This window comes from Triticum aestivum, chromosome 3B (assembly GCF_018294505.1).
Source record: "Triticum aestivum cultivar Chinese Spring chromosome 3B, IWGSC CS RefSeq v2.1, whole genome shotgun sequence".
Lineage (NCBI taxonomy): Eukaryota > Viridiplantae > Streptophyta > Magnoliopsida > Poales > Poaceae > Triticum > Triticum aestivum.
The window spans coordinates 142,877,386-142,949,474 of record NC_057801.1 but is presented as its reverse complement, the minus strand read 5'-3'; the positions used below and the strand labels follow the sequence as shown (position 1 = coordinate 142,949,474).

The window sequence follows — 72,089 nt, the reverse complement described above, 5'->3', positions numbered from 1 at the left end:
CTCCCATCTTGGGGAGGGCAATCTCCATCAACATCTTCAACAGCACCATCTCATCTCAGACCCTAGTTCATCTTTTGTGTTCAATCTTGTTACCGGAACTATAGATTAGTGCTTGTGGGTGACTAGTAGTGTTGATTACATCTTGTAGTTGATTACTATATGGTTTATTTGGTGGAAGATTATATGTTCAGATCCAATATTATATTTAATACCCCTCTGATCTTGAGCATGATTATCATTTGTGAGTAGTTAATTTTGTTCTTGAGGTCACGGGAGAAAACATGTTGCAAGTAATCATGTGAACTTGATATGTGTTTGATATTTCGATAGTATGTTTGTTGTGATTCCCTTAGTGGTGTCATGTGAACGTCGACTACATCACACTTCACCATATTTGGGCCTAAGGGAATGCATTGTGGAGTAGAAATTAGATGATGCGTTGCGAGAGTGACAGAAGCTTAAACCTCAGTTTATGCGCTATTCCGTAAGGGGCCGATTGAATCCAAAAGTTTAATGTTATGGTTAGAATTTGTTCTTAATACTTTTCTTGTAGTTGCGGATGCTTGCGGGAGGGTTAATCATAAGTAGGAGGTTTGTTCAAGTAAGAACAGCACCTAAGCACTGGTCCACCCACATATCAAATTATCAAAGTACCGAACACGAATTAAACCAACATAATGAAAGTGACTAGATGAAATTCTTGTGTACCCTCAAGAACACCTTGCTTATCATAAGAGACCGTTTTGGCATGTCCTTTGCCTCAAAAGGATTGGGCTATCTTGCTGCACTTTTGCTACTACTATCGTTACTTGCCCGTTAGAAATTATCTTGCTATCAAACTACTCAGTTACTTACAATTTCAGCACTTGCAGACATTACCTTACTGAAAACTACTTGTCATTTCCTTCTGCTCCTCGTTGGGTTCGACACTCTTACTTATCGAAAAGAGCTACAAGTGATCCCCTATACTTGTGGGTCATCAATTTCACATATAAGAAGTATGATGAATAAAATTTGTTGGGAGTTGACAAACATAGTTTTGGTCATTATTGCAAATAATAGGAAGTAATAAAGAAAGAGAGGTCTCACATGTAAATATTATCTTGGACATCTTTTGTGATTGTGAGCACTCATTAAAATATGATATGCTAAAAAGTTAATGTTGGACAAGGAAGACAACATAATGCGTTATGTTTTATTATATCCGAATAGAAGTTATATTGTCATGGATCCTCCAACATGTTGAGCTTGCTTTCCCTCTTATGCTAGCCAAATCCTTTGCACCAAGTAGAGATACTACTTGTGCATACAAACATCCCTTAACCTAGTTTTGCCATGAGAGTCCACCATACCTACCTATGGATTGAGTAAGATCCTTCAAGTAAGTTGTCATCGGTGCAAGCAATAAAAATTGCTCTGTAAATATGTATAATCTTTTAGTGTGAAAAAAATAAGCTTTATACGAACTTGTGATATGAAAGAAATAAAAGCGATGGACTGCATAATAAAGTTCTTTATCACAAGTGGCAATATGAAGTGACGTTCTTTTGCATTAAGATTTTGTGCATCCAACCATAAAAGTGGATGACAACCCCTCCTTCCCTCTGCGAAGGGCCTATCTTTTAATTTTACCTTCTACCCTTATATAAGAGTCATGGTGATCTTCACCTTTCCTTTTTACACTTTTTCTTTTTGGCAAGCACTATATGTTGGGGAAAGATCCACACACACACACACACACAGACACACACTGACACACACACACACACACACACACACACACAAAAACGCGCGCGCGCGCGCGGATGTATGTTATCATACAACATTATTGTTGACATTACCTTTGAGGTAAATGGTTGGGAGGCGAAACTATAAGTGCAACACCCGGATAGTTAAGCTACAGTAATCCCCCCCTAATGGTGCCATGTCATCATGTTACTGTTGCTAATATCGCTTAGATTCAAAATGGATCAGATTCAAATTTAAATTTAGGTCAAAATTTAAAGTTTTCATCATGTCAAAACTAAAATGTGCAAACTATAGCAAATAATTCATAAGTATTGTTGGTGCAGAAACCAGGTTGTTGTAACATGTTTAAGTGTTCAAAAATAATTAAAGTAGTAGCATTCATAATTAATTAAATGCCTTTCTAATTTATAAAATCAGAGACAATTTTATTTGGGACTAGAACTTTTTGTGGCAGAGGGTTAAACTAAAACACTAATTTAGGTGTGGGTCTCATATTTTTATTAAGCTACAATAATGTGAGAATTAAGTAAAACAATTAAACAGAAAAGTTAAAAGAAAATTAAAAGGAAAAGCAAAAGAAATAAAACAACCCCACCCCCCTACTTTGGGCCTCGAGGCCCATCTACCTAGCAGGCGATGGCCACCACGGCACAGTGCGATGCCGTGGCGCCCATCCACCGCTCCCCCCAGCCTATGTCTTCCCTGGGCTGAAACACTAGCCGGCCCCTCCTCACTTCCCTTCCCATCGTCTTCCTCGCCAGATCGGCACCACCGCCGTTGCCATGCATCCGCATCGCTGGCCATCTCGCCCTACCGCGTCCACCATGTGCCCCGACGACTAGAACCGCATCCGTCCGCTTCGCCATCATCCTCTACATCGACCGGTGCCACCCGCTGGAGCTCCTCACCGCTGCAGCGCCGGATCGAAGTTTCTTCCTCCTCGGGCCGCCGGCGAACCACGGCGACACCGGACACCTCGGTTGCTCCTAATCCACTCGACGGTCCTCCTTGTGCCTCCTCGATGAGCACCGCGTCTAAATTCCCCCTCCTCCTCTTTGATTTGACACCGTAGGATGCTGCGACCGCCACGCCCGAAGCTCCACTCGCCTGTTCCTTCCATGTACGCGCTCGCGCCCTGCTGGGCACCCCGCGACCCCGTGTGTAGCATTTGCTGCCTACTGCCGCTCGTTGTTGCTACTACATCGGTGCACTGTTGCTGCTGCTTCCAGCCGCCTGAGCACTGCGCCCTGGCCGCGCCCAACCTTCCTCCCCCGCGCAGCCCCGTACAGCCGCAGCCTCTTGCTCCGGCGCCCGGCCGCTGCTGGTCCCATGCGCGCCGTGTCATCCCTCGCTGCACCCCCTTTTCCCGGCATGCTCCCCCCTGTTGCGTGCCTCTCGCGCGCGCGGCCTGCTCACCCCTGCTTGCTGCTCCTCCCACCGTCTGCCTCAGCACGCCCTACGCCCTGTACTGCCGCACCGCCCCGCTGCCACCCACCTCCGCCTGGCTAGGCCAGCTCCGCCCGACTGCGCCACCCTCGCCCGCCGTCCTTCCCACCACGCAGCTCGCTGCTCCGCTCGCCTCGCCCCTGGACGCACATGCCCGACGCCGCACCCCGCTTCCCCTCGCGCTGCCGCCAGCCGCCTCGCCTCTTCCACCCTCGCTCACTGTTGTGGCCCGCTGCTCCCCGCGCACCGCGCCCTGCTACTCGCCGCTGGCCGCCGCCGTTCCCGGCCGAAGCCGGCTCCACCTGCCAGGGCCTCACGCCCCTGCTGCAGCGGCCTCGGGCACGGGCGCCCACGCCCACACCCTGCCAGATAACGCGCACCCGCTATGGCCCTGGGCCACTGGCCTATGGGCCCACGCCCCTTTTCTGTAAAACAAAAACAAAAAAAGAAGATAAAAATAAATATATTAAATAAATATATTAAATAAATAAATAATCAATTAATTAACTTAACTAAAGTTTTTGAATTAACTTAACCTGCTAATTAACAACCTAATCTGTAATTAGCTAGATATGTTTATGATGGGGGGCCCACCCCCGTTGACCAGTCAAGCGTTGACTGGTCAACTGGGACCCCCTGGACCCACTGTCATCATTTGGTGCACTGCACAGGGTGCACCTAGGAATTTCCTATTTATTTTCGTTTTAATAATAATTTCAAATATTGTTAAAACTTTGAAAAATCATATAAAATAATTTGTAACTCGGATGAAAAGGTTTTATACATGAAAGTTTCTTAGAAAAATGTGACGAATCCGAATACGCAGTTTGTTCGTCTGCCACACATACCTAGCATAGCGAACATGGAACCGTCCTGTCATGGACTTGACACGGCAGATGTCCTAATGAAAGGACTTACTCGTGGAGCCATCGCACCTAGGTTAGCTTAAAGGGGTTAATCGGGACAAAGGACACAGAGAGTTTATACTGGTTCAGCCCCTCGCGGTGGAGGTAAAGGCCTACTCCAGTTTGGGGTTGTATTGCTTGGGTTCCGATTACCAGGGAGCGAATACACTTGACCTAGTTCTCGATCTCTTGTTTCTTGAGTTAACCCACCGCCGGGTCACCCCTTTATATACACAGGTTGATTCCCGGCGGCTTACAGAGTCCCGGCCGGCTCATACACAACATGTCCGGCTCGGTGACTAACTAAGCTTGCCTTACAATACAATTTATACATGTGGCGGTTCATCCCCTTGGGCCTCAAGTCGCCTCTGGGTCTTGGTCCGTCGATGGGCTTGCTATGACCCGCCATCTTCATCGATAAATCGCCAGTGGTATGACCCGGCCCCTCCTAGGCGGTTCATACCGAGTAGTTATATCCCCAACATTAGGCCCCAGGTTGATTTGTACTTATTCATATCAATCTTAATACCTGACTTGTCAAAATCTTGCATCATTCGTTTAAAAAACTTGTTGTGACCCGCCATGACGTCAGCTCACAGAATCTTCTTAACCCGCCATGACGTCATTTAGCATTAATTTTGCACGAGCCCGAGAACATCTTAACTGATCCTTATCATAAACATCCCAAAAATCGAGGCCTCCGCATAGCCACATGATGATTTTGGCCTCCTCAATTCCCGCACATGCCTTGTATCCATCCTCTTATAAATAGGGTCGGGGGTCTTTCCATTCTCCCCCTCGCCTCCTTATCTTCGTCTTTCTCCTTCGCAGTACCACGCACACACTCGAGCTTCACCACCGTCAACCTTCGTCCGCTGCATCAACTCATGCCGCTGCATCACCTTGACTAGACTAGAAACCGTCGGCGCGCGACCGCTGTCCATCAGCATCCGTAAGTCTTATCTCCCCAAGCCTCAGATCTACATTAGGGTTAGCCTTGTTCGTCGGTGTTCTTTGTTGTTCTTCATTTTCTCCTTCAGCTCGAGTAGCTTTGATCTGAACATAGTTTGAAACTCATGCGGTAGTAGTTTAGCATTTGTTTTTAGCATTAGAATACCTCCTCTCCATAGAAAATCTCATCGGAGCACACAAACTTTTCTGTTGTGGCCACCTTAGGTTTAGATTTTTGCTACTTTTTCTGAACTGTTGTAGATCCAAAATTATTGCTCCAATCTGTGAAATATGTTTGTCCATCACTTAGCAATATTTTCACTGATAGATTTGAAGCACCATAATTACCATGGCGGCTTATACCATAAACTATGACCCACCATGCAACATTAGGACCCGTTTAAGCCGCTATCATACGCCTCATAACTTGAATAATCTAGCAATATCCTCCCGGCCTAACCATGCTAGCTTATTCATCCTCATAATTTGGTTCTCTGGTTTTAGAGTTTACTTCAATTTCTGAACTGCTATAGATCCATAGCCAATAACTCTTCACAGCAGTTTAAACAATAATTTGTGACCTGCCAGGTACCTGTCGGTTCACTTATGTCTTGAATCGTCTTATTTAGGCCGTGCACCCCAATCATGACTAAGACAGTTACGTCATGTAACTGGGTCCCATCCATCATCATAGACGAAATGCTTCAAGAATATGTCAAAATTGGCTTTTCACCAGCGAAAAATGTCATTCACTGGTGTGCTCCCAAGCCAGATGAAGTTAGACCTCAGCCACGGAGAAAAATATCATTGCTTTTACTGATCACATAAACCGAGGCTTCTCACCTCCCGGGTCAAAATTCTTTCGTGACGTTCTGCATTTCTTTTAACTTCATCCTCAAGAGATTGGACCCAACTCTGTATCAAATATCTGCAATTTCCAAGTCTTTTGCGAAGTATACCTTCAAGAGGAACCCAGTGTCGAACTCTTGAGAGAGTATTTTTATTTGAACCGCCAGAATGAGTTTACTGATGGACCTAGCTTAGAACTTGGCGGAATCTCCATTCAACGGCGGAGAGACGCCATCATTCCTTATGCTCAGCTTCCAAGCCATCCCAAGGACTGGAATCAGACCTAGTTCTATTGCCAAGATACTTCTCCTGCTGACGAGAATCCTTTGTCGGGTTTCCATGAACAACGGCTTAGCCCAAGGCATCCTCTCCCCGAACGGCTCACCACTGCCGAAAGAGCCAAACTTATGCCTGCCTTTTCATAGGTTAGAGCTTTATTGGCCAATGGATTGACTGGTGTCGACCTGGTGCATTGTTGGGTGGCTTGGGGGATCATACCATTGAGCCGGTGACCCGGTTTAATGTGCACATATAATGGTGATGCCAAAGATCTGCTGCACTACAGCTCAAAATGTTTGATTGATAAAGCAATTAATGATATGACAAAAACTCTTCTCAATGAAAGCTTGGAGAGCTGCAGCAAAGTGGGGCTGAATCCCTTCTGCACACTCAACCCAGCACGGGATGTAAGTTTGTCTGATTTATCATTTTCACTTTATTGTTCATATAACTTTGCAAATCTCCAACCTTTATTGTAATTTTTGTAGGCTCGAGCCGCCTTTTGGAAAAGGAAATATGATGAGAAAGCCGCCAAGAAAGCCAGGGCTAAGACTAAAGCCCTGAAGACGAATAAAAAGAAATCCATTGCCTCTGATATGTTGAACCTGGATGAAGATGATGAGTCGGAGGTAGACCTTGATTCCCTTGGCTCTTTTTTCAACTATCTTGTTGACACTGATTGCTATCAGGATGATGCGGAAACCAGCCAAGCGGGTAATGAAGAGGTAACTATTATTTCCTCCGACTCATAGCCTTTGCCAAGATAGAAAATTCGATGAGTGATCCAGAAAGTAAGGGTTTCTCACCCTTTAGCTCACTTGGATCCCAACTTTATTTTGAAGCAACAACAGCATGAAAACCGGTGCAGAACTCGGACCAGTGGAGGCGGAGAGCTTACCTCCGATTTACCTAACACTCTAGCCCCACGCAAACGTCGGAATGAGGTGCTTCAAAATTCCAACTCTATTTATCCCAAGGAAGGTATTATTTGTCAACCCCTTAATCCTTCCGACTCAAATTATCAGGGGACCTCTCACTCTTCGTTTAGTGATTCATCTCAGACTCACCTTCCGGCTTTCAAGACTGCCCCTGGGTACAAACTTTATCTTTGTTTTTTCATATGTCTGTACTTATACTGACCTTTTCAATCCTCTTGCAGTGGAATAGCAAAGCCTAGCAAAAAGGCTAAAATAAACAAGCCAACAGAATACCGCAGACTCATGAACCGGAGAAACAAGCACCAATATCTGAAGCCTCCGTGCAACACCAAGAGGAGCTTGCTGATGACCCGGCACCAGAAAATCCTGGTACCTCTGCTGAACATATAATTGTCAATCCTTTGGGTGCTGAACCGCCAAGCCCAATCAAGCCTTCAGAACCAAACACTGAAGAAGTTCTGATCACTGGCATTGGTTTTCAAGAACCGGGGAATCCTGTTGCTCTAGCAAAACATTCTGCCAAGGAGGAATTGGTCGAGAAACGCAAGGTCAAATTTGGCATGGCCAATTGTTCTCATCTGAACATTAATGAAATCCTCTCTGGCTACCTCAGCCAAGTGCACAGCAGCCACGATTTGGAGATTGACATGGTCAAACACATGCACCAGAAATATGAGGTATCAACTTCTGTCTTGTCTAAAAGATATATTCCTTCAGCCCCCAAGTCTACTGAATATGATAAAACAAATATACTATAGACTTTTAGGTAGCCTTTAGATATGTATCTGAATCAAAACCTGTAGCCCCAAAGGGCCAGCTTAAACTTATGAAGGTAAGCCGGGACTTTCATATAATAAGAATCAACTTTGCACCTGTAGCCCCCAAAGGCTGGCTTAATCACCATGAATAAACCGGTGCTTAACGCTGTCACTGCTTCATAAAGAAATTGTCTGCACCCATTAGCCCCCAAGTGCCAAGTCATATTGCTTGCAAAGGGCTTGGGACTTTTCTTTGCCCAAGATTATATCATAACTGTGCATACTTGTTTCGATCTTCTACTTGTAGGAGGCGTCCAGTCAATTTCAATATCAGTTGACCAATTTAAAAACCTGGCTTGAAGCACAAGAAGCTGAGGTCTGGAAGGCTGACTCCAAGTTCAAGTTTAGCTTGGATGAAAAAGAGAAGCTTAAAACTGAGTTTAATGCTGAGAAAGCCACCTGGGCTGAAGAGAAGACTGCCTTGATACAGAGGGCTGAAAAAGTTGAGGCCTCTTTGGAGGAGGTCACCACAAAACTTACTGGCTTGAAGCATCATATCACACAGATGACCTCTGCTATTTTTGGTAAGATCTTAACATTGTAATGACTTTCCACACTCATTTTTGTAAACTACCTGGTGAGTTAATCATAATATGTTATGCAGGCCCGGGAAGTAGCAATCTTGGTAAAGAAGTGCTGATAAAGCTCAAGGCAGTTTACACGGTAGTAGAGCAGCTATACAGTGGTGCCCAGTGCACAATAGCCACCATCTCCAACCAATCAAGCACCATCTCTTCTCAGCGATGTCCTAAGCAAACTTTCTATCCTGCCTGCCGGAATTGAAGAGATCAAGCGGTCAGCCGCCAAAGCCAGTGCCATTACGGCTTTAAGTCGGGCGAAGGCATGGCAGGCAGAATTAGACCCGGCCGAGCTACCCACTGGCTGCCCCAGCTTCAAAGAGGACGGGCCTCCCTTTGACAAGAAAGATTTCGCTGCTTGTGTGAACGAAATACGTCCATTGGCAAGCCTTATTGCTAAACAAGCAGATCTATCCAAGTATCAGGCGGCTTATACAGCGGAAAACCAGAAAATGCCCATGACGGCTTACAAAATGGTGGATCTTATCCCTCCAATCCATAAGCATACTTTCGCCCCTAAAATTGATCCATCTGAACTTATCGATGATGAAGCTGAATTCCAAGCCTTGACTGGCATCATTTGGTCATTGCCTAACTTCCAGGCGATGGAGGGAGAAGAAGAATCGGTGCAGGATGACCCGGAAGCCTCAAGCCGCCAAGATCAGGAGAATTGATCCACTGGACGGCTCATAATCTGCATCATCAGACATTGCTTGAAAAACACTTAATCATTTGGGCTCACGGAGCCATGTAATAGGCTAGTTAAACAATGATCCGACGTGCCATCGTGCATGTTTTGTTTGCATGATACTGCCGATCCGTTGAAGATCTGCCACTTATGCTTATATATACTATCATCAATTATGCAGACCATATTTATCATCTTTTCCTGCACATAAGTAGGTAACACGTGCCCTGGCGGATTTTTTTATTTACCCCTGGGCGGGTCACAATACCCCATATAAAAACCACTAATGACTAATAGTCCATAACCAGGGCCGGTTTATCAAAACCTCATATAACCACAACAAAATAAATATCATACCTTTGATATTTGTTAATATTGCCGGCTTATTATATGTCGTGCAATAAGGGTAACAGCCCAAAAACAGAGAGCACAACACCCTCTTCAATTTATTCATACTGTCGGCTTATTATGCCATATGCAGCAAGGGGTAACATCCCAAAGCTTAGAGCACAGCACTCCAAGCACATAATCATCATACACTGGCAACTTAAAGTCCAAAACCAGGCCGGGTTAATAAAACTCCGGATAGATTCACATATGAACAGTAAGGTGGTGTGGCCCTAATCAGTTTCAACCATATATTAATATGGCAACAAAAGATGAATCTCAAAAAATATGCCAAGCAAATTTAAAACAAAAAAAACAAGGCATTCATAGGCTGCCGACCCTTAATGTCAAGTGCTATTCATGGGATGCACAGCCACTGAGTTAAACCTTAATTCAAACCCGTAAGTCGGACCTCACATGACCAATCACCATTTTAACTCTGACAAATTTAGTGTCTGTATAATATTGATTGTCAAGAGTACGGTGAGTCATTCCAGGATTACCTGGTCGGAGTGGCAGGCAAACAAAGGCAGGATAACCCGGATTTTTGGTGAATACACCTGGCGTCCAAGCCTATTACAAGGGACAACAAAGCTCTTGTTCATTAACAAGGATCCCCCAAGTAATATTTTATTCCAGGCATATAAGCCGGAATCGTAGGGTAGTCATACCTATGCTCAATGAGCAGGAAGCCCCAAGTATTTTGTAATCATGGCATACAAGCCGGATCAAGAGGGTAGTCTTAGCTATGTTGAATAAGCAGGAAGCCCCCAAGTGATCGTATGAAGTGACAATAAAGACTCATATTCTTAGAAATGAAACGACAGAGGCCCTGAATTATCAGGGGTGCCGGCTTTATTATATTCATCATAATATATACATTGACAAAGTATGTACATCACAAGAGCCAGCAGCTCAGGTGCAATAAGGCCGAAGATGAGCAATATTCCACGGCTGGCGGGTCTCCTCTTCCGACGTGCGTGAGTCCATGTGGTCTCGAACATAGATAAGGTAGTAGGACCCGTTGTTCAGATTTTGGCTGACCACAAAGGTCCCTTCCCAAGGCAGGGATAGCTTGTGCATGTTGGTTTGATCATGGATGAGCTGGAGCACCAAATCTCCTTCTTGAAAGGTCCTGGTTTTAACCCGGCGGCTATGATAACAACGCAAATCTTGCTAGTAAATCGCCAAACGAGCCGCCACATGGTCACGCTCCTCATCCAACAGGTCAAGAGCATCCTGACGTGCTTTTTCATTATCAGCTTCAACATAAGCCGCCACATGGGGCAAGTCATGACGGATGTTACTAGGGATAACCGCCTCTGCTCCGTAAACCATGAATAAAGGCGTGTAACCCGTAGATCTGTTGGGGTAGTATTGATGCTCCAAAACACTGAAGGCAATTCCTCCACCCAACAACCCGACATCCTCTACAAAGGGACCATTAGCCGGGGCTTGATTCCTCTCAAGATTTCTGGATTGGCTCTTTCAGCTTGGCCATTGGAGTGGGGGTGAGCCACTGATGATACATCAAGACGAATATGCTCCCGTTGACATAATTCTTTCATAGCACCCTTTGACAGATTAGTGCCATTATCAGTTATAATGTTGTGAGGATAGCCAAACCGGAAAATCACCTTTTTGATGAATTGAACCGTTGTTGTCGCGTCACACTTACTGACCGGCTCTGCTTCGACCCACTTTGTGAATTTGTCAACCGCCACCAAAAGGTGGGTCTTTTATCTTTGGATCTTTTGAAAGGTCCAACCATATCCAACCCCCAGACTGCAAACGGCCAAGTAATGGGAATCATCCTCAATTCTTGAGCTGGTACATGAGCTCATCTTGAGAATTTCTGACAACCATCACATTTACTGACCAAATCATCTGCATCAGCATGAGCCGTCAGCCAATAAAATCCATGACGAAAAGCTTTGGCTACAAGAGACTTAGAGTCGGCATGATGACCACAATCTCCTTCATGAATCTCTCGTAGAATCTCATAGCCTTCCTCAGGAGAAACACAACGTTGAAACACCCCTATGACACTGCAGCGATGCAACTCTCCATTGACAATAGTCATTGACTTAGACCGCTGTCGGGGGTTGGGTGCGACATATGCCAAAGGATGGCTTATCATGGTGGGGGCGAGTAGAACGTCGCCGGTGCCTGGAAACGGGATGAGGTGTAGGCATGCACGCCGGCGAATCTTACCCAGCTTCGGGGCTCTCCGGGGAGATAACACCCCTACTGTTGCTCTGCGGGGTCTCCGCATGATCACTAAAGCAAGGTGACTACAATGGTGCTCCTCGAGCTGTATCGGGAGGCAGGAGAGAGCAAGGCTAGTTCTCTCCTCCCTGCACTATATGGTCTATCTCTATCAAGGTCTGAACCCTTTGCATGGGTGCCCCGGGGGGTTTATATAGGCCTACCCCCCAGGGGTACAATGGTAATCCGGCTGGGTGCGGGCCCCAGCCGTCTGTCTCTCATGCCGCCGTCCTTCCCGCCGGCTTCTGGGGCCCGCCGACTGGTGGACCCCGCAGACAGGCCCGACACTGTGCGGCACTCCTGATGACGCAGGCTTGGTCACCGGGTCGTGGCAACAGTGCCGCCGTCTATCGGGCGATCACTGTCGCCATTCCCCATCCAATCTGGTTAATGGCTCGTGTGGCCCTGAAGAGGAGGCGGCCGACTCCAGGGAGGCCGACTCCTTCAGGGCCGTCTTCGGGGCGCCCAGGCCGCCTTCGGTCCACCCACTGACAGGCAGCCCCGCGGTCTTCGGGTCGTACAGGTCGGCGTCATGGGTACAGTGCGTCGCGCACTGTGGCTGAGGTCAGGGCAGGCATGGCAACAGTGCCGCACCTCGCCGGAGATCTTCTGGCGATACGGCTCACTATAGCCATGCCAGTCCCTCGTAGGCAGGGAGGAACGGCGACGTCGTGACCGTACCCCGCATTGGGCTTCGGGAAGAGTCAAGGGCCGACTCCGAGAGTCGGCCTCTCTGGAGGTCGCCAGCTTGGAGTCGGCCTCTCTGGAGGTCGCTGTCTGGGACTCGGCTTGTCTTGGAGTCGCTGTCTGGGACTCGACTTGAGGGGCGCGGCCTGCCCCGATGTCTTGAAAGATCCTGGGACACGGGTTAGCCTACCCGTGGCCCATTACTCCGACAGTAGTCCCCGAAGCTGGTGAAGCCCCGCTGTCACACCCTGATTTTCATGCCACAACACTTAAGCTAATAAATCATGATAAAATGTGTTTTGACAAAAAACTTTTGAGTGTTTTGGACTTTGCTTGATTGGATTTTTGTTTGCTGTTTGCAAGTGCTCTAAAAATCAAATAAATCCTCCAACTTCTATACTTCATCTCCTAGATCCAAAACCTTTCCCCAATGATCATGCCATGTGTATATAGCAATATAGTATTTTCTTACAAAAGTTATTTGGCCAAAAAGTATTTTCTGAAATTAGTTTTCCAAAAACCCTTGAATTGAGATTTTCACTGCAAGTACTTAATTTGAGGTGTGAAAAATCTTTCCAAAAATATATTTGAATCCTATTAGATATAGGATACCCATAAACCACAAAATACAATTTTAAAAGTTATTTTCCTATTTTATTTAAAAGCTTTTTCTTAAGGCCAGAAATGGTCTTTAATAGGGAAAAATTATTTTATTGCTTTAAAAATATTTGACAAAAATCAGGGAAACTCAATGGACATATATTGTCCATATATAAGAGTTTCAACACATGGTCATGTTCAAAATATTGGTCAAATCCCTCAAAAACCCTTTCTGGATATTTCAAGCTTTTGAAATATTTACAAAGGAAATATTCCCCAACAATTCCAAGAAAGTTCTATCTTGTCACATATGACATATTTGGTGATCTTGCCAAGTCTCATGTCTTGGAGAACAAGATAACATCATCAAATCCCCTCAAAACCATTTTTGTCCATTTTGAAGTTTGAGCAACTTTACATTGCCATACATTGCCAAATAATCTCAAACCTTGTGAACATGCTCCAATGGTCTGATAATTCATCTAGACCAAGTAGCACAAGTTGGAGATCAAGTTAACTTGATCAAAGTGCCCCAAAACCCTTCCTGTCCAGAACCAAATTTGGACAACTCTATATTGCCAAGTGTGTCCTTTTGATCTGAATTTTTGTGGACATGTTCAAATCCTCAAATTATGACACTACACCAAGTGGTGCATCAAGGAGAATATATTTGCATGACTAAATCTTGGCAAAACCATTTCTGCTGATTTCTAGGGTTTACCAAAGTTACATTGGCTACTTTGCCCAAATGAGCTCAAACTTGGTGGAACGCCCTAATTCTATGTGCCATTCCATCATGTTAATTCTCATGGCAAGTGGAATTAATTTTCTTGCCCAAACCAACAACAAACACCTTCTGCCATTTTTCCAAAAACACCATTTTGACCCCTTCCCCTAATCTCCTTGAGCTCAACTTTTTACCACAGCTCCTCCTATTCTTCTCCTATCTCCAGTAACTCTTCCCTAGCCTCAGCTCAATGATTGATGGGTGAAACACCCCCATTTACCCCTCTGGATAGCACCTTCCTCTCTCTTTCTCACCTCCCTCCTCACTCCATTGGTTCCACAAGGCATCCAAGGCTTCCCCCTGCTATCCTAATACCTCCTGGCACTACTGGACACATGTGGCCGCGCCCACTCCCCTTTCTTAATGCCATGGCATGCCATTTGGGCGCTCTAGAGCGCGCTACAGTGCGCTCCCGCACTGTAGCCGCCCCCTGCCAACCGCCTCCGGCCACCTCGGGCCTCCCCAGCGTGTCTCACGAGGCCGCCTCGGCGTCTGGGACACGGCAAGCTGCCGGCCCCCTCCTAAACCTCTCCCCTCTCTCCTTCAAGGAGCCCACCCGAGTGCGCCGTAGGCCGCGTCCACGGTGCACCACGCCCCCTCTATTTAGAGGCCCTCCCGAGCTCTTCTACGGCTTCTGATCCCTCTCCCTCTCCCCCAGAAACCCCTAAGACACACTCCCTCTCCCTCTCGTGCCCTCCTGCTCCCTCCATGGCCGAGGTGCCGACGTTGGTCTCCGCCCAAATTCCCGCAGACCGAAGCCTCCCCTCCCCTCCTTTGGACCCCAATGGATCCACCTCACGCCGACGAGGCTCCTCCGCCCATTACCTCCTCCTCTAGCGCCTCACAACCACAGAACCCCTCTTGCCAGAGGCTGTCGTCCGCCCTCCCATTGAGCTGCTCGCTCCTGGTCACCCCCGTGTCCAACGCGGCCACCCCCGAGCGCGGCGTGGAGTGGGGCATCCGCCCAGACCACTACCACACCGTCCGATGCAGCAGAGCGGCCGGAACCACGGCGACCGGCGCCCTCCCCTGTCCCCCTATCGCGAGGAAGAAGAAGGAGGCGGGAGAAGGAGAGAGAGCCCGGTGGGCCCCGGGTGTAAGTGACCCTGAGGGTCGGGCCCACAAGTTAAGTGGACACGGCTTCCTCCGGAGCCGTCTCCCCACAGCGAACGCGTACCACACCAAAGTCGCCTTCAACGTGGCCCCTGCGCGCGTGTGGCCGAGCCGCTGGGCCGGCCCAGTGACGCCCTGCCGCTAAACCTCGCACAGTGTGCGCTGCCACCGCCCGGATCCGGCCCATTTCGGTAAAACCTTTGTCTTTTTCTTTTTCAGGGAACTTCAAAAATCCATAGACAATTCAAATTAACTCCAAATTTGATGATTCAAATTTCTAGTAGTTTCTAAATTCATTCCCTATCACATGGTGCTACTTGCACATTTTTGCAGAAATATTTCTTTCACAAGTATTTATCAAATACTATTTTTTCATTTCTGTGATAAACTTTAGAAAATCACAGAGAGCCCATTTTTGATCCAAATTCCATGATCCAAATTCCTAGGTGTTCCTAAGTTAATAACTTAGTTTATGAACATTTTTTTAATACTCTCTGTGTCACACAAATAATGGTCTATTTCTTCATATATAGCCAACTTTGCAAATTCATAGGAAATCAATTTGAACTCCAAATCCAGTGAAACCAATTCCTAGATGCTTCTAAAATCATCCTTTGGTAAATGGGTGCCTTTGCTAATTTTTCAAAATAATTCTTCTGTACACTTCTTGCAATTCCATAAACCCCTTGACTCCATCATCGAAATGTTTGGAAATATCCATTGATCCACTTCCAATGAAATCACCTTGGTCATTCCTCATATGATGAGAGGTATCCTAGAAAAGTCCAACTCACATTTTTAGAGCACTTTTTCTTTTGCCTTGTTGTGTTGCTTATTGTGTTTGTTTCCGACGTTAGTTGACGAGGTAGACGGAGTACTTGGAGAAGGACCAGAAGATTTCAAGACTCTGGTGAACCAGGCAAGCAGCCCTTTGACCATGTCTATGAAACCTTTTTATGCATGTCATATAGCACCTTATTAGTGTTGCTTCGGAATCATGATGGGATGATAACCACTTCGATGGTTGCCACCGTACCTCCTCGTTGATACCTGCATTGTGCATGACCCTACCTTCTTATGAGGGTTATGCCGGTGGGAGTAGATAGGATGCTAAAGTAGTGCTACGCAAAAAGGGACGGGAATATGCATAGTGTTGGAGACAAAGTATTTTCAAAGGACTTTTAGAAAACCTCGTCGGGTGCCACTTATGCCCGAGGGAGAGGTTGAGATGGGTAACCACTTGATGACGAAGTGGTGTATCGAGGCAAGTGTGTGTGTTGTTTTCGAGAACGGATTAGATTTAAGATTTGTCGACTGTCCGAACCTTACATGCGCAACCACTCTACCCTTATATGGGAAAGGGCATTATTGATTACCTAGACCGATACTAGCTTGGAGCCCGCATTACTAGTGACGGGAGAGTTGTTGGTGCGCTCTCTCGGGATGGGGTCGTGCCAGGTAGGGCGGCCAAGAACATTTTTATGGGGCACCGGACACACCGTTGGTACCCCATGCCAGTATGTGATGAATATCGGAGCGATGCTCCACAATTTTAAGATGTGAAATGTTGGGTATGGGGGTTACTACCAATCGAGTGGACTCCATGTTAGTGTCGTCTAGGGAAAGGTAGTGATCGGGTGCTTACCCCGGGTACTTGAGGTACCGCGGGTCGTGGATGACACGGAAGTTCCCCGGATCTTGTGGGTAAAGTGTGCAACCTCTGTAGAGTGTAAAACTATTCGAATAGCCGTGTCCACGGTCAAGGACAGTTGGGCGGTGCTGCTTAAACTACATCCACAGTTTCACAACTATGTGTGTGTGTGTGTTGATAAAATGAATTGGGTCAAGTCAAGGGACTTGACATGTTTGAGATGGGTTGGTGCCCACTCTATTCATGTTGGGTTGGTGCCCACTCTCTTTATGTTGATATCTGTAAACATGTCCTCATGGTTACTTGATGCATGTCTTACAAGTTGTTGAACATGTCATTGCACTCAAAACTAGCTTTCCGCAAAAATTTACCTATATCATGCATTGATGTACCTTGAACCAAAATATGGGTTGCTTGCGAGTACATTCAAAGTACTCATTGGCTTGCCACTGGTTATTTAATTGACCAGGCATGGAAGAACCGGAGTTCGAAGAAGAGTTCTTTGGAGACGAACCTGCGAACTAGGACGTTTCCCAGTCAGAATGCCTGTAGGGTTAAGGCAGATGGCATGGGTTCTACTTATCGACGAAGATTTCCGCTGCTTGTGTTTCATTTGATGTTCAGCCCTTAAGGCTTTATCAATGTAAGACTTGACCGTAATGGTCATAATTTGTGTAAGACGGTATGTATGGATGTAAGACTCTTGTTATTCAGCTTCTGTGTGTTCAGTGAGCATTGATCTCTGGGATCACTGTACACGTGCATTTGGTGATCTTGACTTATGAGTCGGGGTCCCCACAGAGCTGGTATCAGAGCCATCCTGACTGTAGGAAGCCTTAGTTAGCATGGTCGTTAGTTAGGGTAAAACTATTTCCAAAACTACTACTAGTTTTCCAAAACTATTTATACTTCTCTTCCCTTCTCAGTTTTTCGAAAACTAAGGTATACTTTCCTTATTGATCTCTTCCCCTTCAAAACCTTTGGTCGCTAGAACCCTTATGCCCCTACCCACTGGATTCCTTGTAATCCTCGTGGATAATCTAGAAGGAAGATGCCTTGCCAGACATTCACCCACATCTCCCGAACACAAGATTGGCGACATCACAACAAGACGATACCAACAGAAGATACATCCTCAAGGAATGAGGACCTGAAGACCCAGGAGATGGTGACACCCTTGACACTGCCCCAAGATGATGCAACCTTAGCTTACGATGATCAGGGCATAGGATATGCAAGGCCATGATATACATCGCTAATAGGGTAACCCTGTCACTACCGTTGTTGTATCGGCAACCACCAGTGGATGAGAACCTAGCCATTTGGTCCGCCTCACTATAGTGAGCAGGAAAACGGTTCTCTTCATCCCCCGCTCTCGGTGACGATATTGTCAACAATGTGTTCGACGGATTGGACCTCTATTATGCCTTGTTAGTGTCATTGCATAAAGGATGACCACCTGGAACCACCGACACCTTAAAAAGGCAAAAGCGATCATCATGATTAAGAGGACAGGAGAAGACCAAGTCAATGCCAGCTACGAGGAGCCACCTTCACCCCATCATCTCATCAGGCGAGAAGTGTTGAAGATTCTTCAGACCAACCCGGATCGTTCATCGAACAACTACAAGAGACGTAGCAACACCTGAGGAAAACCCAAAAGACTGCATGAGGCACAAGGCACGGCTACTAAGTCCGAGAACCCCTAGGGTAGGATGAGTCGTGTACCCCCTATGCGCAGTCGAGTCCGTATGATGGTTCGAATAGAACCATGATTGTGTGTTGCTTTTTTTATTTGTTTGTGTTTCGATATCATTCGCCCTTTTGCCCTAGGCGACAAGTATGCGACTATATCACCTTCCTTACCTTGTTTCTTTTGTTTGGCCCTTTTTGCACCTGTTTGTTTGCACTAGCACTATAGAACCCCCTTTAGGCATTCCCCTCCTCTATGCTACTTTTCCCTCTCATCTCTCTCCTCAACTGAAGACAAGCAAGACAATATGCACCAAGGATTCCACCTCGGCGACCAACAAGCACTGAAGACTTTTTGCTACAACCTCCTCGACCAAGTGCAGCCCCTTAGAGTTATGGTTGCCCCTCAAGATTAGAAACCCATTCCTAGACCCTTCGAGACTTCATAAGATACCCCAGCTTGAATCCTTAACCATGTGCTTAACCCACAGAATTGCAAGAGAACCTGTTAAGCCTTCGTAACCTTGCTTATCACTGGGTTCATTATGGAACTAGTGGACATAGTGAACGAGCACATTATCATCCTAAGATAGCACCAAAACTGGCGATGCCATAGGGAAGACCAGTTTGAGGATATAGGAATAGAGGACAAATGACTCGATGAGTTTATATCAATGACTTGAGGAATTATATGAGACTATTTGGTGGATTATGAGGCTTTGATGTTGGTAGATGAACTTGGTGGGATCATGAGTATAGATTAGCATAGATTTCATTACCCCTGAGTATATTGGATTTAATAGGACAATTATGATCGCAAGATGAAATTCTTGGAAGTATTTGGATTTGTCTTAGCCAGGGGATATTGATAGGAGATAGTTGATATTACGATTATGACTCAGGGGAAAGTATGGAAACTCTCGCGGGACATAAGATTTGGATTAAATAGGTTGCCCTAGTGGAGTATGGATGCAGAGAAATGTTACATGGTTCGGAGTAAATTGGATTTAGACTGATGATCTTGATCATGATACCATGTTTCTCGGTGGACCATAAACTAGGAGATTGGACTAATGGTCGGAGTTTATTTAGGCATCTTTGTGAGCTTGACCGTGGAGTATTACTAGATCACAATAACGGGAATTGGTGGACTGACTATAGTAAGGTTGGACCTTTTCAAGGATTATAGAATTAGAGGATATTAGAAGGTCTTGTGGAACACCATAAACATTGGATTTGTAGAATTAAATGGAAGTTAATGGGTTGTTGGAGTTGATTCATAGGAAGGAAACAAGATTTTGGAGTGGCTTACGACGTGTTTCCTCAGGATAGAGGTGCTTTATCTTGGACCTTGGAATAATAGGATGAGCACTTGGATTGTCCTGTTTTATTCCAGCTTGGAAGCTTGTATGCTCTACCCATGGATTTTTAGGGGTAGCCACACACGTGAGTTTGGGGATTGCAGACATGTATGATTTTGTTAGACATCCTCTCGGGAGCCATAAGGATATGAATCACATGAGGTGATGATTGGAGTTGACCTATGCAAAATGATGATATCGGTGATATGATGTGATTTGTTTAAAGGACTAGATAGGCTATTGGCATCTCAGAAACCGTGCTTAAAGATAAGATGATAAATGTTCACTCGCACACTAGAATCCTTGAAACCCTTAAGCCCTACCAAGCCACAACATGGTCCGACCATGACCGAGGGCCTTGACACTAGATCTAGAACCACCTTGGCCCACACTCAACAAGACCACCACTAACTCCCTAGCCTACTTTATGTACCCCGTGAAAAACGTCTTCATGGAGCACTTAGACAAGATAGTTGTCATCATTACTTGGTGACCTACTTGTCTACCCGAAGGCGGAAGAAAGACCGTTCAGCTGGTCAGGGAACATCTGAAGACCGCCATGTCAAGGAAGAAGAACTGCTCCAACCACCATCGTCAAGAAGTAAACCTCCGCGTCGAAGACCAGGTGTATCTACGGGCCACTTCCCTCTAAGGAACCAAGCATTTCCATGACAAGGAGACCCACACGAAGATTTAACAACCCCCTCCGAGATCGCTACGAGACGAAGAGAAGACAGATACCAACTAGAGTTACCACCTGACTCACCCACTATGCACAATGTTTTTCCACACGACACCACTCCAGAAATATTTCTAACTTCCTAATTATCCCGATCTCTACAAAGACATCGACCACCGAGCCATCGACCCCTAGCCCAATTTAACATACCACGAGCTACCCATTAGTAACCTGGATCAAGAAGAGTGACATACACGAAGCCACACCATCAAGTACTTCAAGCTCAATGGAGCACTACACGGAAGCAGAAGCAACATGAGGACTTGAAGACTACCGCAGATCCAAGTTTCTGTATCCCTTTCCGCACCTAGTCTAGGAATCTCGGGGACGAGATTCTTGTAAGGGGGGTTGGTCTGTCACACGCTGATTTTCATGCCACAACACTTAAGCTAATAAATCATGATAAAATGTGTTTTGACAAAAACTTTTGAGTGTTTTGGACTTTGCTTGATTGGATTTTTGTTTGCTGTTTGCAAGTGCTCTAAAAATCAAATAAATCCTCCAACTTCTATACTTCATCTCCTTGATCCAAAACCTTTCCCCAATGATCATGCCATGTGTATATAGCAATATAGTATTTTCTTACAAAAGTAATTTGGCCAAAAAGTATTTTCTAAAATTAGTTTTCCAAAAACCCTTGAATTGAGATTTGCACTGCAAGTACTTAATTTGAGGTGTGAAAAATCTTTCAAAAAATATATTTGAATCCTATTAGATATAGGATACCCATAAAACACAAAAATACAATTTTAAAAGTTATTTTCCTATTTTATTTAAAAGCTTTTTCTTAAGGCCAGAAATGGTCTTTAATAGGGAAAAATTATTTTATTGCTTTAACAATATTTGACAAAAATCAGGGAAACTCAGTCGACATATATTGTCCATATATAAGAGTTTCAACACATGGTCATGTTCAAAATATTGGTCAAATCCCTCAAAAACCCTTTCTGGATATTTCAAGCTTTTGAAATATTTACAAAGGAAATATTCCCCAACAATTCCAAGAAAATTCTATCATGTCACATATGACATATTTGGTGATCTTGCCAAGTCTCATGTCTTGTAGAACAAGATAACATCATCAAATCCCCTCCAAACCATTTGTGTCCATTTTGAAGTTTGAGCAACTTTACATTGCCAAACATTCCCAAATAATCTCAAACCTTGTGAACATGCTCCAATGGTCTAATAATTCATCTAGACCAAGTGGCACAAGTTATAGAACAAGTTAACTTGATCAAAGTGCCCCAAAACCCTTCCTGTCCAGAACCAAATTTGGACAACTCTACATTGCCAAGTGTGTCCTTTTGATCTGAATTTTTGTGGACATGTTCAAATCCTCAAATTATGACACTACACCAAGTGGTGCATCAAGGAGAATATATTTGCATGACTAAATCTTGGCAAAACCATTTCTGCTGATTTCTAGGGTTTACCAAAGTTACATTGGCTACTTTGCCCAAATGAGCTCAAACTTGGTGGAACACCCTAATTCTATGTGCCATTCCATCATGTTAATTCTCATGGCAAGTGGGATTAATTTTCTTGCCCAAACCAACAACAAACACCTTCTGCCATTTTTCCAAAAACACCATTTTGACCCCTTCCCCTAATCTCCTTGAGCTCAACATTTTACCACAGCTCCTCCTAGTCTTATCCTATCTCCAGTAACTCTTCCCTGGCCTCAGCTCAATGATTGATGGGTGAAACACCCCCATTTACCCCTCTGGATAGCACCTTCCTCTCTCTTTCTCACCTCCCTCCTCACTCCATTGGTTCCACAAGGCATCCAAGGCTTCCCCCTGCTATCCTAATACCTCCTGCCACTACTGGACACAAGTGGCCGTGCCCACTCCCCTTTCTTAATGCCATGGCATGCCATTTGGGCGCTCTGGAGCACGCTACAGTGCGCTCCCCCACTGTAGCCGCCCCCTGCCAACCGCCTCCGGCCACCTCGGGCCTCCCCAGCGTGTCTCACGAGGCCGCCTCGGTGTCTGGGACACGGCAAGCTGCCGGCCCCCTCCTAAACCTCTCCCCTCTCTCCTCCAAGGAGCCTGCCCGAGTGCGCCGTAGGCCCCGTCCACGGTGCACCACGGCCCCTCTATTTAGAGGCCCTCCCGAGCTCTTCTACGGCTTCTGACCGCTCTCCCTCTCCCCCAGCAACCCCTTAGACACACTCCCTCTCCCTCTCGTGCCCTCCTGCTCCCTCCATGGCCGAGGTGCCGACGTTGGTCTCCGCCCAAATTCCCGCAGAACGAAGCCTCCCCTCCCCTCCTTTGGACCCCAATGGATCCACCTCACGCCGAAGAGGCTCCTCCGCCCATTACCTCCTCCTCTAGCGCCTCGCAACCACAGAACCCCTCTTGCCAGAGGCCATCGTCCGCCCTCCCGTTGAGCTGCTCGCTCCTGGTCGCCCCCGTGTCCAACGCGGCCACCCCCGAGCACGGCGTGGAGTGGGGCATCCGCCCAGACCACTACCACACCGTCCGATGCAGCAGAGCGGCCGGAACCACGGCGACCGGCGCCCTCCCCTGTCCCCCTGTCGCGAGGAAGAAGAAGGAGGCGGGAGAAGGAGAGAGAGCCCGGTGGGCCCCGGGTGTAAGTGACCCTGAGGGTCGGGCCCACAAGTTAAGTGGACACGGCTTCCTCCGGAGCCGTCTCCCCACAGCGAACGCGTACCACACCAAAGTCGCCTTCAACGTGGCCCCTGCGCGCGTGTGGCCGAGCCGCTGGGCCGGCCCAGTGACGCCCTGCCGCTAAACCTCGCACAGTGTGTGCTGCCACCGCCCGGATCCGGCCCATTTCGGTAAAACCTTTGTCTTTTTCTTTTTCAGGGAACTTCAAAAATCCATAGACAATTCAAATTAACTCCAAATTTGATGATTCAAATTTCTAGTAGTTTTTAAATTCTTTCCCTATCACATGGTGCTACTTGCACATTTTTGCAGAAATATTTCTTTCACAAGTATTTATCAAATCCTATTTTTTCATTTCTGTGATAAACTTTAGAAAATCACAGAGAGCCCATTTTTGATCCAAATTCCATGATCCAAATTCCTAGGTGTTCCTAAGTTAATAACTTAGTTTATGAACATTTTTTTAATACTTTCTATGCCACACAAATAATGGTCTATTTCTTCATATATAGCCAACTTTGCAAATTCATAGGAAATCCATTTGAACTCCAAATCTAGTGAAACCAATTCCTAGATGCTTCTAAAATAATCCTTTGTTAAATGGGTGCCTTTGCTCATTTTTCAAAATAATTCTTCTGTACACTTCTTGCAATTCCATAAACCACTTGATTCCATCATATCGAAATGTTTGGAAATATCCATTGATCCACTTCCAATGAAATCACCTTGGTCATTCCTCATATGACGAGAGGTATCCTAGAAAAGTCCAACTCACATTTTTAGAGCACTTTTTCTTTTGCCTTGTTGTGTTGCTTATTGTGTTTGTTTCCGACGTTAGTTGACGAGGTAGACGGAGTACCTGGAGAAGGACCAGAAGATTTCAAGACTCTGATGAACCAGGCAAGCAGCCCTTTGACCATGTCTATGAAACCTTTTTATGCATGTCATATAGCACCTTATTAGTGTTGCTTCGGAATCATGATGGGATGATAACCACTTCGATGGTTGCCACCATACCTCCTCGTTGATACCTGCATTGTGCATGACCCTACCTTCTTATGAGGGTTATGCCGGTGGGAGTAGATAGGATGCTAAAGTAGTGCTACGCAAAAAGGGACGGGAATATGCATAGTGTTGGAGACAAAGTATTTTCAAAGGACTTTTCGAAAACCCCTTCGGGTGCCACTTATGCCCGAGGGAGAGGTTGAGATGGGTAACCACTTGATGACGAAGTGGTGTATCGAGGTAAGTGTGTGTGTTGTTTTCGAAAACGGATTAGATTTAAGATTTGTCGACTGTCCGAACCTTACATGCGCAACCACTCTACCCTTATATGGGAAAGGGCATTATTGATTACCTAGACCAATACTAGCTTGGAGCCCGCATTACTAGTGACGGGAGAGTTGTTGGTGCGCTCTCTCGGGACGGGGTCGTGCCAGGTAGGGCGGCCAAGAACATTTTTATGGGGCACCGGACACACCGTTGGTACCCCGTGCCAGTATGTGATGAATATCGGAGCGATACTCCACAATTTTAAGATGTGAAATGTTGGGTACGGGGGTTACTACCAATCGAGTGGACTCCATGTTAGTGTCGTCTAGGGAAAGGTAGTGATCGGGTGCTTACCCCGGGTACTTGAGGTACTGCGGGTCGTGGATGACATGGAAGTTCCCCGGATCTTGTGGGTAAAGTGTGCAACCTCTGTAGAGTGTAAAACTATTCGAATAGCCGTGTCCACGGTCAAGGACAGTTGGGCGGTGCTGCTTAAACTACATCCACAGTTTCACAACTGTGTGTGTGTGTGTGTTGATAAAATGAATTGGGTCAAGTCAAGGTACTTGACATGTTTGAGATGGGTTGGTGCCCACTCTATTCATGTTGGGTTGGTGCCCACTCTATTTATGTTGATATCTGTAAACATGTCCTCATGGTTACTTGATGCATGTCTTACAAGTTGTTGAACATGTCATTGCACTCAAAACTAGCTTTCCGCAAAAATTTACCTATATCATGCATTGATGTACCTTGAACCAAAATATGGGTTGCTTGCGAGTACATTCAAAGTACTCATTGGCTTGCCACTGGTTATTTAATTGACCAGGCATGGAAGAACTGGAGTTCGAAGAAGAGTTCTTTGGAGACGAACATGCGAACTAGGACGTTTCCCAGTCAGAATGCCTGTAGGGTTAAGGCAGATGGCATGGGTTCTACTTATCGACGAAGATTTCCGCTGCTTGTGTTTCATTTGATGTTCAGCCCTTAAGGCTTTATCAATGTAAGACTTGACCGTAATGGTCATAATTTGTGAAAGACGGTATGTATGGATGTAAGACTCTTGTTATTCAGCTTCTGTGTGTTCAGTGAGCATTGATCTCTGGGATCACTGTACACGTGCATTCGGTGATCTCGACTTATGAGTCGGGGTCCCCGCACCCGCGGACGCTGCCTGGTGGGGCTTCATCAGTTTCAACCTTCCCAGCGCAGACTCTGAACTCGGCCGCCGTCTTCTCTTTGGCCGACTTGTGGAAAGTCGGATTTTTCTAACGAGGGGCCGCTGCTTGAAAGTCGCGGCGGGAAAACGGGCGGCGTATCTGATACGCTTCCCTGCTGCCATCGAGGCGGTCCTATTGCGTGGCGCCAAGTGGAGAGGACAGTCTGCTCACCCACGCGCGCGACGGGACGGGCCGTCAGGCGGGGCCCGCCACTATCACGCCTCGGCATACGAACGGATCCGTTGCGGCCGTGGACGGTTAGTCTCCCTACGCTGTTACTACGCGCAGTAACTTCGTGGGGTAAATCGTGGGGCGGCGTGGGGCATCGTGCGCAGTTAATCCCACGCCCGCCCCCTCGGCTCCTCAGCCCGCAGGGCTATAAATAGGTGGGGAGGAGCGGGGCGGCACCGCACACGCACCCTTCTCCCCCATTCTCCCGCCTTACTTGCCTTCTCTTCCTCCTGCCCCTGCCGTTGAGCGAGAACACTCCCTCACCGCGGCGATGAGCTCTTCTTCCGCCGCGGCCCCCGCCGTGCGCTCCGGCGTATGGGACGGCTCGGAGGTGGAGGAGGAACACATCGAGTTCCTCCGCCAGACCCGCCGTCTCCCCAGCGCGGACCTCGTGCGCACCGGCCCCGCGCCGGCGGGGGAGATCCGACCGGCGCCCGAGGAGGGCGAGCGGGTCATCTTCCGCTCGCACCTCATGCGCGGCCTGGGGCTGCCGGCGAGCGGGTTCTTCCGCTCGTTCTTGGAGTTTCACGGCCTTCAACCACACCACCTTACTCCAAACACGATGGTGTTGCTCTCCGCCTTCGCCACTCTGTGCGAAGGTTTCCTCGGAGTTCTCCCCACCCTCGAGCTATGGGGAGAATTCTTCTCTTCGAAGCTCGGTACGCACGTCGCCAGCATCCCGGCTCAGTGCGGCACCTACGTCACGGTGCGGCGCTCGACAGCCGACAACCCCTTTCCTCCCATCTCGCTGATAAAGTCGGTGAAGATGTGGCAGCGCTCGTACTTCTACATGAAGAACCTCTCCACCGACGGCGACTGGGTCAACCTTCCGCCCTTCAACGCCGCCCCCCTGACTGGGAGGCTCCCCAGCTGGTCTCACTGGGCCAAGTCGCTGACTCCCTCCGGAGCCGCCACCGTAGCGCGACTCCGAGTCCTGCTGCAGTCGGAGGGCCTCGTCGGATCCGATCTTCTGGCCGCCTTCGTGGCGCACCGAGTCCTCCCGCTCCAAGGCCGGCCTCACCTGATCTGTCAGATGAGCGGCCTCCGAGATCCGAGTCGGATGAGCACCAAGGAGATGCCCCGCAAGGAGGTGGCGAACTTGGTGAACCACATCGCACACTGCGACTTCACGGAGGACTGGCAGTTCGGCAAGGAGCCGTACTCACGCGACAACCCCCCTCAAGTGGTAAGTTGCATCTCCCTGTAGTTTTGTCTTCCTTCGCAGCCGACTCCGGCTTCTGACTCTTGTTGGTTTCTTCTGGCTAGAACCCCCTCATGGAGCCCGCAGTCGGCGCCACGAGACAGCCCCGCGAGTACGTCCCTGATCGCGCGTACAGCAACGTCGATGACCCCGACTTGGGGGCGGCGGCGATGGAAGCCGACGCCTAAGGCGGCGGAGAAGGGGCAGACGGCGGCTTTAGGCCCTCGGCCACCTTCGCCGATTGGCCTGAAGACAACGCCGATGGGGAAGTCGCCCCGCGCCACCAGCCGAGGGCTGGCCTGGCTGGCCAAGGCGGCGCGAAGAGGCGTCACGCCGGGCCGAGTGCGCCCGGCGGCAAACTGAAGAAGTTCAAGGGGGCGGCCGCCGTGACAAAACGGGAGGAGGCGACCGAGAAGGCCAACCGCTTCCGAAGGGAAGTGAGAAGGCCGCCGCTAGTCTCGGCGTGAGTCTTCACGCTCTTTATTTTCTTTCGTTGGATTTTGCCCGAATTTTCCTTTATTCTCCCTTCGTTCTTCTTCAGGGCCCCCCTCTCCCTCGAAAGAGTCGCCGTCCCCTCTGTCATGGGGTCGGCAGAGACGTCCACCAACACTCGGCGGCCCGATCCCGCCGCCGACCTCCGGGAGGCGACGGAGCGGAATGCGCGGGAGAAGCGCGACAAGGAGGAGGCCGACCGCCTGGAGAAGGCGCAGGCCGAGAAGGCGGCCGCCAATGCCCAGAAGAGGCTGGAGGATGCCGAAGCCGCCGCTACGGCGAAGCGGCATGCTGAGGAGGCAGCGCGTCGCCGATCGGCGATGCTCGTCCCCCCATTGTCGTCGGCACCGCCGGCTCCGGAGTTCACGGGGCAGACCGGAGAGGCCGGCACCGAGAACCCCCTCGTGGAGGAAGGCGGCGAGGCCTCTGGCTCGGACACCCTCGTGCCGCCTCCGCCACCTCCGCCCCCGTCTGGGAGACCGCACGGCAAACAGCCCGTGGGCCAGTCGGAGCCGCCGACCGCGGACGAGGCCGAGGTGCGGCTGCTTCTTCAAGTCGCCACGCCGGTGCGCCGCCGTCTTGAGAGGGCGACCTCAGTGCCGCGACCTTGGGAAGTCGGCACTGCCAGCTCGGCGACCCTGGACGTCGAGGCCTCCAGTGTCGCGCCTACTGGGTGGTTGCGCGGAGGCGGCACCGGACCGCTAAACCAAGCGCTCCTGGACGTCCAAGCGAAGCTGCGTGCCGAAAGCGACGCCCTTCAAGTCTGCAACAGGGCGCATCTGGCCGCGTGGACATCTGTCCGAGTATGTTTTCTTCTTCTTTCTGATTCTTGTTTTTCTCCGTGGGGGCGCGCCAGCGCACCCACTGGGTGTAGTCCCCGAGTTCCGGGCCGGCTGCTGAGCAGGCGGGTCGGAACTCCCTCTAGCGAGTTCCAAATACTGACTTTGTCTTCGTCGGCTTTTTGTAGGAGTATCATAACCTCCGCGCCGCTGCCTTCAACCGCAATGTTGAGGAGCTGAACACGCGGACCGCCGACTTGGTGGAAAGCCGGGGTGAGCTCTTTTCTTCCTTCTTCGCGGGGGCGCGCTGGCGCACCCGCGGGCTGTAGTCCCCGAGATTCGGGCCGACTGCTGAGCAGTCGGGCCGGATCTCCCCGGCGATCTACTTTACTGACGACTGGCTTGTCTCTTTCTTCGTTCTTCAGGTGCCAACGCCACTCTTCAGGAGCAGCTGGGCGAGGCCAACACTGCTCGGCGTGCCAAGGAGGAGGAGTGAGGCAGGCTCGCCAAAGAGCGTGACCTGCTGGCGACGCAGCTGGCCGAGCAGAGGGAGCTGCTCCAGAAGGCGCAGGACGAGGCCAAGGCGCGGGAGGCCGCTCTCATGTCCGAGTTCGAGATCGAGCGCTCCGCTTGGACTGATAGGGAAGCGATGCTGACTTCCAGCTACCACGAGATCGAGGACATCGTCGACGGTGAGTTTCTTTTGTTTCTTTGGGCTTCCGTCTGTGTGTCAGGCCGACTTCTGATTTTTCGACTTTCTTCTTTTCTGTCCTGGCAGACTTCTTTCTTGGTCATTCACAGGCAGTTCCTCTGGCCATCGAGGCTGCTCGGGAGGCGCGAAGGGCGAAGGGCAAGGAGATCGCCTCTAATGCCCCCCGAACCATCGACGAGCAGCTCCTGAGCATTGAAGCCCGTCTTCGTCTGGCTCACCGGCTGCTGCGCCGGCTTCAGCGTGCCGGTGCCCAGGCGGTTGCCGCCCTGTGGCCAGACATGCCGGCTCTGCGCACCGCCAGTCGGACCGCCGATTGGCTGGAAGTCACCGTCGGCCGTCTTGAGGCTTGGAGGGGCTCCTCGGCCCGGGCCTGAGCGCGCCGGGCCTTGGAGTTTGTCAAGGCGTGGTATCCAGGGCTGGACCTGGACCGCCTGGTCGCGTTCCGGTCAGAAGCCCAGGCTGAGCTGGAGGCCGTGGAGTGCGCCCTTGTTGAGTGCGCGGCGGCCATCGCCGAGTACACGGACACCAACATCTTCGTGCCCGAGCATGCTGAAGGCGGCGAGGAAGTGCCACCGGAGTGGTTCGGGATGAACCCAGAGTATGGCAAAGACTCGGCGGAGGTGATCGACTCCAGTGCCGAGGAGGAGGACAAGGCGGAGGACGGAGGTGAGACGGAGGCGCCAGAAGACGGAGCAGGCGGCCAGCCTCAGCTCAATCGCGCCTCCAGCAACGAGCCGCGTGGAGACAAAGCGACTGCCGCCGGAGGCGACCAAGCCGAGACCGCCGAGCCGACTTCCCCGGCACCCGACACCGCCGTCTCCTCCGATCCTCCGGCCCCGGAGACCGCCTCCTAGGCTGCTTTTTTCCGCCTCTGTTTATTTGTCTTTAGTAACCTTTTGAAGACTTGTTAGGTTCGAACAATTCCACCCGCGGGGTGTATCCTGAATTTCTATTCGAAAAATTCGGCCAAGGGCCTATGTAAATATTTATCCGATTTCCGCCTTTCCTTGCTTATTGCTCCTTAGGCTTTTTCCTTTGCCGTCTTCCTTTAGTTGCCGTCTTGCCGGCTGGACAGCCGCTCTGCGGACTGTCGCTAGGTCAAGTGCTTGGCTACTTCGGGAAGGCAAGTACTTGGCCGTTTAGAGTTTCTTTAACAAGTCGGCTAGAAAGCGACAGGCCGACTATCCAAGAGTCGGCCATCTTTGATAAAAGCTAAGACGGCGAGCCGACTACTCATGAGTCGGCTCTGCAGAGAGAGGCTGGTACCCGGCTTGAGCTATGCATACGCTTTAGGTCCTTAGCCATTTTTTCATGTGTGCGCTCGTTCTTGCTTGTTCTCCTCCTACCAGCAGTCGCTCTGCGAGCTGCGGCTTTCGACAGGAGACGGCTTGAGCGCAACACATTACTTGTCTGACTGCAGGAAGCATTTCATAGCGCAAGACGGCAAGTCCCTAGGCCGACTAGTCGGACCCGGTGCCAGACGGTATGATAAAAAGAGTAGCATATTCGGAAGCGTGATTCTTATCATACAAATAACAAAAAGGCAGTCCCCGAGCTCGTCTCGGGGGGCCTAAGGTCTTAGTACTTTAATACAAGGGGGGTAGTGCGATACATACTGCATCAACTGTAAAATCTTCGAAGAAGATTTGCGTTCCAAGGGCACTCTGTTTCTTTGTCGGAGTCGTCCCTCTTGCATGCTCGAGGCTTCTGAGTGTCAATCAGATAGTAGGCGTCGTTCCCTAGCACCTTGCTGATGATGAAGGGACCTTCCCAAGGTGCCGACAACTTGTGCTGGCCGGCTGTTCTCTGAATCAGCCGGAGCACAAGGTCGCCCTCTTGGAACGATCTCGGCTTGACCTTTCGGTTGTAGTATCGGCGCAGACTCTGCTGGTAGATGCTAGACTAGCTGAGTGCCAATAGCCGGCCCTCTTCCAGCAGGTCAACACCGTCTTGGCGTGCTTCTTCTGCTTCCTCTTTGGTGTACATGGTGACTCGTGGAGAGTCGAACTCTATATCCGTTGGGATGACGGCTTCGGCACCGTAGACGAGGAAGAAAGGCGTGAAGCCGGTTGACTTGTTTGGAGTCGTGCGCAGACTCCAGAGGACAGCTGGTAGCTCCTCGACCCAACAGCCGGCCGAACGCTCGAGTGGTTCGACCAGTCGAGGCTTGATGCCAGACAGGATGAGGCCGTTTGCTCGTTCCACCTAGCCGTTTGACTGCGGGTGGGAAACGGATGCTAAGTCCAGTTGGATGCCCTGCGTCGCGAAGAAACGAGCCAAGGCGCCCTTGGAAAAGTTTGTGCCATTGTCGGTGATGATGTTGTGCGGTATGCCGTACCGCACCGTGATGTCGGCAATGAAAGTCACTGTAGTCGGTCCGTTCAACTTCTTGATGGGCTTTGCTTCTACCCACATGGTGAACTTGTCCACCGCGACAAGCAGGTGAGTTAGGCTGCCTCGGGCCGTCTTGAATGGTCCTACCATGTCCAGGCCCCAAACTGCGAAGGGCCAGGAGATGGGGATTGTCTTTAGCACGGAAGCCGGCTGAAGTGGCTTGGAGCGGAACATCTGGCACCCGTTGCATTTTTGGACTAGCTCTTTAGCTTCTTCCAGGGCAGTCGGCCAAAGGAAACCGTGCCGAAAAGCTTTGGCGACGAGTGCTCTTGAAGCCGCATGGTGGCCGCACTCGCCCTGATGGATGTCTTTGAGGATTGCTTGGCCTTGTTCTGATTCTACGCAGCGCTGGTAGACACCAGTGACACTGCGCCTGACTAGCTCTTTGTTGACTATGGTGTATGCTGCTGCTCGGCATTGCACTTGTCGAGCCAGGATCTCATCTGTCGGCAGCTCTCTGTTCACTAGAAACTTGAGAATGGGCTGTGCCCATGAGGGTGCTGCTATCTCTTCAACTGCTACCACAGTGACTTGGACAAGGGTGGTCGGGCTGGGAGGCGGCGGGCTGGAGTCTGCGGCCGTTTGCTGGATTGACGGAGTCTCTGGGCCGACAGGCGCAGTCTCCAGGCCGGGCTCTGAAGTCCCCGGGTCGGCTGGCGCAGTCCCCAGGCCGGGTTCTGAAGTCCCCGGGCCGGCTTCGACTGTAGTTTTCTTGGGGCCATCTGCTGGGGCACTGGAGTCGGATCCAACTACTTCTGGAGGGGCCGGCACAAAGATGGAATCTGATTCTGGTGAAGGCTTGATAGACGGCTTGAGGAGGCGCTGAAGGGCGACGCCGGAAGGTATCGCTTGGCGAGTGGAGCCGACTTGTGCCAAGGCATCTGCTTGATCATTGTCATTTCTTGGTACGTGAAGGAATTCGCACCCCTCGAAGTATCCGCTGAGTTGCTGCACCAGGAAGCGGTAGCTGGCCATGTTTGCGTCTTTGGCATCCCAGTCGCCGGATGATTGCTGAACCACCAAGTCGGAGTCGCCATAGCACAGGATCCGGCGAATGCCGTGTTCTTTGGCAAGCCAGAGCCCATGAATGAGCGCCTCATATTCGGCGACGTTGTTGGAGGCGGCGAAGTGGATCTGCAGCACATACTTGAGCTTGTCGCCCTTGGGGGAGGTGAGGACGACGCCGGCTCCCAGGCCGGTGCGCATCTTGGAGCCGTCAAAATGCATCCGCCAATTGGTGGAGTCAGGCGCTGGCGGCAGGTACTGGGTCTCGGCCCAGTCGACGGGGAAGTCAGCCAGCGCCTGCGACTTGATGGCGGTGCAGGGCTGGTAGTAGATGGTGTGAGGAGCCAGATCTATAGCCCACTTGGCTACTCAGCCAGAGGCGTCTCGGCTTCCAATGATCTCGGCGAGTGGAGCGGTGCAAACCATAGTGATTGGATGCTCTTGAAAGTAAGGTTTCAGCTTCTTGGCGGAAAAATGCACGCCGTAGCACATCTTCTGGTAGTGAGGGTAGTTCTGCTTGGAGGTCGACGGTACCTCGCTCAGGTAATATACCGGCCTCTGGACAGGGAGCGCCTTGCCTTCCTCCTTGCGCTCGACTATGATGACTGTGCTGACTACTCGGCTGGTGGCGGCGATGTACAAGAGCATGGGCTCTTTGGGAGTTGGAGCTGCCAACACAGGGGGAGTAGTCAACATCTTCTTCAGTTGGAGAAATGCCTCATCCGCCTTGTGGTTCCACTCAAAAAAGGTGGTCTTCTTCATCAATTGATACAAGGGCAGAGCTTTCTCTCCCAGCCGACTGATGAATCGGCTGATGGACGCCAAGCAGCCAGTGAACTTCTGCACATCTAACAGTCGGCTGGGTACCTCCATCCTCTCGATGGCCTTGATCTTCACGGGGTTGCACTCTATGCCGCGTTCGGAGACCAGGAAGCCAAGGAGCTGGCCGGCCGGTACTCCGAAAACGCACTTCTCAGGGTTGAGCTTGATCTGGAATCGGCGCAGATTCTCAAAGGTCTCCTTGAGGTCTTCCAGCAGCGTCCCACGCTTCTCTGTCTTCACCACCACATCATCCACATAGACGTGGGCATTCCTGCCGAGTTGCTTGAGGAGGCACTTCTGCATGCAACGCTGAAAGGTGGCGCCGGCATTCCTCAAGCCGAACGTCATCGTCAGGTAGCAGAAGGCCCCAAACGGCGTGATGAAGGCGGTCTTCAGTCTGTCTGCCGGGTTCAGCTTGATCTGGTGATATCCTGAATATGCATCTAGGAAACTCAGCAGCTCGCATCCGGCTGTGGAGTCTATCACCTGATCAATTCTTGGCAGGGCAAACGGGTTCTTTGGGCAGGCTTTGTTGAGACTTGTGTAGTCAATACACATCCGCCACTATTTGTTCTTCTTCAACACCAGAACTGGGTTAGCTAGCCACTCTGGGAAAAATACTTCCATGATGAAGCCGGCCGCCAGGAGCCGGGCTATCTCTTCTGCAACCACTCTTCTTTTCTCTTCTGACAGGCGGCACAGGGGCTGCCTGACGGGTTTCGTATCTGGCCTGGCGTGTAGCTTGTGCTCGGCGAATTCCAATTCCATCGGGACACCAAGCATGTCCTTGGGGGACCATGCGAAGATGTCGCGATTCTCATGGAGGAAATCAACGATCTCGCCTTCCTATTTGCTGTCGAGGCCTGTGCCGTTGACAGCGTACCTCTCCGGGTGCTCCGGTTCCAAGGGTATCTTCTTGGTTTCTTTGGACGGCTTGAATGATCCTTCTGCATCCGACTCCTTGGGGTCGGGCGACCTCTCTGGCTACTTTCCGGCCATCGCCATGACTCGGTCAAGGAGCTGCTTCTCGGCCGCGATCACCAGGGACTCGGCCAGCCAACTGCTCTCGGCCGCGCAGGCGGACGACTTCTTGTAGTCGCTAGCTACGGTCAGAATCCCCTTGGAACTCGGCATCTTCATCTTCAGGTAGGCGTAGTGAGGAACCGCCATGAACTTGGCCAAAGCAGGTCGGCCAAGCAGGGCGTGGTATGGGCTTTCCAAGTCCACTACTTCAAACTAGACAGGCTCTCGGCGGAAATGATCTTTGTCTCCGAAGAGGACGTCTATCATGATCTTGCCGATTGGCGAACAGGAAAGGCCGGGTACAATTCCATGGAACACAGTCCGGCTGCTCTGCAGCCGTCTTCGCTTGATTCCCAGCTTCTCCATGGTGTCTTTGTACAGGATGTTGATGCTTCTGCCTCTGTCTATCAGGACTCGCGAGAAACGGGCGGCCCGCCTATCAGTGGCCAAGGTAGCACCTAGGACCAGGGCGTAAGAGCCCGAACTCGGCATCACCTCTATGTGATCCGCTCTACTCCAACTGATAGGTCTCTCGGACCAATGCATGAACTCCGGAGTATCTGTTGCCACTGCATTTACTTCTTGTTGCTGTTGGCGCCTGCTGCGCCGGTCATCTGCCACACTGGTGAACACCACATAGGCTCCATGCTCTTCTGGGAACTCGTCTTGCACCGCGCCGACTGGCCGAGCCGCCGGCTGCTGAGGCGGCGGCGGAGGCGGCGGCCCAGCAGGCGGAGGAGGAGTGAGGCCGTCTCCCTTGGAGATTCTGGTGAGCCAGTGGGAATTTCTGGTGGTGTGGTTGGACGGCTTCGCGCCGCTGTGGAACTTGCAGGGACCATCCAAAGTCTGCTCATAGGAGAAGGCTGGCAACCAGTTGGATTTGCCGCCTTTCTGCCGCTTGGCCGGAGGCTGCCCCTCCGGCTGTTGGTCTTCAACGGTCGCCACTTGCCGACTGTTGGAAGTCGGCTATTGGGCCTTGCGCTTGTTGTCGTTCTGTTGTTGGTGCCGACTGGTGTCTCCAGCCGGGGCTTTGGGAGCCTGAGGGGTCACCTTGCCAGCGGCGTTGACTTGGATCTCTGTCTTCATGGAAGAGTCGGCCGTGGCATACTTGTCTGCTATGACTAGCAGTTCATCGAGGGTTTCTGGCTCGTCGCAGAGGAGCCTGTGCTTAAGGAGGGTGCCCTCTCGGCACCCGGTGGTGAAGTACTCGATAGCCTGCACCTCATGCACGCCCTCGCAGGAGTTCCGAAGATCGCCCCAGCGCGTGAGGTAGTCGCGTGTTGATTCATCAGGGCCTTGCACGCACAAGGAAAGCTGGCGCGGCTTGGGAGGTCGCTTGTACGTGCTCGTGAAGTTGCGGATGAAGGCTTCGGTGAAGTCGACCCAGCTGTTGATGCTGCGGGGCTTCAGGCTGTTCAACCATGTCCGGGCCATGCCCTGGAGCATGAGAGGAACGTACTTCACGGCAACTCGCTTGTTGCCGTTCGCTATGCTGACGGCTATGGAGTAGTCTATCAGCCAGTCCTCCGGCTTCACGGAGCCGCTGTACTTGGGTGTGTCTCGGGGGAGCGTGAACCCTTTGGGGAAGGGCTCGTCTCTGATGCGGGGCCCGAAGTAAGGCGGGCCAAGCTCGTCTTCCTCTTCCAGCGCCAGGGATCGGTGGAGTCGGTCGATCCGATGGCGTGCGTCGTTCTCTCCGACTCCCTCTCGGCGGCCAAGGCGACCTCCGAGAGTCGGATGCTCAACAGGCGGCGGGGAAACTCGCCGCTCTCTTCTGGGCGGGGGAGGCAGGTAGTCGTCCTGCCGCTCTACTGCTCTCGAGCGGCCGTCTTGGTCGCCCTCGATGATGATGTGAGTCCGACTGTGACTGACAGCCGGCTCCTTTTCTTTCCTTCCTCAGACTCCGCCAGTCAGCATCCGAGAGGTCGCGCCTTGATCTCGGCGGGGAGGCAAGTTGTCGTTCGGCTACTGCAGCGCGTCTGCGCGGCCGCCGGCCGCGTTCTGCGCAGCAACTGCGTCGAGGAGTTGCTGGACTCGCTCCGTCATCACACGGCGCTCTTCGCCCTCGAAGTTCTTCAGCTCGTCAGTCGCCGCTTGGGCGGCGCGGATGTTCTCCGCAGGGGTGGCGTATACGGGGCGTTTTTCCCTGAACAAGTCAGCGATGTCTGCGCCGCGCTGCCGGACCGCGCCTAGACGGCTCGGCCCAGTCGGAGCCGGCGAGCCGCCTACAGCGCGATCCATCTCGCGCTGGTATGCCTCTGACAAGCGCCTCATGCTTGCCATCTTCTTGGCGCCTTCGATGATCTGAAGGCGGCGTGTCTCCAGCGTCTCGGCGCCTGCATCCTCTGAAATGGGCGCGGTGAGGTCTTGCAGGGCCGCAGCTAACGGGTCCTGGGCTTCTTCGCCGGAGTGCTTGCCGTGACTGATGACGAGCACCTCCGTGACGGCGCTTCCGCCGCTCTCCTCGTAAGGAAGCGGCTCGTCGTAGACCACCATGTTGGTGGGGAAAATGTCAAGCGACACGGTGTCGGAGTTGACCAGCATCGGGTCGGTGGAGCCTACGGACTCCAAGTCCACGGCAGGCTCGCCAGCGACATGGAGTTGGTCAAGGAGGCCCGCGAGGAGGCTCTCAGGGCCGCCCGTGCATGCGTCGGATGCAGGCTCGTCGGAAAGGCGCACCTCGCCAACAAGTTCGGTGAGGCTGCTCGCGGCGCAGGCGGCCTCAGCGCCGCGCAGCGTGTCGATGCAGACTCCATCTGGTGAGCCTGGCTGGCTGCGCTCGCCAGGGAGGAAGAGGGTTCCCATCCAGAATAGATCTCCGGACGACAGTGCACCTCGCCCCATGCTGGGCGCCAAATCTCGGGGGTTGGGTGCGACATATGCCAAAGGATGGCTTATCATGGTGGGGGCGAGTAGAACGTCGCCGGTGCCTGGAAACGGGATGAGGCGTAGGCATGCACGCCGGCGAATCTTACCCAGCTTCGGGGCTCTCCGGGGAGATAACACCCCTACTGCTGCTCTGCGGGGTCTCCGCATGATCACTAAAGCAAGGTGACTACAATGGTGCTCCTCGAGCTGTATCGGGAGGCAGGAGAGAGCAAGGCTAGTTCTCTCCTCCCTGCACTATATGGTCTATCTCTATCAAGGTCTGAACCCTTTGCATGGGTGCCCCGGGGGGTTTATATAGGCCTACCCGTCGGGGGTACAATGGTAATCCGGCTGGGTGTGGGCCCCAGCCGTCTGTCTCTCATGCCGCCGTCCTTCCCGCCGGCTTCTGGGGCCCGCCGACTGGTGGACCCCGCGGACAGGCCCGACACTGTGCGGCACTCCTGATGACGCAGGCTTGGTCACCGGGTCGTGGCAACAGTGCCGCCGTCTATCGGGCGATCACTGTCGCCATTCCCCATCCAATCTGGTTAATGGCTCGTGGGGCCCTGAAGAGGAGGAGGCTGACTCCAGGGAGGCCAACTCCTTCAGGGCCGTCTTCGGGGCGCCCAGGCTGCCTTCGGTCCACCCACTGACAGGCGGCCCCGCGGTCTTCAGGCCGTACAGGCCGGCGTCGTGGGTACAGTGCGTCGCGCACTGTGGCTGAGGTCAGGGCAGGCATGGCAACAGTGCCGCGCCTCGTCGGAGATCTTCCGACGATACGGCTCACTGTAGTCATGCCAGTCCCTCGTAGGCAGGGAGGAACGGCCACGTCATGACCGTACCCCGCATCGGGCTTCGGGAAGAGTCAAGGGCCGACTCCCAGAGTCGGCCTCTATGGAGGTGCCAGCTTGGAGTCGGCCTCTCTGGAGGTAGCTGTCTGGGACTCAGCTTGTCTTGGAGTCGCTGTCTCGGACTCGGCTTGAGGGGCGCGGCCTGCCCCGATGTCTTGAAAGATCCTGGGACCCGGGTTAGCCTACCCGTGGCCCATTACTCCGACAACCGCCGGGGTATCTGCCTGGCCAAAGCTTCATCTTCAGGTAACTCACCCCAAGTCATATAATTAAGCCAAATACGAAACTGCCCAATCAGGAAAAAAATGAAGAGCCGCCACCAATTGTGCCTCTGGGTCAGGAATAGCAAGATACTCCTCCGTAGGCAATTTGACTGAAGGGTTATGCAGAATATCAAGGAACATATTAGGTGGTACCGGCTTACGCTGGGACCCTAGCCGGCTCAAAGCATCAACCACCTCATTTTTCCTGTGATCAACATGTTCCAATTGATAACCTTTGAAATGACCAGCAATAGCATCAACCTCTCGGCGGTAAGCCGCCATGAGCGGGTCTTTATAATCCCAAGTGCCTGAGACTTGCTGAGCCACTAAATCTGAGTTGCCAAAGCACCTCACCCGACTTAGATTCATTTCCTTAGCCATCCGAAGACCATGGAGTAAGGATTCATACTCAGCTGCATTGTTAGTACAAGGGAACATCAACCTTAAAACATAACAAAATTTATCACCTCGTGGGGAAGTCAAAACAACTCCAACCCCCGAGCCTTCCAACTTCCTAGATCCATCAAAGTGAATAGTCCAATATGTACTATCCAGCTTCTCCTCAGGCATCTGCAGCTCTGTCCAATCATTGATGAAATCCACAAGTGCTTGAGACTTGATGGTTGTGCGAGGCATATGTTTCAAACCATGGGGTCCAAGCTCAATGGCCCACTTGGCTACCTGACCTGTGGCCTCTCTGTTTTGAATAATATCTCCTAAAGGAGCAGAACTAACCACAGTGATGGGATGACCAAGGAAATATTGCTTGAGCTTTCGACTAGCCATTAACACCACATATACCAGCTTCTGCCAATGCAGATACCTCTGCTTGGATTCAATGAGCACCTCACTGATATAATAAACCGGCCGATGAACCGGATACTCCTTGCATGATTACTTTCTTTCCACAACAATTGCCACGCTGAAAGATCGGCTATTGGTAGCCACATATAACAACAAGGGCTCCTTATCAATGGGAGCGGCAAGGATCGGTGGTTCAGCTAATTGTTTCTTCAAGGCTTCAAACGCCTGATCAGCAGCATCACTTCAGACAAAGTGATCTGTTTTCTTCATCATTTGGTACAGAGGGATAGTTTTTTCTCCCAACCGGCTTATGAAACGGCTTAAGGCCGCAATACGACCCGCTAGATGCTGAACATCATTAATACATGCTAGTTTAGCCAGTGAAGTAATAGCCTTGATTTTCTCCGGGTTAGCTCCAATGCCCCTTTCAGAAACCAAAAAACCCAAGAGCTTGCCTGCTGGTACACCAAAGACACACTTAGCCGGGTTAAGCATCATTTTGTAGACCTGAAGATTTTTAAAGGTCTCCTTCAAATCATCTATCAAGGTTTCCTTCTTCCTGGACTTCACAACAATATCGTCCACATAAGCATGAACATTGCATCCAATCTGACCATGAAGGCAATTTTGAATACACCGCTGGTAAGTCGCCTGGGCACTCTTGAGCCCAAAAGGCAACATAGAAAAAGGCTCCAAAGGGAGTGATAAAGGCTGTCTTCTCCTGGTCCTTAACTGCCATCTTGATCTGATGATACCCGAAATAAGCATCCAAAAAACTCAAACGCTCACAACCCGTCGTAGCATCAATAATCTGATCAATACGAGGGAGAGCAAAAGGATCAGTCGGGTAGGCCTTATTAAGGTCTATGTAATCCACACACATGCACCAAGTACCATTTTTCTTAAGCACCAGCATCAGGTTAGCCAACCATTCAGGATGAAAAACTTCAACAATGAACCCAGCTGCCAAGAGCCGGGCCACTTCTTCACCAATGGCCTTACGCCTCTCTTCATTGAAGCGATGAAGGAATTGCTTGACCGGTTTAAATTTCGGATCAATATTGAGAGTGTGCTCAGCGAGTTCCCTTGGTACACCTGGCATGTCTGAAGGCTTCCATGCAAAGATGTCCCGGTTCTCACGGATGAACTCGATGAGCTCGCTTTCCTATTTCGGATCCAGATTAGCACTGATACTGAATTGCTTGGATGAATCGCCAGGAACAAAGTCAACTAGTTTAGTGGCATCTACTGATTTAAATTTCAACAGGGGGTCATGCCCTGTGGTTGGCTTCTTGAAAGGTGTCATATCCGCCGGGTTAACATTATCTTTGTAAAACTTCAATTCTTCTGTTGCACAAACGGACTCAGCATAAGCAGCATCGTCCTCTTCACACTCCAAGGCTATCTTCCGGTTCCCATGAACTGTGATGGTACCCTTATAACCCGGCATCTTAAGCTGCAGATAAACATAACAAGGCCTTGCCATGAACTTAGCATAAGCCGGCCGCCCAAACAAAGCGTGATAAGGGCTCTTAATCTTAACCACTTCAAAGGTCAACGTCTCAACTCTGGAATCATGATCATCACCACAAGCCACTTCCAAAGCTATCTTGCCCACAGGATATGCCGACTTACCAGGCACCACACCATGAGAAACAGTGTTAGACGGCTTAAGATCTTTGTCCGTCAAACTCATATGACGAAAAGTTTCGTAGTAAAGGATATCGATACTGATGCCTCCATCCATGAGCACCTTAGTGAACTTGTAGCCTTCAACCTGATGCGCAACCACCAAAGCCAAATGACCTGGATTGTCAACCCGGGGTGGGTGATCCTCACGGCTCCAAAGAATAGGATGTTTAGACCATCGCAAATAACGGGGAATCACCGGCTCAACTGCGTTCACCGCCCTTTTATGAATCTTCTGGTCTCGTTTACATAAACTCGTGGTGAAACATGATACTGTCCACTCTTCAACTACTTCGGGTTACTCTGATAACCAGATTGCTGCTGATTCCCTTGACCAGACTGCTGATTAAAACCACCTTGATTGCCTTGACCCTGGAAACTAGAGTTTGAGTCGCCACCACCAAACCCGGGCCCGTGAGAGCCGGATCCTGAGCCGCCATTCGGCCCATGATTATTCTGGAAAAAATTGGAATTTTTGTGCTCCCTCATGATGAAGCAATCCTTCAATAGATGGTTTGCCGGCTTCTCATGCGTACCATGCTTTGGGCAAGGCTGGTTCATCATTGCCTCAAGGTTGAACTTTGGTCCGCCAAGCTGGGGCGGCTTTCCCTTTCGAAGTTGATTATTATTCTGCATATTGGTGTTGGCCATAAAGTCTAAACCACCCTCAGCCTTGCGCTTATCGTTGCCACTGTGACCTGTCGTGTTATGTTGTTGTCCCTTCGCACTGGCACTCCCCTTTACCCGCCTTCTCCTCATCAGAGTCGGGGTCTTTGGTACTATTAGAGTCGGCATATTTGACGAGAGCCGCCATGAGCTCCCCCATGTCATTGCAGTGGTGTTTAAGCCGCCCCAGTTTCTGCTTAAGGGGGAGGAAACGACAATTCTTCTCCAACATCAGGACTGCTGGACCTGCATTGATACTATCCGATGAGTGTATAACAACTGAGATCCGGCGTGCCCAATTGGTTGTTGACTCGCCCTCACCTTGGACACAAGAATCCAAATCCAGGATCGACATAGGTTGCTTGCACGTGTCTTTAAAATTTTGGATAAAGCAAGCTTTCAGCTCTGCCAATGATCTAATAGAGTTAGCGGGCAGCCCTTTCAACCAAGTACGAGCCGACGCATCCAACATCATGGTGAAATACTTAGCACATGGAGCACCACTAACATCCAGCATCTCCATGGCCATTCCTAGCTCTCAATCCAAGCCTCAAGGGGCTGATATGTTGTGTAATTAGGCACCTTACGAGGACCCTTGAAATCCATAGGTAAATGCTCGTTATGCAGAGCAGGCACTAAACATGGCACACCCAAGGATCTAGAGGTCATTCCTTCCTCCAATGATGCTGATGGATAAACCGGATATTGTTGTTGAGCCGCTAGCTCAGCCTCCCGACGCGCCCTGCCCTGATCAACCAAAGTCTGAGCATTGACACCACTACATGCCGGGCCATGCTACGAGGCTGGTTCTGGTGTTGCTCGCTGCTTGAAACTGTTGGCGAGTCAATATGTCTACTATAACTCCGGCTTGGATGAGGAGTTGAGGCAATTCTATCGTGGCTGTACGAATAAGCCGCATGTTGATCCATCGCTGTCTGAAGAAGTTCTCTGGCCCTCCGCGTCTCTATTACAGATGGAGACTCGTCTTCAACTGGGAGAGCCGCCAATCGTGTTGCAAAAGCAATCATGTAAGGGTTTGAATAATCACCCAGCGGTGTCGGAACATGCTGAGGTGGAGTCATATCCAAATGATGCGGATCCATAGTGCGCGGCTGAACCAGTGCTCCAGTCACGGGCCCCTCAACCGCCCGGTTCACCACAGGCGGGTCACTGGTCCCTGCCCCAGGCGTGTTGAAGAGGTTTATCGCATCGTGAACCAGTGGTAAACGACTCTAGTCCCTCCTTCTCATGATGGCATTTGAAGTGTTTTGATCCAAGGTGAGCCGGAACGACTCTGTCTGAATCCGTTGTGCATGAGCGTCCAAAACATTTCGCTCTGTGGCCATCCTGGCGTTCTCAGGTGCCAGTTCTTCCTTGTCTTGAGCTATCTCATCTTGTAGCTTCGCGACGTCCACTTTATGATGTTTCTGGTTGTCCGGGGTCACCTCCACCCCCATCACAATCGCCAAAGCCTCCAATAACTCTATCAGAACTTGAGCCGGCGGGCGTGCAGTGCCGCTAGCACTAGCCGTCACTGCAGCCATTGAGCTGGAGGTCATAGCCGCGGCGGCCTTTGAACCGAGTGTCGGCTGTGTACCGGCCATGAAGATCGCAACCCTGTTCAGCGGCTCATAGGGGTCCAAAATACTGTTGCCATCGGAACAGCCCCCAAGCCGGTCGTCTTGCACTTGATACTTTGAATTGGTCTCACCTGTGGATGATTCACCATCAGAGTAGATGGCCACCTCACCACCAGACATAGATCCTTCCTCAAACTCCGGCCCATGGATGAAACTCACAAAGGCATGCTTCATGGCAGGTTGAACCTGTGCAGGTCGTGCATGCTGAGCCGTCTCGATGATGTCGATGTAGGTGTTCGGCTCAGGGCCCGGTTCACTGATCTTGCCAATGAAGATGTGGATTCTGCCGAAGGGGACCCGGTACCCGTACTCAATTGAGCCGGCCTCGGGGCCCTAGCCTGCGTCGTCGATGTAGAGCTTGCCGCAATGACTTTTGGTCATCCGGCCGACAGCGTATCCCTTGATCCCTTCAAAGCTGCCATTCAAGAACTCGAAACCACCATGCGCTGGCCCCACGGTGGGCACCAACTGTTGTGGACTTGACACAGCAAATGTCCTAGTGAAAGGACTTAGTCGTGGAGCCATCGCAACTAGGTTAGCTTAAAGGGGTTAATTAGGACAAAGGACACAGAGAGTTTATATTGGTTCAGCCCCTCACGGTGGAGGTAAAGGCCTACTCTAGTTTGGGGTTGTATTGCTTGGGTTTCAATTACCAGGGAGCGAATACGCTTGACCTAGTTCTCGATCTCTCGTTTCTTGAGTTAACCCGCTGCCGGGTCACCCCTTTATATACACAGGTTTATGCCCGGCGGCTTACAGAGTCCCGGCCGGCTCATACACAATGTGTCTGGCTCGGTGACTAACTAAGCCTGCCTTACAATACAAGTTATACATGTGGTGGTTCATCCCCTTGGGCCTCAAGTCGCCTCTGGGTCTTGGGCCTTCAACGGGCTTTCTATGACCCGTCATCTTCATTGATAAATCGCCAGTGGTATAACCCAGCCCCTCCTGGGCGGTTCATACCCAGTAGTTATATCCCCAAAATGTTCCCTTCGTTTTATTTGTCCAAAAATGCCAAACTTCGGGAAAACATTCCTGGATGTTTTCCTCCTTTGTCGGTATCGTGTAGCACCATGTTAGAACACCCCCTAGCGTTGCTTATTATCTTGTCATGCATAGTATTACACTTGTTTGCTCTAGATTTATGGTTTCTTACCCCTCTTCTTCTCCGGTAGACCCCGAGACCGCTATTGATGCCCATGTGATCGACGACGTCGACGACGACCCTCCTTCCGTTTCAGCAGAGCTTCTAGGCAAGCCCCCCCCCCCCCCGATCACTCTGATATCACCCATTCCATTCTCTCTCATGCGTGCATTAGATTTTGCTATTGTATTTGATACTCCTATATCTGATGCATAGCCTACTTTTGTAACCTGCTCATTGTACCTTAACTGTTTATCCTAAACTGCTTAGTATAGGTTGGTTGGTGATCCATCAGTGACCCTCACCTTGTCCTTGTTGCCCCTGCTTCATCATCGACGACTCAATCGATGTGATCGACAACCAGAGCCCGACACCTCGCATCACTTCACCCCTTAGTTGTACGACTCTGCATAGTTACTATTGAGTGCCGAGGGTGATACCTCGTAACGCACTCCTGATGATAACTCTGTAGTGTAGCTATTCGGTCGTGGTCATCAAGGGTGATTCCTCCTTCACCACTCCTGATATGACTCTGTCGTGCAGCCCCTCAAGTATGAACCTCAAGGGTGATTCCTCCTACATTCACCTTGATGATTAGATCGAGTGGAATCCACCGAGGGTGATTCCTCGGGGTTCCCCCTTGATGTTTGGACACATGGTTACCTTGACTTTACTTGAGACCTTTGTGAAAGTCGGGCGGGCCCAGAGAGCACCAGCAAGATGTTACGGTGGCGGCTGGTTGTTTAGCGGTATCACCCAGGAGGGGTGGTAGCTTGATAACCCACAAGTGTAGGGGATCGCAACAGTTTTTGATAAGTAAGAGTGTCGAACCCAATGAGGAGCTAAAGGTAGAATAACTATTCCCTCAAGTTCTATCGACCACCGATACAACTCTACGCACGCTTGACGTTCGCTTTACCTAGAACAAGTATGAAACTAGAAGTACTTTGTAGGTGTTGTTGGATAGGTTTGCAAGATAATAAAGAACACGTAAATAAAAAGTAGGGGCTGTTTAGATAAAGATGCAATAAAGTAAATATAGCGAGTGTGGAAAAGTGGTGGTAGGAGTTGTGAAATTGTCCCTAAGCAATTGACTACTTTACTAGACCGATAGAAAGTTTTATGTGGGAGAGGCCACTGCTAGCATGTCATCCCTGACTTGGAATTCTATGCACTTATGATTGTAACTATTAGCAAGCATCCTCAACTACTAACGTTCATTAAGGTAAAACCCAACCATAGCATTAAGATATATTGGCCCCCCTTCAATCCCGTATGCATCAATTTCTATGCTAGGTTGAATCTTCTGTCACTCTAGCCCTCCAATACATAGTCCTATCAACATACAACTAACCCTATGGTGTGATCCACACGTGCTCTCATATGATGGGAACCAAAGGATAGCAACATAATCACAAGCAAATTAAACTAATCATAGCAATTCATCAATCACCGATAGGACACGAAAATCTACTCAGACATCATAGGATGGCAACACATCATTGGATAATGATATGAAGCATAAAGCACCATGTTCAAGTAGAGGGTACAGCGGGTTGCGGGAGAGTGGACCTCTAAATATAGATGGGGGAAGGTGATGGAGGATGTTGGTGAAGATGGCGGAGGTGTTGGTGAAGATTGCGGTGATGATGATGGCCCCCGACGGCGTTCCGGCACCACCGGAAGCAAGGAGGAGAGAGCCCCCCTTCTTATTATTCTTCCTTGACCTTTTCCCTAGATGGGAGAAGGGTTTCCCCTCTGGTCCTTGGCTCCCATGGCTTGGGAGGGGCGAGAGCCCCTCCGAGATTGGATCTATCTCTCTGTTTCTGCATTCTCAGATTCTACCCCTTCACTGTTTCTTCAATATCTGGAGATCCGTAACTCCGATTGGAGTGAATCTTTCGCCCATATTTTTCTCATAAAATTAGCTTTCTTGCGGCAAAATAAGGGCATCAACCGCCTTACGGATGGCCCACGAGAGTGCCAGGTGTGCCCAGGGGGTGTGGGCGCGCCCCCTGTCTTGTGGCCACCTCAGACACCGTTTCACGTTGATTCTTCCTTCGGAAAATCCCAAATATTCCAAAATAATTCTCCGTCCATTTTTATCCCGTTTGGACTCCGTTTGATATTGGTTTTCTGCGAAACATAAAACATGCAACAAACAGGAACTGGCACTGGGCACTGGATCAATATGTTAGTCCCAAAAATAGTATAAAAAGTTGCCAAAAATATATGAAAGTTGAAGAATTGGCATGGAACAACCAAAAATTATAGATACGACAGAGACGTATCAGCATCCCCAAGCTTAATTCCTACTCATCCTCGAGTAGGTAAATGATAAAAAATATAATTTTTGATGTGGAATGCTACCTAGCATAATCTTGATCATATGTCTAATCATGGCATGAATATTAAGACACGAGTGATTCAAAGCAATAGTCTATCATTTGACATAAAAAACGATAATACTTTGAGCGTACCAATAAAGCAATCATGTCTTTTCAAAACAACAAGGCCAAAGCAAGCTTATCCCTACAAAATCATATAGTTTGGCCATGTTTCATTTTCGTCACACAAAATGCCCCCATCATGCATAACCCAGATGACAAGCCGAGCAATTGGTTCATACTTTTTAACGCGCTTCAGCTTTTTCAACCCTCAGGCAATACATGAGTGCAAGCCATGGATATAGCACTATAGGTGGAATAGAATATAATGATGGAGGTCTTATATGGAGAAGACAAAAAAGGAGAAAGTCTCACATCGACGCGACTAATCAACGGGCTATGGAGATGCCCATCAATTGATGTCAATGCGAGGAGTAGGGATTGCCATGCAACGGATGCACTAAGAGCTATAAGTGTATGAAAGATCAAACTAAAAACTAAGTGGGTGTGCATCCAACTTGCTTGCTCATGAAGACCTAGGGCATTTGAGGAAGCCCATCGTTGGAATATACAAGCCAAGTTCTATAATGAAAATTTCCACTAGTAAATGAAAGTGACAACATATGAGACTCTCTATATGAAGAACATGGTGCTACTCTGAAGCACAAGTGTGGTAAAAGGATAGTAACATCGCCCCTTTTCTTTTTCTTTTTCTTTTTTTTCTGTTTTCTTCTTTTTTTTCTTTTTGGGTGGGCTTCTTTGGCCCCCTTTTTTATTTAGGCTTCTTTGGCCTTTCCTTTTTTTCTTTTTTTTCTTTCATTTTTATGGGGAAATGCTCTATAATGATGATCATCACACTTTTATTTACTTACAACTCGACATTACAACTCGATACTAGAACAAGGATATGACTCTATATGAATGCTTCCGGCGGTGTACCGGGATGTGCAATGATCTAGCGTAGCAATGACATCAAAAAACGGACAAGCCATGAAAACATCATGCTAGCTATATTACGATCATGCAAAGCAATATGACAATGAATGCTCAAGTCATGTACATGATGATGATGGAAGTTGCATGGCAATATATCTCAGAATGGCTATGAAAATGCCATGATAGGTAGGTATGGTGGCTGTTTTGAGGAAGATATAAGGAGGCTTATGTGTGATAGAGCGTATCGTATCACGGGGTTTGGATGCACCAACGAAGTTTGCACCAACTCTCTAGGTGAGAAAGGGCAATGCATGGTACCGAAGAGGCTAGCAATGATGGAAAGGTAAAAGTGCGTATAATCCATGGACTCACATTAGTCATAAAGAACTCATATACTTATTGCAAAAGTTTATTAGCCCTCGAAGCAAAGTACTACTACGCATGCCCCTAGGGGGATAGATTGGTAGGAAAAGACCATCGCCCGTCCCCGACCGCCACTCATAAGGAAGACAATCAAAGAAACACCCCATGCTTCAAATTTGTCACACAACGGTTACCATACGTGCATGCTACGGGACTTTCAAACCTCAACACAAGTGTCTCTACAATCCAAAACCACCCACTAGCATGAATCTAATATCACCATATTTATATCGCAAAACTATTGCAAGGAATCAAATATATCATATTCAGCGATCTACAAGTTTATGTAGGATTTTATGACTAACCATGTGAATGACCAATTCCTGTCATCTCTCTAAATAGATATAAATGAAGCAAGAGAGTTTAATTCTTTCTACAAAAGATATGCCCACGCTCTAACAAATATAAATGAAGCAAAAGAGCATTCTACAATGGTGGTTTTCTATGTGAAGAGAAAACAGGCAATCCAAACATCAAACGATATACGTGAAGCACATGAAGCATTCTATAAAGCCATACTCAAAAGATTTAAATGTAGTGCAGTGAGAATTCTATAAATCAACCAAGATCTATCTCATACCAGCATGGTGCATAAAAGAAAAGTGAAAACTAAATGCAAAAGACGCTCCAAGACTTGCACATAATGCATGAACGAAACGAATCCGAAAACATACCGATACTTGCTGAAGAAAGAGGGGATGCCTTCCAGGGCATCCCCAAGCTTAGAAACTTGAGTCTCCTTGAATATTTACTTGGGGTGCCTCGGGAATCCCCAAGCTTGAGCTCTTGCCTCTCTTCCTTTTCCTCATATCGAGACCTCCTCGATCAAACACTTCATCCACACAAAACTTCAACAGAAAACTCGGTAAGATCCGTTACTATAGTAAAGCAAATCACTACTCTAAGTACTGTAGAAAACCAATTCATTTTTTTTTGCATTGTGTCTACTGTAATATAGCTTTTCCATGGCTTAATCCACTGATATAAATTGATAGTTTCATCAAAACAAGCAAACTATGCATCAAAAACAGAATCTGTCAAAAACAGAACAGTCTGTAGCAATCTGAACATTCACCATACTTTTGGTACCCCAAAAATTCTACCAACATTAGGAAAAATAAATAATTTGTACAGAAAGACAGTGCAAAAGGAATCAGAACCACTTGACGTTCCAGTTAAAAATGTAAAATCGAGCACTACAGCCAAAGTTTCTGTCCTGCACCATACAAACCAACAAGCATTGTAAACATCCTAAAGGCAAACCTTGGCACATTATTTTTATAATACAATGGAATTGTACAAGGGGATAATTATTTTTGATGAAAATTTTCTGTAATCAAGATTCACAAAGTTTCCGTGAGCATGAACAAAGTTCAAGGCTAGCTCCCACTTCAACAATGCTTGTCTCTCTCACTTTCACTTTCCTTTTTGAAAAGTTTTTAGGTTCCCATCTTTATTTTTTTGTTTTTAAACTATATGAAAGCACACAACAGAAATAAATGACTCTCTAAAACTTCTAGGTTGTCTCCCTGGCAGCGCTTTCTTTAAAGCCATTAAGCTAGGCATATAGTGCTCAAGCAATGGATCCACCCGGATTCCAAGGTATATCAAAGCCAATTTTAATTAACAATGATTTGTAATTTAGTAGTGAGCACAAAGTAACATATATCATGAAACAACGAAGTCTAACTCTCTTCCTATGCATCGACATGTCATAAAAGAACAATTCATGCACACCAAGTAAAGGCCAATGCATAGTATAAGCAGTTTCTTGCAATTCTATCATATTGGAAACATGGAGAGGCGGAGATATAGTTCCTCTCTCATAATAATTGCAAGTACGAGCAGCAAGCACATGCATATTACATCTATCAAAATCATCATGTGCAATAGTAAAAGGCAACCCATCAATATAATCCTTAATAAGCACAAACTTTTCCGATATAGTGTAGTTGGGAGAATTCAAAAAGATAATAGGACTATCATGCGTGGATGCAATAGCAACAATTTCATGTTTAACATAAGGAACTATAGCAAGTTCATCTCCATAAGCATAATTCATATTGGCATCTTGGCCACAAGCATAGCAAGCATCATCAAAAAGGGATATTTCAAGAGAAACAACGGGATCATAGCAATCATCCTTCGGTAAGCACGAAGGGGAATTAAACAATGTATGAGTTGAAGAGTTACTCTCATTAGAAGGTGGGCACGGGTGATCAATCCGCTCTTCCTCCTTTTGTTCTTCACTCTCCTCATCATCTTTTTCATCCAATGAGCTCACAATTTCATCACTTTCTTCTTCCATAGCTTCCTGCAAAATATTAGTCTCTTCTTGGATAGCGGAGACTTTCTCAATAAATGCATTAATATAGTAATTGTATTCATAATTATCATAGCAATATCTAAGTATAGCAAGATTTTCAGGCCTATAAACATCATCATCAAAAGCTTCATATTTTTCAAACAAAGATTCAATTTCATAAGCAGCCTTAAAAGCAACAAAATCTTCAATTTGTTCAACATCATAGTAATCATATATACCATTAGCATAAGAAGCTAAGGTTTCATTGTCATTAAATTTGCATGAGAAGGGAAGGTGTGGAGCCTTCATCCTAGAGCAACAAGTAACATCATATCTCAAGCATTGTTGCCTAGCATACCACTTCAACATTTGAATTTGATCCCATAATAGTTTCCCTTTTTGTGTCAAGCGATAATCCCTAAAGTATTCATGTTGATCCAACGTGTCTCCCATAACATAATTGAAAGGGGTTTTCTCAGGATTATCAAAGTAGTACATAATTTCTTTCACATAACGAGCATCGATAGTTTTAGGAGGTTTCCCATCTCCATGAGTAGCAAGTACACCTAATTTTTTTGGTATTTCATGTTCCATATCCATAACTAAAGATAGAGAACAACTTAGAACAGCAAATAAAAATTACTTAGTGATAAACCAAACAAGCACACACGATAATATTCACCCCACACTATGACTCCCTGGCAACGGCGCCAGAAAAAGGTCTTGATAACCCACAAGTGTACACTACAAAAAAAAGACACATCCATGACATTTTGGGCCGAACGATTTTTTTTTTCTGTCATACATATGACACTTCTATGACGATAATTGTGACAAAACCCGGTATCATCATAGATGTAGTGGGCTCCTACTTCTATGACAAAAAATCATGACAGAAAATGGGCTTTTCATCCTGGGCGGGCCGGAGACGCAGCTGCATGACATTCTTTGGGTCGTCCATGACGGAAAAAACCATGGTACAAGCGAGGGGAGGAAAATTTCAGGGAGTTCCCGGTTACGGTGGGAGGTCGGGGGCCGAGAGATGCGTGTTTCTCTTGTAAGGTACGCCCATGTGTGCGAGGCATTTGCTCTAACTGAACCCGAGCGAGGTGTTGGGCTCTAACTGAACCCGAATGATTGCACTGCAGGCTACGCGTTACTGAACCCGAGCGATCGATCGATGGTTGTTAACTGAACCCGATCGAGCGATTCCTTCGCTACTGCTGCTAACTGAAGCCGATCGATGCTGCCTCTCTGGATGAATAGTGAGCGTTACGGGGGGGTTTGGATGAACAGTCACTACAAGGATTCGGGTCTATTGCAACAAAATCGTTTGTTGTAATACATGATGTTTCGTGGCGATAAGTACCTATTGCCACAAAACGCCATTCGTTGGCAGCCGTTGCGACTGGACACATGGTAATAGGTTATTACCACGAAAAAGCAATCGTGGCAATAAAGCGTGCTATTGCAACATCCATGTGGGAAGTTGCCACATGTTTTCCCGTGGCAACACTCACCTGATGCCACAATTTGATTTGTGGAGATAGCTTTAATGCAACATGTAATGAATCGTGGCGACTGATATCTCATAGCGATAGACATTTGTGGCAACAACCTATGCCAACAAGGGCCGTTTCGTGGCGCATTACTCTTTCGTGGCAATAGTGAATTGTGGCAATAAATTATGACAACAATCCTTATTTTTGTGGCATTAGGCATTTTGCTACGACCCACTACACTCGTGGCAATAAACTATGGCAACAATCCTTGTTTTCATGGCATTAGGCATGTTGCCACAACCCACTGCACTTGTGGCATTAACTTATGGCAACAAATATTCCAATCGTCGTAACAGGAAATTGCAACATACTTGTTTTGGTGGTGATAAATAGGTATCACAACAGGTAAAATCTTTGTAGCGAGAAACTATTGCGACAATTTAAACTTTTCGTGGCGATACTCTATTTCAACAAAACTTACTTTGGTGGCGCCAAAAAGTTATCGCATCGTGAAAAAAATGGAACGCATGGGCATATTTGCTAGTACAAATAAGTTTCCACAACCCAAATATTTTGCATCAACAAGACACATAATTCTGCCAAGCCCACGAATTTTGATTAAATTGTTTCATTCAATTACAACAATCATTAGAGGTACATCACTAAAGCCACATTACCATCATTACAACGAAAAATAGTCCAACTCATACATTATACACATAATAGTCACTGCCAAATTACAAATGATCGCTTCAAATGCAGCACCATGGGTTGCATGAGATTTGTCCTTGAGATGGAGGAGGTAGAAGTGGATGATGCCATTCTCGCTCTGGTAAAAGGCAGGAAATAATCCTGAGCATTTGTTAAAATAGTACACTAATGAGTTTCTAGCTGGTCTAGAATAAGGAAATAGGAAATGATCATTATATGCACAGTACAATACATATTATGGAGGAAAGGAAACAATTATGACTCAAGAATGTGCATCACACTTCTCACTGAAACAATTGTGGGAAGGCCTATTTTTGTATTTTTGAAACAAGTAAAAAGAGTTTACAATTGTCAAAAGTCCTATTTTATATTCAAAGATATACAATTCTAATGCAGTATCTATTTTCTATTTGATGTTATGTACATAAATGCAAGAACACACTGCAGAACAAAAATAGTTCTTTTTTTTCAAATTCACAAACCTCACAGAAGGCACATTCACAAATATGACTACACTTAATCTCAACTAAATCAATTCATTAGTATTTACCAATCCTCACAAACATTCACAATTTCCAGCATTTAGAGGCAATGTAAGTGACGTAGATCACTACGAACAGAGAGGCAATACAGATAAACTCAATATAAACTATTTAAAACTACCACAGAGAACTAGCAGTATAAACACTTTACTGTGGCAAAACACAACTCAAGTCTAGCATGATAATTTCGGTTCTTATCCAGTTCTACAAGTCTAGTTAAGTCATATCTACAAGCCATGCAGAAGTAAAAAAAACAATAACCTGCAAGTTACCACAGTACCATGCCGAAATTTTAAGTACATAATATCCTAGGCAAATTGTGCAGTAGCATGAGTATTGAGTATAAAACCATTGAAACCTAAATAGCTACAGTTTTAAACATTAGTATACCATGAACAAGAGGAAGCAACCATAGTACAGAATGTGATCGGAGAGCAGCCTATGAGCTAACTCAAGTTAACATATGCTTCCTATTACATTCTACCTAGAACAAGATAAACCAGAGCGAGAAGAGGGGGGGGAGGATGGAAGACCAAGGACTTACCGGAGCCAGAGACGAAGTAGAAGTGGACATCTGTCGTCGTGCCTGCGGTCACCACATGCAGTGTCGGTGTTGTCCTCCTTGAGGAGACGTGCGCCATGGATGGGGAAGACAATCGTGAGGTTGATGCCGACAATGAGTGCGCTGACCGTGGGGCGTCCGACGGCCGCCTAGACCCAGCCAGGGCCGGCCCTAACATTTCGAAGGCCCTAGTGCAAGTTAGGTTTAGTGGGCCTGACGGACACGCGGGTCTTCACAAGCACCGCTGCACGCTGCTAGCACAAGTTCAACAAAGTGTAGATGTGACTTGTTTTTCATGATAATATGATAATGTCAAAAATAACAATCCTCACCATATTTTACGATGTACCTACAGATAGCAGTTTTGGACAAAAGCACAGACGCCTTCTATGCAAGTAGCTACATAGAAATCCCACAACATAATAACAAAGCAGTATCTAATCATCATGTGCTTATTTGATGATACTTAATCACCACTAATATGAGGCACCCACTTGTGCAACAATTTCATGCAAAGTAATCTTTCACAAAATTCGCAATCAACAAGGAAAGATGGGCAATCCAGACGAGAAACAACTAACCTGTGGATGTGGGCTGCTGTCAACGCCTCACCGCCCAATCGCCGAATGTGCCACTTCATCAGTCTCCTTAGGATACTTTTAAGATGGAAGAACAAAAGGTCCTGCTTGGATAATGAAGAGGTTAAGGTAGTAGTGATACATATAAATTTTTATTCAATTAGCATCGGTTTGGGCGCCCAGCCTCTTGGGAAATTGGTTCAATTAATTAGCAAAGAAAGGAGACGAGAAGACTGGGTGATGAACAAGAGACATGTATCTCGGAAATACCTTTTTTGAATAGAGACCTAACAATTAGGCTGGCTGTTGAGCTGTTCTCACTTTCGTACGTGACTGGTTCCTCACACCGTAATAGGTTGAGCCTACCGCTACCATTTCATCAGTTTACTTTTTCTTCTACTCATACGTATATACATACAGTATGGGCCCCTATTTTGCCTGGGCCCTAGGCGGCTGCACGCCATGGCCAAGGGCCGGCCCTGGACCCAGCCCCGGGCGCGTCGTCGGGAGGAGGCTGAAGCGAGACGGCAGGGGACATTGCGGACGGCCGCCGACGCCACCATGAGGAACAGCCACCACCGATCCAGCAGCAAGATTGCTGGTTCTGACCATGGACGGAAAGGATGGATAAAGTAGAGGGTCGCGCGCTGGAGTTGAGGTGGTGTGGTGGTCGGGGTCAGAGAGGAGGTAGAAGCCGGCGTTGCTGCCGCGGTGGATCCGGCAGCTAGATCGTCAGATCTAGTCATGCACGGAACAGCCGAACGGTGTGGGTCGGCCTGGACATCGCACCGGTGGTGCTTGCCCCGGTACTACCTCCGAGCGCCTCGGCTGGACAGGGAAGTCGATGATTGGAGAACACAACGGGAGGAAGGAAGGCACGGGGAGGAGGAGCTGGGTCGAAGAGAAGCCGGCGGCTGCGGGTGCCAGGGGAGAAAGAAGAGAGGGATAGAGAATTAGGGATTGTGTGCCATCCGTTGGATCTTGGAAAATCAAACGGTTGGGGGTACGATCCGTGGGCGAGCTTATTTGACCAATCAGAACGCACGGTTTGCCTCACGCAGGATCGCTCCTTGGCTGGGAGTCATAATGGGGTTTCCATAAAATTTGTCAAGTCACCTTTGTGAAATAATAATAATAATCTCTACCTAATAATAAAGAGAATTAGGTTTCTGCGGTACGTTATAAAAACTACCCTCGAAGTTGCCCTAAATTATCCACTATGCCACCTATAAGTGAAAAAAATGACTCAGTTTTTTTTCTTGAAGGCCGCTGCGGGGTTTGATTATTAAAGAGCGGTACCCTAATAAATCACAAGCAGAGGAGTGCTGCACTGGTCTGTGCTTTGACACATCATTTGGGAGACTTGGGGCCTGTTCGTATTCACTCCACTCCGTCAGATCCTTAGCTCCACTCCCAGCTCCTAGTTTGCTAGCTCCCCAGGTCAAATGAGGAGCAGACAACTTGTTCGGCAACTAACTCCACTCTGCACTCTGGATTACAGGCTCCCCACAACACATCAAGCTGGTTTGATACTGGTCAATACGGGGATCACTTGTTGTGCCAATGTTAAAACACAGTGCAGACAAAATGCACAAATATGCTGAGTTTACTGAAAATAATGCTGAAATTTCACTCATAATTTCTTTGTGCAAAAATTCACTTTATCGCACAAGAACGCTTCAGCATGAGTTTGCTGAAATTACATGATTTTAGCAACATAAACAAATAGGATTTTTTCCTAAGATAAACACAAACAAAGGCAACATAAACACATGTACTTTGTAGACATCACTCTAGTCCAGTGGAGGTCCTGCATTCAACACATGAAAACCTTTATGCAATGCTGGTGATTGCTTGAATAGAACCAAAAACATATATACTCTGCTTCGGATGGTTTCACCTACAAAATTACGAAATTTGTTAATACGTACAAATACACATCAATTGTGAAAGAAGCAAAATCATGTTGTCATTGAACTAGCTAAGAACATCTTCTGGATTCTAGACTTATGCATCTTGCTACAAGGAAATAAATGACAAGTAATATTGTGACTAATATTTCAGCTACTAACAAAGGCAGTGAACAGTTTCGACATGTTTGGAGACAACATTCACTTGTTTAACTTTACGACCAGTCATCTATGAGAAAGCATGAATTTATCAAGCAAGGTAAAAACTAAATAACTGTAGCAAATAAAAACACATGAATGTGGTAGAAACTAGTATACTCACATTTATAGCAGAAGTGGAAGTCACCAACCAAGAGCAATATTAGTTGCTAGTCTATTACGGAACAGGTCCATGTCTTTATCACTAGCCTCCGAGGTTGACACATCTGATGCATTCGGAGGGATGGCATACCGTTGATACCTTGAAGGGATAGTTGGGACATAGTTGGGATCTCTGTCGACTCGAAGAAAGTGAAGATCACCCTTATCATGATATCGAACGTAGTTGTGAAGGGTCATAGTGGCAGCCACTATCATCTTTTGAGTTTCTACTGAATAATTGGGCATTTTTAGTAGAATCTGCCACTTCATTTTCCACACACCAAATGCTCTCTCGATCACATTACGCTTGGATGAGTGTATCTTGTTAAATTTCTCCTTAGGTGTTCTTGGCGCCACACCTCGTTGAAAATCAGGCACGTGGTACCTTTCTCCCTTGTAAGGTGCGAGATATCCAGGTCTATTAGGATAGCCCGCATCCACAAGATAGTACTTACCTACAAACAACAAGCAGGTTGCATGTAAGGCCTATGATTTGTTTACAGAATTTAAATAAAAGAAATTATTATAGGAACTACTAACCCTTTGGAGGATGAGGGAAGGTATCTTTGTCAGCTTCAATTGCATGATACAAGACACTGGTATCATGCATAGAGCCGGGTTGACCAACTGAAGTGTACATGAAATGCATGTCAAAATCACATATTGCCAGAACATTCTGTGTTGTTGATCTTGACCTTCCAATGTATCTAACTTGGTCGCCAGCAGGAATGGTAGCTCTGACGTGAGTACCATCTAGTGCGCCGATGCAGTCCTTAAGATGTGGATAAGCCCTTCTATCCTTTTGAATCCTTGGGTGCACACTACTAAAGTTCGGGTCCTTAGGTTTCAGGTAATCTGCTGCCATCTTAACCACACAGAGTAAAACCTCATGAAACTTCCGGTGGACTGTATCTCCTGAGTGCTTGAAACGATTTTGTGTTCTCCTATTAGACTCGCAACCCCCTAATGTCCACAAGAACATTGCAAGCGCTTCATAACTGCTTACGAAACAGGTTGATTTGAAGCCATACTTTTTGACCAACAAGTCATGCAATTGAAAGAAGAGGCGTGCGTTCATCCTCAACATGGTATATGTTTCTCCAGGTGTTGAGATCGTCTCCTGCAGCCATCCGAACCCACTGAGAATAGAATTCCTTGGGTCTGCCTTGATCAAATAGTTGTCATAGTACTTCCCTGCAAGTGTTGATGCACCGGCATAGATGTTGGACATTGATTGGACATGGTGGCATACCCTCTTCTTCCTTTCTTCATAACTATCACTATCATTGTCACTATCCGATGACATCTGCACATACACAAGTAACAACAATTAGTACTTAATTATCAACCAGATTAGTCATAGCAGAAAGATAAGTAAGAATCATATGTAACATTAAAGACAAGTCATATGTAACAACATTTATCATGTAACCATCAGCAAGATGAGTCATAGCAGCAATATAAGTAAGATTACAAGAAATATTACCAAGATTGAAGACACACGGCTGAAACAAGGTAAATGAAGACAAACAACTGAAAAAGGGAAGAATGGGACTAACATAATAATGTTACAACCCAAATAGTCTTACAAGTAAACCAGAGTACATAACTAAGTTCAAACTTTAAATTAGTATTACATCCCAATAGGCAAAAACAACAGCAGTAGCATCTAATGCCCATACTTGCTATTGTATTTCCTACGCAACCAATCTAAACGAGCAGCACTTTCAGTCATATGCAGGAACATCTCTCTCTGCTCTCGCTTCACAAATAGTTCACTAGCAATGAAATATTCATCACTGCCTACTATTGCACCACACTCAACAACCAGATCCATCACAGAAGTAATCGATGAACTCTCTTCTTTCTTCATGTATGACTCAAAGCTGGATTGGGTCCTCTCTGCTATATCTCCAACCCTGGTTATCTGTTCTTGTATAACAAGAGATGTCTTTGGCTTCTTGTTATTGCCATCCACATACCTGCCAAGTCTCTTCCCTTTTCCATCGGCATGTGACTCACCTGTTTGGGTCTCCTCCAGATCAACATCTTGTATGTCGTCCACATTGAAAACTGAAGTTGCACTGCTAGATTGGGGAATGGTGCCTGAAGCAGGATTCCAATGATCTGTACCATCACTTGTGATGTCAGCAAACATGATAGATAAGTTATTCTCATTTCGAAGTCCGCGCTTTCGGAATTTGCCACAGCCAGGGATGTCCTAAAATACAACAAAACAAAGCTTAATTAGCATCACTACTCACGGAACAATTGCTTATATGATAAGAACAAATAGGAAAAGTCATGACTCACTATCTTTGCTTTCTTCCACCATTCATCATCTTGTTTGATGGTGTTTCTCTCATAGTCCCACCCACCACCAGTCTCCTTCAATTTGAGTTTTCTGAAATTGCTGTAATCAGTCTTCAACTTATCCCACTTGTTCTTTAGTTGGAGCCTGGTGTACTCCAGGCCTGTTCTGACTTTAAAATCCTTCGCAACTTCCTCATAAGCATTTTGAGTCAAGTGCTTGTCTGGCCTATTGCCAGCACGCACTTGTTGGACAAAGAGCTCGGTCAAGATCGTAGTGTTATCGTCACTCCAATCGGCAGACATTCTTCAAGAAAATTATACATTAATTGCAAGCATTACAATCTAACACATATAGATGAACAATCATCAATCATGCTCCTAGTTACATACCAGCAAAGACCATGGTTATAGGAAGAGAAGGGGTTCACTAACATATTTCAGTCCAAAGAATAATAATAGTTACAGGTTATAGGCAGAGAAGGGGTTCACTAGCTACTTCACCCCATCCATGTCAATCAGGGCAAATAAAAGAAACAAAGGCAATATTTGGTCATGGTCTAATTACATTCCAACGGCCAGGAGACAATTCAAGATGTATTTCTGCACTACTTTCCTACAACATCCATGGATTGAAAGGGAATTTAATCAACAAGACGTCACGTGGATCTCACTAGTCCTTGCTGGATTACTTTTTCTTACATTTGTAAATCACTAGTATATACTTTCTGTATCTACTTTACGGCATCCACTAGTCCTTTCTGTATCTACTTTCACAGCATCAACGACCAGGTGTACACTGTGTGTGGGAGTGATGTGCGTGTGTTTTATTTACAGGGTGTGTTATGTACTGAAGAGGCGATTGTGATATGCAGAAAAATGTCTGAATCTCACTTTTTGTCTCGTTCTCTCCGTTCTTCATTCTCTACTATTTCTATGATTAATCCGTGAGACCCAAATCAGGGTCTCACACTACTTTGACTACTAATCCTTGCTGGGATTATTGACATGTAGAACTAATACTAACTGGAATAAAGAATCAGGAATCAAGAACGCCTAGAACTAATCAGCAATATCAATTAACAAGCTAGCTAGTTCACGCCCTCCATGTCAAGGCAAATAAAAGAAACAGAGGCAATACATATAAGTTTACAACATCCATGATAATCATGCAGTGTGTATTTGTTATCTAAAAAAGGAAACTCTATCTGTCTCTATGCTCTCTGTCGCTCATCCCCTTTCTCTACCAACTCCCCTAATTCATCCCCTTCCTCTCAATTTCCTGAGATAATCCTTGCAGGAATTATAGACATGTAGTACTACTACTTACAGGAATCAAGAACCAGGAATCAAGAACACGTGGAACTATTCAGGAATATGAATCAAGAACAGTAGAGGAACAAGGGTGAAGAGGGGATATGGATCTCACCTTGCTGTATGTGACGTAGGCGTGGGTGCCGACCTTGCAAACGACGAATCCGAGCTGCCGGGGACGAGGACGAGGCCCTGGTGATCTCAGCCGCCAGAGGTCCACACAACCCGTATGCCCCCAAAGTTATCGCCGAACAGAAAGCTGCCTTGGATGAGGAGGGGGGCGAGGAGATGGCGAGGTTGCAGGGGTGAGAATTTGGCCGGGGATGACGAGGGGGGCGAGGAGATGGCGAGGTTGCAGTGGTGGCCGGGGAACTGCGGCGGCGGCGGCGCAACGCTAGGGTTCCATGGTCGGGGGAGGACCCTGGGATTCGCTCAGATTGGATCGAACCGGTAGGTTGGGGAGGGGGAAAGTGAGGGAGTCGTGGTGGGGAGCTCGGTTTCAGCAACTCCGTGAAATTCAACTGCGAACCGCTCCGCTCCGCTCTTTCGACTCCGCGGAGTTGTACCGTTCGGCGCTGCTCCGCCCGCTCCCGGAGCGGAGTTGTGGAGCGGAGTGGCTCCGAACAGGTCCTAAGTATACTGAAACAAGCATGTGGAATATGATAAAAAATGTATTGTATAAATTATTATTATTATTATTTGTGAGGGTATAAAGAATTATTACATAGAGTATGATCCCTCCTCGAAGAACCACTAACACGAAAGCTAGCTGACATGTACATTGTTGTCTGCATACAGGTCGATCAGTTGAACAGATGAACAACAAGAAGGTCCAAATGTGCACATGCTCACGGATAAATGCAGTTTACTGCTGCGACCTAGGAGGTGATTGCTTTCCAACTATAGAACAATGCCAAAAAGGTTGTGCTCCTGGATGCAAGCGATCTCGTACCTTGACAGAGCCATGAGCAATCATTACATACGATTAATGAGCATAATGTCACTATTAATAATATTTAGGACGGCCGTAACCTTAAACTTATGTTTAGAAGATGTTTTACCCATGAGCAGATGGCTCTTTGGTTTGAACTAGTAGAAATTGCCAGTTCCATTCAGTTAGCAGATGAGGATGACTCTCCTGTGTGGAATCTGAATTCCAAAAAAGTGTTCACAGTTAAGTCCTTCTACAAGTTCAGTAATTTCCGAGTGGTCTTGCCTACTACTGCTCCTGCTGTTTGGAATTTAAAAATTCCCCCCGAGGATTCAGATCTTTCTCTGGCTTTTGGTCAATAATAAACTCCTGACCAGAGATAACCTGAGCAAGAGGCCAGAGGTGGGGGATCCCACCTGTGTGTTTTGCTCTGAACATGAATCCTGTTTTCATTTATTCAGTGCTTGTGTGGTTGCTGCTGAGTTCTGGAGAACCATCTGTGCCATCACTGGAGTGAGTGAGGACATCAATATGATGTCTATCTCCTCATACTGGCTCAGAGGAGATAGGTTCGCGGCCATTAACATAGTCCATGCGGCTGGGCTGTGGGCGATCTGGAAAACTCGCAACGACATAGTTTTCAATAATGTTTGTTGGCCTGGTATGCAGGCTATTTGGAGGAGAACAGCTACAAATCTGTCTACCTGGGAGTGCCTTTCCTCAGGAGATGCCAGGGGCAAGCTGGAGTGGGCAGTGGAAAAGCTGGAGGAGAAAGCAAGAAGCCCATCTCTGTTGCTATGGCCGGATCCTGGCTGAGGCGCGAAAGATCATGTTGACATGTTCGCTGGGCTTTTGAAGCTTGTAGCTCCCTCTTTGGTTGATTAGTACTTTTGTGCTCTAGCGCTTGCAGTTTTAATTTCCTTCTTGTTTCTAGTCTCTAGACTCGCGTTGCTTTGTTTCAACGCTGTACTACGGCAGCGTGCCTGCTGTCCGTCGTGTGCTTTGCTGCTGTAACATACTCTGGACTGGTTGTTTCGTTTCGTTTTGAAATGGAACAGGGGTGCAGCCCTTTCTTTCTAAAACTAATGTCATGGCCATCTTAAAATGAAATTATGAGGTGTCATGTTGGTGGTTTCTTACCTTTATGGTTTTCATATATTAATATTTATTTTTCTCGTTATCATTTGCGGCTGGATGATTAGGACCAAGTAGCGACTGTTTTGGGACACCTAGATGGCCAGGCTCCTTACTTGGTGACCATTGGGTTTTAGACTGATGCATGCATATTGTAATGGGTAGGAATATTAGGGGCTTTTAACAAAAAGATAGGGGGGGGGGGGGGGGGGGGTTCATATATGCTTTACATGGAAGTAATTGGTAAGTACCAATAAATGTATGATTTAGGTGTCTTAATATCTTAATATCATGCATCTAGTAGGAAAGGAATAAATGCAATTTCTCCTTTATTTATTTCTTGTACAAAGAATTGAAACTCCTTTGAAAGTATATACATACAACTATAGTATTTTTATGGGAAATCCATGTGTAGTCCTCGTGTAGCTCAGAGATATTCTTCTATCTTTTCAGTTTTGTCATGTCGGTACTTACATGACTGGTACTTTGTTCTTTATGATATGAATGAGACACGTATTACCATGCAAAAAAAATATGTATACACCGAAAGTTTCAGGTGATAGATACGGGCTTCTAGACCGTTGGATCTTAGATCCAACAACATCTGAGGAGGCATCTGAGCTATTGTGCATGTGCGCAATTTTAAAACTCTTGGATGATTTTTCTGCAAAATGCTAAAGATCTCCTGGTGGCTGTTCAATCTGAGATCCGATGGCTCCAAACAGTCCGTATCATGGTATCATCTAAACCTTGGTAGCACCTGATATTTCGCCATGTATGCACGTACTATTGTCTTGGGTATGTACCTACATTTGACGTAGTTTTCAGCGATAGTCCATACTCACAAAATTTGGATATGTCACATTCCAGTATATTGATTTTGGGTATATAATTTCCGGATATATCATATTTTAATTATATTTTTGGGATATATCATTGTTGGGGTATACCATTTTTGGGTATATCTCCAATATCGTTACGGGTATGTCTCGACTAAGTATACACGTATTAAAAAGGAGTATATTATTTTCTAGCATGTCCCCATTCAAAAAATATCAGTTTTGTATATCTCCAAGGCATATGCGTGCATTGAAAAAATGTATGTGGGTACGATATCTTAGGTATATATTCGAACGGGAAAAACAGTATCAGTATCAGCATGCTTTGTACATACCTCGGCGAGCGGTGGCGGGGCGCGGGGCACGCGGCGGCGAGCCTCGGCAGGCGGTGGCGGCTGTGCGCGGGGCAGACTCCGGAGCAGTGGCGCGGGCTTGGATCCATCACGGATCTGATCCTGTGGGCGCGGCCTCGGCCTCCCCTGCTCGGCCGGCGGGTCTCGGTGGGGGCCTTCTCCGTGCTGAGATCTGGCAAGCGCGATCATCCAGATCCCGGCAAGGACGGCGGCGACCCGTGCACGAGAGATGGAGGTCTTCGATCAGATCTGGGTGAAAACCTGCTATTGGCTATTGCCAAGGCCGGCGATGGCGACGCTGTCTGCATCGTTCCCTTCCTGAAGGCATCACCGTGGAGATGTTCAAGGCCACTCTCTGCTACCTCCGGGGGAAACCCTAGATCAGTAGATCGGATAACGGCGGCTCTCTGGTGTCGTTTCCCTCCTGGGGGCGTCATTCTTGGAGGTGCACACGGACTCGAGGGACTAGAGGACGGCGACTTTGGTGGAGCGGTGCTTCATCTTACACATTGATGGTGGCGGATCTCGACGGCATGGTGCTGTGGAGACTCGGTGCCTGATGCGCGGAGATGAACTCGTGCAGGAGGAGGATGTTGTCTGGTGTCATGGGAGCGTCGATGGCAGAGTGGCCAGACAAGGTAGAAGCCTCAATATGATCTGAAGACGGACCTGTGGAAGATGGCGGCGACGACACACGAGTGCGTCTGACCGGATTGTGCCCCAGACCCGGTATGTGGCTCGGCTGGGACTTCCGAATATGTTTCGACTTCCGGCTTTTGATGTTAGGCTTAGGTGAGTGGTTTGGGTAGTGGCCCAGCTAGCACCCCTTCATCATTTTGGATAGGAGTAGCGGCATGTGTTGCCAAGACGGTGGATTCAGGCTCATTGTTGTAATACTTTGTAAGATCCTTGAAAATAATCAATAAAGTGGCCGTATGCATCTCCCAGATGCAGAGGCCGGGGGTCATCGTCCTTTTCTAAAAAAATGCTTTGTACATACCTAAAAGTAAAAAAAAAAATCTAGGATGACATTTTATATTTTTTTTGAACATCAGTACAGACACAAGCGCTCATATACACGCGCATACACTCACCCCTATGAACGCACACACGCACACCCTACCCCTATGAGCACCTCCGAAAGACTGAGCCGACATATCATCTTGAGATTTATGAAGTCACCATAAGCGCCTCGTCGTTGACGGGAACGTCTCCTCTCACTGAATGCGCATCGCCGGAAATCCTGAAATAAATCCAGGAATAAATGCGAGCACCAGGATTTGAACCCTGGTGGGCTCGGGATACCATGGTCCCTCTAACCATCCAACCACAGGTTGGTTCGCACATTTTATATTATTTGGTCACCTTAATTTGTACAGGGAAATTAGTTGTCAAAAAGTGTGACCTGGCCTTATTTTTTCTTAAAATGTCATGTACCTTCAATAGTAAATCATTAGAAAAATACATAATAACATCCCAATTATACTCCCCGCAAAAAAAACATCCCAATTATACATACATACGTTTGGGATGATGTTTCATATTAATTGGTCATGGAATACGCCTTGTATCTGATACCTTAAATAGCATTGGGTATATACATACCCTTTTTTATTTCATTAGCTATGTACAAACTTTTGGGTGTCTTGATATGCAGCTATGGTCAAAATGTGAGAAATATAAAGGATGCATACATTACCGAGAATATCTTGGGTATATATGTAGGCACACCATGCTTTTTCTAGGAGTTAATAGGAGGTATAAGGGTTCAAAATATTTAGAATGAACCCATACTAGCATGTATTACTGTAGAAGAAACACCATGCAATTTCGTTTTGAAAAGGAATCACTGCTAGAAAATCAATAGAATATTATTTTTTGGAAAGCAATCGTTGACCTTTTAGGGTGCTAGTGCATGCAACAAAACATGCAAAACCATTAGTTCATGGATTGTACGCCGTGCATTAATAAATATGACTTGGCTACCAGGTCTTGGTGCCCATATATTTCATAAAGGAAGGTGTGTTTCTCTGAATTTTTTGTCGTTCACGGTCTCCAAAACGTGCAGTCAAGGGGCCTGCTCCGCATCTTCTTTTTCTTTGATTGGGCCACATAGAAAAATAAATTAGTGTTTTCTTGGTAACCTATGCTCCGAGTAGGCCAACTGCAATTACATAACGCATGCTGTGTTGGGCCTCTGCTGGAGGATGAGGTTAATGACGCGAGAAGAAGAGAATTGAGTGATTGAGTCCCGCTAAACAAAAGACGGAATATAATGACCTATGTGGGCTAATAAAGTGGCACTAGTAGAAAAATGACCTAATATGAGACACATTAGTGCCAGTTTGATTTTGAGCCGGCACTAATGTGTTCATTAGTGCCGGTTCCAACGGCTAGCCGGCCATTCTCATTAGTACCGGTTCGTGGCGAACCTTTAGTACCGGTTCGTGCCACGAACCGGTACTAAAGAGGGTGGTGGCAGGGTGTTGTCAGTCTGGGGCCCGTCTAGCACCTTTAGTACCGGTTCGTGGCACGAACCGGTACTAAAGGTCGACGTACATAAACCCTTCGTCCACCCGAGCCACTCTGTTCTTCCCCTTTCCCCTCACTTCCTCTGTTCTTCCCCTCTCTTCCTCAAGCTCCTCACAAATTTTGCCCAAAATTTGTCAAGATTTGAAGGCCCCCATCCGTTCAAATGATCACAAAGGTTAGCAACTTTGTGCTTTCAACTCTCATTGCTAGATTAGCTCTTGCAATGCTTTGTATAGTGATTAATTTGGGAGGAATTATATTTGCTAGTATTTGATTTATATGCAATTTGAGGTCAAAAATAACACTTAGTTTGCATATGTAGGTGTGGTTTACTTAGTGCCTTCTAAATCTCCGTCGTAACCATCGTCGATCACCCGCACCGTCCCGTCGCCGGCACCACCTTGTGGTGAGGCTCTTGTTCATGAATGTTTTACATTACCAAATTGATGTTTGTGTGATTTGGATATATAGTTACTCGTATAATTATCTTACCCGTACGTTGTTTGTTATACATAGTGCCATGGTTTTGATATCCGTCCCCGTCGGCCCTCGTCCTTGTTATGATTCGGATGTGGTATATTCTCTTTTAAAACTAGTTGTTGCATTTCGTGTTTATGACAAATTATGCCCATCAAGTTGACATAGATATTTTTATCTAGGAGGTATGTGAACCGGAAATTCCAACCGACCCTATTGTCGAGAGGTTAAATTTAGTTGAAAGAGAAAACGAGTATTTGAAAGAAAAATTGAAAAGAATTGAGGGGGAGAAGATGGAATTGGAGTTGCATGTTGCCGATGTCGTCGATGATCACAAGATCAAGATGGAGAAAATGAGGTTGAAGATTAGAAAGATTAGAAAATATGCCATTGATAGTGTGGCTTGGTATCATTATGCTGTTGGATCAATTGTTACCTTAGTTGCGATCTTCATCGCATTTGTTGTTGCATTTAAATTCTTTAGCTAGAGAGTTATTTGTATGTTGCATTTAATTAAGTGTTGTATATGAACTTTATGTATGAACTTGTATTAATTTGGTCTATTCGGTGTTGTGTAATGAAGATGAGCCGACAATGGATGTATGATGACCGATGCTCTCCCGAGTTCATTAATGGCGTGCATACTTTTCTGCGGGCCGCTGAGGCAAACAAGCGGGCGGATGGTTTTATGCCTTGTCCATGTGCTGGCTGTAAGAATGGTCACAGTTACTCTACGTCAAAAACCATTCACGTCCACCTATTTAAGTCCGGTTTCATGCCCCACTATAATGTTTGGACCAAGCACGGAGAAATAGGGGTTATGATGGAAGACAATGAAGAAGAAGAGGACGACGACGGCTATCCTGGCCATGGGTTCCCTGAATACGATGATACAACAATGGGGGAAGAAGCTGAGCCGGCAATGCGGGAAGAAGCTGAAGAAGAGGCATCAGATGAGCCCGCTGATGATCTAGGTCGGGCCATTGCCGATGCAAAGAGAAACTGCGCAAGTGATCTGGAGAGGACGAAGTTGCAGCGCATGTTAGAGGATCACAAGAAATTGTTGTACCCGAATTGCGAAGCTGACAAAAAAAAGTTGGGCACCACACTTGAATTGCTGCAATGGAAGGCAGAGAATGGTGTATCTGACAAGGGATTTGGAAAGTTGCTGGTAATGATAAAGAATATGCTTCCAAAGGACAACGAATTGCCCGAGAGTACGTATGAAGCAAAGAAGGTTGTCTGCCCTCTAGGGTTAGAGGTGCAAAAGATACATGCATGCCCTAATGACTGCATCCTCTACCGCGGTGAGTACGAGGATTTGAACGCTTGCCCGGTATGCGGTGCATTGCGTTATAAGATCAGTCGCGATGACCCTGGTGATGTCGAGGGCGAGCGCCCCAGGAAGAAGATTCCTGCCAAGGTGATGTGGTATGCTCCTATAATACCACGGTTGAAACGTTTGTTCCAAAACAAAGAGCATGCGAAGGCGATGCGGTGGCACGCAGAAGACCGTAAGAAAGACGGAAAGTTGAGAGTACCCGCTGACGGTTCGCAGTGGAGAAAAATCGAGAGAAAGTACTGGGAGGAGTTTGCAGGTGACCCAAGGAACGTATGGTTTGGTCTAAGCGCAGATGGCATTAATCCTTTTGGGGAGCAGAGCAGCAACCATAGCACGTGGCCTGTGACTCTATGTTTGTATAACCTTCCTCCTTGGTTGTGCATGAAGCGGAAGTTCATTATGATGCCAGTGCTCATCCAAGGCCCTAAGCAACCCGGCAACGACATTGATGTGTACCTAAGGCCATTAGTTGAAGAACTATTACAGCTGTGGAATGGAACAGGTGTACGTGCGTGGGATGAGCACGGACAGGAAGAATTTGACCTAAAGGCGTTGCTGTTCGTGACCATCAATGATTGGCCTGCTCTCAGTAACCTTTCAGGACAGACAAACAAGGGATACCGCGGATGCACGCACTGTTTGGATGATACCGACAGTATATATTTGGATAGTTGTAGGAAGAATGTGTACCTGGGACATCGTCGATTTCTTCCGACAAGGCATCCCGTAAGAAAGAAAGGCAAGCATTTCAAAGGTGAGGCGGATCACCGGACGAAGCCTCGCCACCGTACTGGTGCTGATGTACATGATATGGTCAAGGATTTGAAGGTAATCTTTGGAAAGGGTCCTGGCGGACAACCTGTTCCGAAGGACGCTGACGGACGCGCACCCATGTGGAAGAAGAAATCTATATTTTGGGACCTGCCATATTGGAAAGACCTAGAGGTCCGCTCCGCAATCGACGTGATGCACGTGACGAAGAATCTTTGCGTGACCCTGCTTGGCTTTTTGGGCGTGTATGGGAAGACAAAAGATACACCAGAGGCACGGGAGGACCAGCAACGTATGCACGGAAAAGACGGCATACATCAGGGTCAGGCCAGCTACGCTCTTACCAAAGAAGAGAAGGAAATCTTCTTCGAATGCCTGCTCAGCATGAAGGTACCGTCTGGCTTCTCGTCGAATATAAAGGGAATAATAAATATGGCAGAGAAAAAGTTCCAGAACCTAAAGTCTCATGACTGCCACGTGATTATGACGCAACTCCTTCCGGTTGCATTGAGGGGGCTTCTACCGGAAAACGTTCGATTAGCCATTGTGAAGCTATGTGCATTCCTCAATGCAATCTCTCAGAAGGTAATCGATCCAGAAATCATACCAAGGTTACAGAATGATTTGGTGCAATGTCTTGTCAGTTTCGAGTTGGTGTTCCCACCATCCTTCTTCAACATCATGACGCACGTCCTAGTTCACCTTTGCGAAGAGATTAACGTTTTGGGTCCTGTATTTCTACACAATATGTTCCCCTTTGAAAGGTTCATGGGAGTCTTGAAGAAATATGTTCATAACCGTGCTAGGCCAGAAGGAAGCATCTCGAAGGGCCATGAAAATGAGGAGGTCATTGAGTTTTGTATTGACTTTATTCCTGACCTTAAGCCGATTGGTGTTCCTGAATCGCGGCATAAGGGCAGACTGGAAGGAAAAGGCACGCTAGGAGGGCATCAAATAATATGTATGGACGGGCATTCTCTCACTGAAGCACACTACACAGTTCTACAGAATTCCGCCTTGGTGGCTCCGTATATGGAGGAACACAAGAATTTTCTACAGTCCAAACACCCGGAGAAGTCTGACGACTGGATTACACGCGAACAAACGAGGACTTTCGCCGGTTGGTTGCAGAAACGTGCCCTGAATGATGGCGATATTCAAAATGACCTGTACTCGCTGTCCCAGTTACCATCTTCGAATATAATGACTTTCAAAGGGTACCAGATAAATGGGAATACATTTTACACGATCGCCCAAGATAAGAAGAGCACCAACCAAAACAGTGGTGTCCGCTTTGATGCAACAACCAACACGGGAAAGGAAACATATTATGGTTACATAGAGGACATATGGGAACTTAACTATGGATCAGGTGATTTGAAGGTCCCTTTGTTTCGGTGCAAATGGGTCAATATGACACGAGGCGGGGTAACGGAAGACCCGCAGTACGGAATGACAACAGTGGATCTCAACAATCTTGCGTATGCAGACGAACCATTCGTCCTAGCCAATGATGTGGCGCAGGTTTTTTATGTGAAAGACATGTCTACCAGGCCGAGAAAAAGAAAAGATAAGGAAGCGAATGGATCATACGACGAGCCAAAGCGCCACATAGTTCTTTCAGGAAAAAGAAACATCGTGGGAGTGGATGACAAGACAGACATGTCAGAAGATTATGAAAAGTTTGATGAAATTGCTCCATTCACAGTGAATATTGACCCGAGCATCCAGTTAAATGATGAAGATTTTCCATGGCTACGGCGCAAAGGGACACACGCGAAGAAAAAGTTTCACACCCAAAGATCTGGGATGTGATCGGCTTCACTATCATCACTTTCTTCTGTGTTTCACACCCAGGAGGGAATGTCTGTAATAGTTAGGGTAGTTATGTGTTTTGGCATTTGAAACGCGAAGAAATTTTATGTGCAAACAAATTCTTTTCATGCATTTACTGATTTTTTCCAGCTAAATGACCCTGAAATTGAAAAGCATTTCAAATGAACTCAGAAAAGGTTGAAAGTTGGCATGGTATCATAATTTCATACAAATAGCATGTGCAAAAAAGTAGAGAGGGTTACGGCAAAAACTGGATGCACTTCGTGTACAAAATGGACAATCTCTTTCGAAGTATCAGGGTTTCCGACGAAAACTGAACTGTTACAAAGGCATTTCATTTTTTAAATAACCTAAGCATTACCAAATTGAATATAATGATAAAACACACTAATATTAAACATAAGAAAAAGAATCACTGAAAAAACTTTTTTCAAAGTTAAGTTATTCACAAACTAGTGATTCACACAAATTTCAAATAATTCAAAATTTAAACAATTCAAATTTGAAAACTACCGGCACTAACAGAAAGTTTGTAATTTTTTGTACCTAAAGCAAAAATATTCACAAAGAAACTCTAAATACAGGAAAAAAACAACTCAAAAATAAATAAAACAAAAATAAATAAAGCAAAAAAAAATAAGAAAATAAAAAAGCCCGCCTACTGGGCAAAAGCGGCCTGCATACGACTAGGAATACAACCTTTTGTTGGGTCAGGATGCGGGCCCGCAAAGGCCTAGTAGGCCCACTGGGCGAAGAGGATAGGTAGGCCCAGTAGGCCTGCTTAGGAGAGGAGCTCGAGAGAGCTACCGCACTGGGGCTTATAAACCAGTGCGGTAGCCCCTCGGCTAGCAAGGTGAGACTAAACTTGCGCACCGCCTGGAGCCAGCGCACCCCCTTTAGTACCGGGTCGTGGCTCCAACCGGTACTAAAGACCCCCACAACCCGATACTAAAGGGGGTGCGCTTCCCGCCGCTTGGCCTGGCCAAAACAGACCTTTAGTACCGGTTGGTGGCTCCAACCGGTACTAAAGGTCCATCCTATATATACAACACTTGAAAAAAAATTCAGTTTCCCCCTATTTCCTCCCTCCGTCGCGCCGTCCTGCCCCTATTGACGCCGTCCCCGCCCCTCGTCGCCGACCCCGGCCGTCCCCGCCCCTCGTCGCCGCCCCCATCGACGTCGCCGCCCCGGCCGTCCCCGTCCCCATCGCCGCCGTCGTCCCCGTGGCCGCGCCCCGCCCCGCCCCGTCGTCGCCGCCCCGTCCCGTCGCCCCGGCCGCCCCGCCCCGTAGTCGCCGCCCCGTCCCGTCGCCCCGTCGTCGCCGCCCCGTCGTCGCCTCGCCGGTGAGCTCGCCCCGGCCTCCATGTCCACACACACACACACACTACACACACACACACACTACACACACACACACACTACACACACACACATTAGTTTGTTTGTTATAAATTTTTCTGTATTTTAGTTATAGAAATGTTAGAAATTATTCTGTTTTTAGTTATATAAATATTAGAAATGTTAGTTATATAGAAATGTTATAAATGTTTTCTGTTTTTTAGTTATAGAAATATTTATAGAAATGTTAGCAATTTTTCTGTTTTTTAGTTATATAAATATTTGAATTGTTATGGAAATGTTAGTTATATAATCAGGAAATTTTAGAATTAGTTTTAGTTAGATGAATTAGATTAATGTCAAATTGTTAGAATTTGCATATATATAGAATTTTAGTTATCACAATCCAATCATTTTAAAAATGTTACTTTTTGCGGGCATATAGTATTTGTTCTCGACGATATGCCCGGCCCGCATCCTCGCCGTCGACCCGTTCGC

The 72,089-nt window shown here is 47.6% G+C and overlaps 1 protein-coding gene across 2 annotated transcripts; it reads right to left on the bottom strand.

Moving 5' to 3' along the window:
• Positions 1-55,790: 55,790 nt before the first annotated feature.
• On the bottom strand, positions 55,791-60,613 carry LOC123069042 (L10-interacting MYB domain-containing protein). 2 transcript variants are annotated; one of them, XM_044491779.1, is made up of 4 exons: positions 60,154-60,613; positions 56,955-57,720; positions 56,377-56,869; positions 55,791-56,044 (listed from the first exon to the last, which is right to left on the bottom strand). In XM_044491779.1, the coding sequence occupies exons 2-3, from the start codon at positions 57,718-57,720 to the stop codon at positions 56,397-56,399; spliced, it is 1,239 nt and encodes a 412-aa protein (XP_044347714.1). In that variant the 5' UTR covers positions 60,154-60,613; the 3' UTR covers positions 55,791-56,044; positions 56,377-56,396. The 2 variants fall into 2 exon arrangements, with proteins under 2 accessions (XP_044347714.1, XP_044347715.1); XM_044491780.1 differs by lacking the exons at positions 55,791-56,044; positions 56,377-56,869; positions 56,955-57,720 and adding exons at positions 57,949-58,635; positions 58,728-59,031.
• Between the last annotated feature and the right edge of the window lie 11,476 nt (positions 60,614-72,089).

What these genes read in the sequence shown, in the direction of transcription:
- LOC123069042 (XM_044491779.1), bottom strand. Translation starts at nt 57,720, where the DNA reads ATGTCATCGGATAGTGACAATGATAGTGATAGTTATGAAGAAAGGAAG. An exon ending in CTTCCCTCATCCTCCAAAGG is followed by an intron (nt 56,870 to 56,954) that starts GTTAGTAGTTCC and finishes TGTTGTTTGTAG; the next exon opens with GTAAGTACTATCTTGTGGAT.